Here is a 72,089-nt window from a genome sequence, read left to right as displayed (position 1 = left end):
ATAGAAAACATGATCTGTTAAAACTGAACTATTTGTAACCTTCCAATGTTACAGAATTAATATAAAGTTGAACCATTCATGCTATTCTTAGTTTTTGTTTTTCCCTTGAATAGGGTGTCATGTGCCTTAAATAGGGTACCGATTTTCATTTGGTTTATCCTTAAATAGGCTCAGGCTTCAGACCCTTCATGGCACACACCTCTCTGAAGTTAACGAAAGTACCCTCCCCCAGATGAACAGTCACTTGCTTTAATAATTGCTCCTACAAATCATTATTACTAAGATTGAAGTGACCTAGCCTTTGGTTTTTGCTCGTGTTAACTTAATTTCATCATGTTATGACAAGATGTTATACACTTGTAAATTTACGGACTGGACCTGTTTGGGAGTGTGGAAGCTGTACTTTCATAAATGAGGAATTATCACATAATGCAACCATAAAGATTGATATCAGTGATTCACCCCAAAGCCCGTACAGAAAAAGACCCCGAAGGTTTGTAACAAACTGCTTCAATAAGTAGTATTAAATTCCTCTTCTCAAATTAGCATTTCAATACTCAAAATATATGTTCAAGGTGTTTTGTAATCACTTTTGGAGAATTTGTAACAGTCATGCTAACCCAGTGTTTCCCTCGCCATAGGAATGAAGATTGTAAACCTATTTCTTCAGCGATGAAGAAATAGTATTTCGCAAAGTATTTCGCCCGAGTTCACAAGTTATAACAACGTTACGTTCTTTATGCTATTTCGTTCGCCGTATTCCCAAATCGTCGGGTAATGTCCTCTTTCTTCGTTTGTCTCGTATTTCCTATGTTATTCGTATTTCCTATGTTGTTTCCATTGTTGTAATTAGTTGTTCCGCTCTTAATGTATTATGTTTGTTAACTTTATCCTAGAAACCACTGGCAACGTCATGTGAAATTAAGTTAAGAGTTCGAATTGTTCGTAATTGCATTAAACTTCTTCACGACCTAAATTATTGCCGGTGCGTTGGTTACACTGGTAATAGCAGAAATATTCCAGTACGCCTATGTAATTATTTACAGCCCAGTTCACAACATTCCTGGAGGGGCATTTTCCAAGTCAGATAGTGAAGATGAGTCACAACTGATGGAATGTGCATGGAAGGCCAATTCAGGACAAGGTAAAGAATGGCAACTGTGCTCTTTTGTAATGTAAAACGCAAAGGCAAATTTTAAGATCTCGAGCTCTACAGATATGTGAAAAGAATCAATACTCATACAGGAAATCGTGCTCTTTCTTAACTTTTCATTTTTATTTTATTATAATTAGCTTTGTCTGACTGTGGCTCAGGTTCAGACCATTCTACTGGTAAGTCTTTTTTTTTAATAAATATGGTTATTATTAAATGTATATTTTAGCACACAAACTAACATAGATTATAGAAATGGCATGACCTTATCTGGTGAAATGACGTTTAAGTGGAATAATAAATTTTCGAAAACAAACAGAGGCAGAGCATTGTCGAAATGCATTTACATCAGTGTTTCAGAACTACAAGTATTACTAATTAGTATGATATAGTAACTAGTGCCTTTCTTTTGCAGGTCTTCAGCGCTTCACTAAAGCTTTTTGGGAAAACACACCTGTTGTAAAGGTCGACAGCCTTCCCTTTGATATAAACGGAAAATGTGTCTACCAAGTCCCTTATCAGAAGGACAAAAGGATGAAGGCGGCTGTTGACGAGCGTCCTTGGGATAGGGACATGTCGATCAAGTGGAAAGGAGCGGAAATGGGCTCAGTGCGCGCGCAGCGATGTAAAGGATCTTACAAGAGTGAGAATCGAAAATGTGCTTTCAAGCAGCAACATGGGAAAGCCAATATCATCCAGTTTGAGAAAAATAGAGACGGCAACGTGGTCTGTAAAGGTTGTGGAAGATGCTCCGTCTTTGTTTCTTGTTTATCTCGAAAGTACATGGAGTTTCTGCCCCATCTTTTAGAGGTTCGAGTTTACCACGTTGGTATGCACACTTGCCAAGCGAAATTAAAAGTTCCCTTATCCTCCGTTGTGGAACAGTCTCTTCGTAGGAACCCCAATTTGAAACCATCTGAGGGAGTGAGGCTGTCGATTTTGGAAGGCTTGAAGGCAGACGTTGTAGACTGGGATGAGCTGGAGAAAACAACAGACGCTCTCCTCGACTCAAAGAAAGTTTCAAATTTAGAAGCTAAGATCAACAAGGAGAACAACCCAGCCGGTCATAGCTTCGAGGCAGTGGGCCACCTGAAGCGGAAATCAGACGAACAAGATGAGTATTTTATGTACAAAATGAATGATAGACATATGAACCCCGATGAGCCCTCGTATGTGTTCAAGACAAGCACGTTAAAGATCAATATTGCACTCAGTATGGGAAATAAAGAGCATTTCATGTCAAATGAATATTGTTACATTGATGGAAAATGGAACCGTTGCAAGGATTTCCCAACTCTTACACTGAGTGTCTATCACCCTGTTCTACGCAAGCAAGTACCTCTGTTCATAATGGAATGCGAAGGAGAAACAGCAGAAAGCTACACCAAATTCTTCGATCTCATCAACGAAAGTATCACAAAAGTGGCTCCAGGCAAAGATTTGATCCGATTGCTGGGTTCATGGCCGATGAAGCTGGAGGGCTGCAGGTTGGGCTAAGAAGAGTTTATGGAAGCTCCGTGCTTGAAAAGCTGAAAACATGCGAATTTCATTTCTTACAGTGCGCAAACAGACAAAGGGATCGTCTGCAAAGTGAGAAGTCGAAGGAGTTCTTTACTCGTGTTACACGAACGTTTCTTCAAGCGCAAACGTCAAGTGTTTACAATGATGCCATCGTAGAGTTAAAGGAATTTGTGGCTAAGGAATTGGCCAAAGATCAACGGGGCTTTCTTGTTCATTGGCTGCAATGGTGGGACGACCGTAGAGCGCACGTTTTTCCAGCTTTTGCTCGGAAGAATGCACCAGCTACAAACCTAGCAGAAGTAATCCACTCCAAATGGAAAACGACAGGAGGAACAAACCTATCCCTTGTAGATGCTGCAGCAGAGGACATCAAAGATAGCCTTCTCCTGGAACGGTAGTTTAGGAGCTAGTTATGAAGCTGGTAGTTTTCGTGGGGAAAAAGGTCCCAGTGTCTCTACCATGGCCTCACGGAGTTTTCACGCACAGAAGAATCGCGCAGAAATGTATATAAGAGACCTCATCGAAAAAGATGAACCCTGCGACCTATCATCCAGGACTGATGCATTAGCTATATAGCTACCTACGAGGTTGATCCTCTAAGTTCACATCGGGCAACAAAGAAGGCAAAGAAGAGGTCGAACAAGATATCGAACTTGCGCCAACGTGACGACAACCATAGCCATGCGAGTAAATCTTCTGAAGAAGAGACACAAATAGAAGCATCAAAATGCGATGTTGATCCTGGCACTTCCATGTATAAAAGAGGCGCCAGACAGCGCTCGCAAAGCCGCCAGTTTAACACTACATTGAAACGAGCAACTCAGACCGACAGACACAGGATCAAATTATTAAGTGTGGTAGAAGAAGCTGATTTGGTTCGAAAATACGAGGTAACGAGTGCACAAGATTGGCTGGGTTATGGGCCTTACAGTGTATCGATTGGGAAAACGCGAAGTTGTACATGTGAAGATTTCATGAAGAGCCGAAAGGTCAAGATCTGCAAGCACTTGATATGGGTCTACGTTGTCGTCCTTGGAATAGACTCCGATGTCCTACAACAAGCAGCACTAACCGAGCAGGAAGTAAGCTCCATTTTTCAACACGCACCACCGCCGTATATCCAGCCTAAGCCCGCCTCGAGCAAGAACCGCTTAGTCCCTCAGAGCTGCTCAAGTGAGTCAAGCAGTGCCCAATGTAACGCGGACAGGATCATCAGGAGAGACCCGCGCAGTAAAGAACAACCAGTGTGGCGTCTGGAACGATTTGAAAGAAAAGTGGGCCCTAAACCACAGTGCGCACGTATAGGTTCTGTGTTGATGCTTACTGTTTCTCGAAATTGCCAAGCTTTTCAAACTTGAAACAAGTCACAAACGCGCTTGCCGGTAGAGGGGCGACTCAGCAAGACATCGAGAGAACTTTGTCTATGGGGCTAACAATCGAGTGAATAGAACCCCACAGTGAACTCTGAAAGGTGAACGAACGGAACAGTTGTTAAGTGACATGTTTGAACTTGGTCTTAAGTCGTTGAAATTTTTTAAAGGAAATCGTTTCAAAAATGAACCTTTCGGCGAACACCATTATTACGTGACTGTTTATCGATATTACAGCTACTGGATTGTGAGTATGTTGATTTAGCGATGAAGAGAAACATCGTGAAAAAAGTATTTATTAGTTCTGTCAGTTACCTGGGTGATATTAGTAATGAGCTTTGTACAAAGCGTAAGTTTGCACGAGCTACGCATGAGCCCAACGCGGCTGTAGCCGCAGTTTCATAAGACTTATTACGTCCCCAAATTATACATACAAAATGGAAGAAGATTAAAATATGTCAGGTTCTCAGTGGACATCACAAGCATGAGCATAGTGCTCATTGTTGCGTTGTGTACCTTTTTGGATTTATGGCCAAGGTTTTTGTGATTCTGTGTAAACATGTCGTCATGCTTCTGCTTGCCGCTTAAACCGGCCCTGACTCGTATCAAAATGAGCCAAAGTTGCAAAAGGAAAGCTTGTTCGGGTGATTTTACTCAAGCCCTGCAAGGTCACCTTTTTCAGATAACTTTTGAAGTGAACATTTAGTGAGACTCGTTATTTATATTATTCACTAGAACTCATTACTAAATTTAATACCGCATACTTGGCCAGTACAATAGTTAGTGGGCAATGGACTGGGCAAGTACCTTAAACTTTGTTGTGCATTTGGGTTCAGTGGTAACAGAATAGGGGTTCCTGACAGTCAATTCAAGAAGTTGTACTCAGCAAAAAGAGTACAGGAAAAGTATGACCTATCTCCCGGTTAGTTATTACCTTCAATAATCTTCTTTGGGTTTACTTCAGTTAAAATAATTCAGTGACATATAAGTTCCAGTTGTATTTTCCATATTTTCACGCAAGTGTAAATTTCATATTCTCGTTATTATTGTTGGTAATGAAGTTCAAGTTAGGTTGGTAAATAAAGTTCGACAGATTATTTGGAAGGGCATGGCTGTGCAGTGTGGTCTGATGTTCGGCTATTCATTGCCAGCGGCCGGGCAGCGAATCTAAAGTGAAATGTATGCAAGGAAATGAAAACGCCACTACTTCAGGGAGGCACGTGCTCACCAAACACTTGCCGCATTCTTAAACAAACCAGTGGTCTGTTTAACACAACAGCGTTTTAACGATCTGCTGACATGGCCCGTCTGAAGTCATGAAGTAACGTACCTTTTTTTCATTGCTGTATTTTTCAGTCCTGTTTCGGTGGTGCCCACTTCTTAAAATGTTGTGCGATGTTAAAATTCATCAGACATTAAAAATCAGGCTCTGCTTCCCAAAATTATGCCCATCTGAAATTCTTTTCACCAAAGTGAGGCTCTTTTTTTTCAAACAGCAGGAGCTTTTCCCACCTTTGGAAGCCATCTTGGACTGAAAACCTGGCCTGGTGCCTATGTACAGATACATGAGGTACTTACCGCCATTTTAGTGTTCCTTTGTTTGCTTGCAAATTAGCCCTTGTTGCCTCGTTTAAGGGAAAATATTCTTTTGAATTTCCTTTTTTTTCATTTCATTTTATTTATTTGAATTTCAAGTTTAAGAACGAGGCAAAAGGAGTAATTTGAAGGCAAACAAAAGAACACTAAAATGGCGGCCATTTTTGAATAAGGTGTATAATGATTGTGAGAATCATCTTTCTTCATTGGTTTCCTGGCTTAGGGAAAGATCTATCTAACGGGTCTCTTGCTAAAATTGATCGCTTAAATACTGTGCACATTACTCTCAATCAGCTTCGATTGACCCGATCATCTTAATAATGATAGCCAGATAAGTCTTCAGTATTACAAGTGGGCAAGCGGTCTATCTAAAAGAAGGAAAATACATTTGTAAATATCTTTAAAAAACTGAAAGAAGTATGCTAAAAACGTAAAAAAAGGTGGCTACCCAAAAATAGGCTCGCGGCTCCGGCTCGCAGGCTTGCGGATTACTTACTCTCTAGAATTTCCGTATGAAGAGATCTTAACGACTTGCTTTAGATGGCTTTTTGCCGGCAGAGCGGTTTATAATCCTGTTGAGGAAGCCTGACTTAGGTGAATATTTCAATTTCCACTTGTAATTGAAACAAGTATTTGTATAGGTAATCATGTGGTTTCTCGTTCAACTTGGAATTAATTTGCACAAGTGAGTTTTTCAAAAACGCTTAAATTGCACGAGCCGCTTCGGCGAGTGCAACTTCAGCTTTTTAAAAAACTCACAAGTGCTAATTAATTCCAAATTGAACGAGAAAAACCGTATGATTACTTATTAATAATATAAACATTAAAAAATTCGCGTGGAGGAAATGCCGGAAGATCTTTCTTGAAACCATTTTTTCTCATTCGAGAAAACTTTTTTTCAAAGTTTCCGCACTAAATTTTCGTCATCATTTTACGTGATATCATTATCTTAGAAATTCCCTATTTTCTTTCAGCCAATCATAATCTAGAATTAAGATGTGTTATTTGCACTGGTGTTACACTTGAACTACACTGCTCTCAGCCAATCTGAATCGAGTAATTTTGTCATGTATATTATTAATAATGAAACAAACATATGAGAAAATGAAATAAGCATCAATTTGAGAATGTGCATTTATTTGCTCGATGGACTCTTTCTTGGCACGTAACAATCGTATTTCCAATCAAAACCTTTTGGAAACCGCTCAAAATCCTGCGAGATTCTCCGAGAAAAATACTTTGACACATTCGGTGAAAGCTGTGCCTGGTTACATGAGAAAGAAAGATAGAAAACTGAGAAAACATTGCGGCTACTCACCATTACATGTGATTATCCAAACAATGTCAAGTCATGTCGAAGAGCGTGGGAAAACGAGTCTGCAAAGTCCTTCGCGCGGTCAGCGGTTAGAGATCGTAGTCATTTGTAATGCTCCGTGACGCTATGGTTCTGCTGGTAAATTCGCAATTTTTTTCACTCCAGTGGTGATATCAAATTAAACGGAACCAATTTTAAACAGTAAAAGAAGTTATTTTCATTAACTATGAAGTGCCTATGAAGTAAAAATAATTGCTGCTTATTTGAAAGACTTTTCAAAGTAAAGAGGAATGGCGTTTTCTTTTTGGAATATCTTTTTTCGTTTTAGAGATATTTACGTTTTTGTAGTATGCAAATAAGGAAAGTGATGACGTCATAGGTGGTTCCACTAAAACAGTTCAACACTCAATCACGAATATCTCTAGGAATATTAGAGCAGTGTTCTTTAAACTTGGCACTAGAAATGTACATCACAAAGAAACAAAATGACACGCGTCGTGCCGTCGCCATGACAACAATTATTTCGCTGGTCCTGTTTTAATTAAAACTAAAATTCCCAGATTTTACCTTAAACAAGGATTATCCACACCCAACAATCTAACGGGGAGAGTCAAGACAATATGGGAGCCATGTGTGTTCTGAGCAAGACCCTCTGTCCCTTTTTAAAGGGTTGCAAATGGGCATATTTGGTTTTTCACAGAGACTGGAGCCAAGAGTGTTGCCATGGCAACAACACAGTAGGTGTCAATCTGTTTCTTTTGTGATGTACATTTCTGGTGCCAAGTTTGAGGAAAAGTGCTTCAATATTTCCATTTCCTCATTTGCACAATACATAAACGTAAATATCTCTAAGACGAAAAAAGATATTCCAAAAAGGAATATGGCTAATATGGCTGCGAAAAAAAGCCGAAATTTTCAGTGTGCAGTACGAAATAAAGAACATCATGAGCCACCTGCATCAGGCAGCGCAAGGCCAGGGCGCCTACACATACGGGACAAACGAAAACGAGAACGACAAATGATTTTAAGCCGGGGGGTGGGGGTGGGGGGGGGGGTGGGCGGTGACCTTATTGCTCGATAAAAATTACACAATGCCCGAAACCGTAAATGTTGTTTGAACACACTCAAATCGCAGTAAAAACAAAATCATTCACAATTCTCTCGTCTAATAAAACTGTTATCTTACCAAAATAGTAATTTTCAACCACGCATACTCTATTTACCTTTATCGACAGCCTAGTAAAATCAGAAACGTATAAAATAAACAGTTAATTATTCCTCTTACGAAACGTTCAAGAAAAATTTTCAAACGGCTCTTTGTGGAGCCATTCAAAACGGCTCTTTTCAGAGCCACCACAAAAACAAAAGTCTTGGTCTTCGTTTGTTCTGATTCTTTTGTCATTGTTTTGTTGATGGAAATAATATGGCGTTTTCCACAACTTTTTGGCGACTTCTGGTATTTCGAGCAACTTTTCGTTTCGAGCAACTTTTTGCACTCTGAACAACTTCTAGTTTTCTGTCAATTCTGAGAAATCGGAGCTTCCTTTAGTGCTTAAATTGGTCTCGCTTCCGTATTTCACATTATTTTGGTGGACAATTCATGAATTTCCTGTGAAAAAGGAGCGAGATCCCCTTTCCTCCCTGGGGCAGATGATGGTGCAAGATGCATGCAGCCGGGCTGCTAGGTCAGCGGACGAAGATTCACACTCGGCTGACTCAGTGTCTCACAAAAATGCTTAGAAATCTTACTTTTGTCGTGCAGTTTACATATATTGGCACCAGACCAAATAAAGGAAGAGAGCAACAAAAATGTTTGTTTTTTTTGGAGCAACTTTTGAGAAACTTTCGTTACAAAAAGCAACTTTTGCCCTTTTTTTAGCAACCTTTGAGCAAATTTTTAAGAAATTGCGGGCAACTTTTTGGCGAATCTCGAGCAACTTGTGGACAGCCCTAAAATAATATCCATACCGTGGATTTCCTCGATACACATTTAAACGGTATGCGGCTTTCCCAAAACAGAATACCTGGATCCTTACATCATTTGATCTCAACTCCGTTTTGACAAAACAGACGTCAGAGAAAGTAGCCTACAAGCCTGGCCTTGATTACCTTTTAGAATGTTTTCTCCCGAGTATTTTTGCCCGAATCATCAGCGTTTTGCCCGAAAAATTTCAGAACTTTCCAAAACTGGGGGGCTGCACCCCCCCCCCCCACCCCCTGGCCCGTATGCTTATGGTTTTAAGAAGTATCTCGAGTTAGTTGCAACCATCAAAGTCACCTACATTTACAGCTTCATGTGCTCCGGGCACTGTCTACAACGCCAATTTCGTGTTTGATCACCAATAAGAATAGAGACCTCTGGTCCAAATCGCAAGGTGAGCCATCACAGCGCTTGCTCTCTCTCTCTCTCCACGCACGTTCAAAAGAACTTGGTCACATGCTCACAGATGAAATCTGATTTAGGTTTTGTTTCTGTCCAGGGCCCGTTTCTCGAAATGCCCGGAAACTTTTCGGGCCCGCAAAGCCATTTATCTAAAAACAGAGGTGTATACACCTGAAATTTCTCGTATGAGAAAAAACCTCTGTTCATATTAAGAATACGTGAATAAAACAGCTCTCTGATCATAAGGTTTGAGATTTTGCTACGGCTTTCCGGGTGCGAAAACTTTTCGGCACCTTCGAGAAACGGGCCCCAGAGCGGGAGGTGTTCGGTCACTGATGACCAAAACTCCATAGGCTCTGGGGACGAGATTGGCCTCACTCTGAATGTCACTGGAAGGATCATTCTTATTGTTCATTGACGTTCACTGAATACTGAAATGGTTTCGCGAAAGCAAGAAATAACGTGCGTTTTGGAATGAAATTTTGCCTTCTGTGTCATCAACAAGTGATCACATGATTCCTTGTAAAATTAAGAATTAATATCACTTGCGCTTTCGGATGTTGCAGAAATTGTGTTGTTTGCTGTGTGATTTGGGAGATTTCTGCAAGTTCCGAAAGCACTCTTCATGATAATCTCCTATACTAATTATCACGTGTCTAAATACATAACGTTTTGTCCATTCTTTACCACCTGGATCAACCACCACATGCAATGCTAGGCCTTAATACATATTTTTATTGCAATCACAAAACAAAGAGACACTAGTAAAATGGTTACAAGACGGTACTACTTAACGCTAAAATACTTGCCCTATTTTTCTTGGAATAATACAAAACAATACACTACTTACATTGTTTGCAAGAAAACATTTATTCTAACAATATGTTTTAATACATAACCGGCTTATTAAACGCTTTCCAGAGGTTATAGCTTGAAGGATAAATGCTATCACTTTTTATCAAGTGATGGTCAATATTAGTATCACACAAATGCCCAATTATTAGTGAAGACGTTATGGTCATCTTCATGGCATAATAGGTTACCATGGCAACAGTACACCCATAATTTAAGCTTCGAGTAGCTATTACTCAAACGCACACACAAACGCCGAGTGCTTTTTCCTCGAGGTAGAAAAACAACATGTATGACCGAAGTGTTCTAGCATCGTTATCGTGATAAACTCCGTTCTCGTCCCCAGAGGCATTCGGTTTTTTAAATGTCGTAGGATACTGATCATATTCTCATTTTTAACGGGGACAGCAGTAATATTCCAGGTCATGTCACTTCTCCCTCTCTTCATTGTAAAGAACGCTACTGTGACTGCGCATCTTTTGAAATTCACATATGCTGTGTTCAAACTACACGTCTGTAGTTGCGCGGGTTCATATAAAGAGTGGAAACAAACTGATTACCCTTAGCGGTTTGTTTATTTCTTCCTTTAATTGCCACTACGAAAGAGACCAAAAAGGTCATATTCAGCCAAAACTTTCCCGAGTTAGTGGCATTGAAACTTGTCAAATTGTAAATTTGCGCCATAAAAATCATCTCAAATATTGCTGCAGACGCCCTGGCACTTACTGAACGGGCAAATTAATTTAATCGAAATCCGTCTCTGGGAGACGCAGGATATAATCTCGGTCAAGTGGCGTTGTTAACCTTCGATACTTCGCGCTGAAATGCGTTTCGGTTATATTGATCGATATCACTGTGTATTCATTTCAAGTGGTTTTATTCTCAAAACTAAAGGTCGCCACAGAATTAAGAACGTGCGTTTTCGTGACTCTTTGATAATTAAATTAGCTCTTTTTTTTTCAGTTTATGGGTGAAATAAAAAAAAAAAATGCGTTTTGAAAACAAGATCGTTCCGCTTCGAAATATTTACTTTCTTCCATTTTAAAGAAAACAAGTGTATCATGTTACATACCTCTGCAAGAAAAGAAAAAAGTATCAAGTTACAAACGTTGGCGTGAAAAATGAAATGTAAAGTTGTCACGCTTGGTCCTTCAACGTATTACTGAATTTAAATGAACTAAAATCAACGTAAATCACAACTGTAAATTGCACTCGAGCTAGCTCTGCACTATCTGAGATAATCTCACTAGTTTACTATGGAAACATGCATTGTACCTTAAAACCATTTTTGAAGTAGAACGGATACCGTGCTTCGCGATTAAATCACAGATACCTTAAACCCTATCTCAAATTTAAGCTCACTGCACATGTCCTCTTATAGATAGCCAAGTTCGAAAACAAAGGAAAATTTAACCGATATGAGCTTTGAGATCCGGTCTGCGACTGACGTTTTATTGGAGAAGATATCTTTTAACATGATCATACAGACACGTTGTGCAAACCTGCAGTTTCTTCAATATGATAATCATAACCAAGGTTAGTAATAAAGCCACACAGCCCACAAGCTGATCTCGTTAACTGTTCAATGCATGTACATGGGCCATACGAATGCAAATTAGTATTAGTGCGCAAGTGCCCCAGAAAACCACTGTGACGTATCGTTCATAGTTTATACTTTAATTTCTTGATATTTCCCAATTTGGTGTATATAAAAAAGACCACAACGACTTGATTGGGATTTCGTGTGATACAATTATTTCAGCAACATTTATCCATCAAATTATAAGTGATGGAAAGAGCTGGGAAACTGCTGTCAGCCGCCTTAAATCGTCTATTGATAAAATCAAGTACATAGAGGGACAAGGTTATGAAGCCCCGATGAAATTCTTTGTTCTCTGTTTTGTTCGCTTTTATGGTCTTGACCGTGCACAAACACAACAGGTTTTAACAAGTGTCTGAGCAACTAACTAGTACAAACAAGGTTGTTTTTCCTAAAAAAAACTGTTGGGTTGCGTCAGCAGACAATTGAAAAACGCAGATCTTCATCACCTTGCATTTGATAAAGGTACATGAAGCGCCTTCGCGAGTTTATAATAGTAGTGTTTGGAGCGTTAAACCTCTGTCAGACAAAAGTGACTAACAGTGACTTTGCTCTGACGAAGGCTAACCCTGCAAACAAACTCCTTCACAAACTCGCGATTGCGGTTAATTTACCTTTATCAACTTTGAGTTGATAAGAAACTAGGCGAAACAGTTCAACCCCTATTAAACGGCCACCCTCGGGGAAATGGATAGAAAAGCCGACAGAAAAGCCCTCATCGAGACTGATTACTGGCCGCCTAATAGGGGTGGCCTTTTAATACGGGGATTATTGTAAGTGCAAAATAAAATAATATGCACGGCTGTGAATCTCCAACAAAAATCAGGCCATCGTTGCTTTGTCTTTTGAAGCATTCCAGGCTTCAAGAGAATTTCCCTCTATTAATTATCGATAAAATGAAAATGTTGTAGTCTTTTAGTCTCTGCATTATTGTAACCTATCTACCTTGAAACAAACGTTAAAAGCCAGTTGAAAAGTTTCTCATTCTTAGCACAAAAGCAAAAAATTACAACTAAAGCTAAATCGCAGTTTAAACTATACAACACTCTCTGAGCCGATCTAATCGGCGTGTTGGTTATCAGTTGGCCAACATGTGGGTCAACATATCACCACCCTCCATTTCCGCATTCTTCTCTGATATTAATTCTCTTAAATACCTTTTCTCCTTTTAGTCTTCAAGTCATAGAAATATTATCTATGAATAAAACTTCTTGGTTGTCGTTGCAGTCGTAAGAAATGTCCCATTTCAGACGATTATAAAGAAACGGCACACACTTTAGCTTCCAAAAACGAAGCTATCTCCCGAAAGTAACAACTGCTCTAAAGTAGCAATGGGCCAAGACTGCTAAATACAAAAGAAACAAAGGTCGTCACTCCTGAAACTTTGCCTTACTTTAAATTATTCTGGTTACATAGCTAAGAGCTTGTTCTACTGACTGAGCTTGAAAGAGCGACACAAATGCGTAAACATGGAAAAATTACCAGCATGAAAACAAGATTTTCCCCATAGTCTTTCGGCGGGTAGCCTGCGAACATAAAACGTATTCCGGCTGTAATATGTCTGCGTTCGCAGGCTATTCGACGGGGTGGCCTCTCCATTTATTTCCGTCGTTTATAGCCAAAGAAAATCTAAAACAGGCCAACTGAGTACAGCAAAAATACTGCACGGGTGAGGTTGGGTAAGAAGAAAATTAATCTGTTAACTCTCCCCCTCCGCGGTAACTCTCGTGCAGAGAGAAGGAAAATCTTATATTACTGTTACAATTTTCTCACCACAATGTTATTTTTCATTTGCTTTGTATCTCGTTTCACTTGAGGTCACCTTTGCTGGCGCTAAACAGAAACTGATTGGTCATTTTTAACAATAAGAGCAATTGACGATTGCATTTTACAATTTTAATAACATACTGCACTACTAAAGTGAAAAGATGTGTACCAAATAATTGGTGTCTACAGTCAACTGTCCAAACTTTGAAGGCTTACTACAGTTCTGATGGAGTATAAGAGCCCAATTATTTTAAAACTCTTGAAAAAATGCACTAAGATGTTTTACCTATCTTTAATTACTCTTTGCTTAAGACTTTTACAATTATATGTGATAGTTGAACAATTTAAACGTCAATAAATAGTCAAAATGATCGACCGCGTACTAAAGGATAGCCTGGCACTAGTAGGTTTAATGACCTTTTTCTCAAAATCTACCCGAATGAGTTAGAAATCGGTTCTGATTAAACATTCATGCAAAGTGATATAAAAATCTGTAAGACAGATTTATCGTAGACTAAAAAAATGTGATATTTTGCCCATTTCAAAAAATGGTTCCAAATCTGCTTTACAGAATTGTTTTTAAAATTTTGGCTCTAAACGCGATTCATTCCTACAAATTGACTGTGGAAATTTCATCATGGGTGGTACGGTAGGTCTTCGAGCAATCTTGGATCAAAGACAAGCTTTTGCAACCTTGCGCGGGAATTGAACTGCGCATGCCTTTTATTTAAGCGCGCAATCATAGACCATGTAACCTATGCGAAAAAGCAAGAGTTAATCAGAACTCCTGTACCGGTTGTTTATCGACCTTTGGTCTCATTTTATCAATCCTACGTTTAAACACTTGTTTGAAAGCCTTTTGAAACTAAAGTGGTTTAAAGGGATTCAAGTTTTGAAGTTGTTTCCGTTTCTTCTTAGGGTTACTTGCGTCATTTTTGCTCGCGCGACTGAGTCTGGGATAAACTGTAGTAAGCCACCTTAAGTACCTTTGCTGTTTCAGTCGAACCTCTATTAAGCGGCCCCCTATTAAGCGGGCCAACCTTTATTTAGCGGCCAACCTTTATTTGGCAGCCAACGGCTAAAGTCCTGGAAAAATTGTCAGCTATACACAGTAATAAAAACCTCTATTCAATGGCCACGGCCTGCTTCTTGCCGTCCCAAGCATGATTTTGGTTTGTTTTATACCTCTATTAAATGGCCAGGAAGATTTGAAGTTGGACGGTTTTAGTCAGATGAAGGTAACAGAATGACGATAGGGAAACATAATTGTTTCTTTGGCTTTTGTTATTATTATAACCATTATTGTTCTACTTTTTCTCCACTTGCGTTTGTTTGCAATCATATCTGATAAACTGAAAAGTGGACCACGCCCAACGTTGTTTTCGGGTAAACCTCTATTAAATGGCCACCTCTATTAAGCGGCCAGTTGTCTCGTCGCAGAGAGTCGTCGCTTAATAGAGGTTCGACTGTAATTCTAATTTATAGAGCCAATACGTTCCTTTTCATAAATCACTGGTTTAACAACAAAAGAGAAAAACACATTGTCTACATGTTTTCAACAATGCTGTCTAGTGTTGTAGAGTAGATAAACATAACAAATCCTCGCCATGCAATTTGAAAGGAAAGAGGATGACCATCTCACATCAGCGGTAACCACAATTAACATGAGCAAGTGTGGAGTGATCGACAAAAGTCGACACTTGCACGAGGATTTTTCTAGCAGAAATCGCCGAGACAAGGTTTAAGTATCTGAAAAAGGAGATGTTCAATTACTAGACGTGTCTTATGATCTACAACATTTTCTCTTTGCTAAGAAAAAAAAGACACCTGTCATGATTGAAACATATTATGGCTATTTAATTTTATACCATGCCAGAGAAAACAAACAGCCAATCACAATACAGCAAAGCCGATGGTATAACACCCAGCCTTCCCTTTCGTGCGCTGTGGGTGTGTCGCATTGATTGTGTTGGCCACTGTATTTTCTATGGCATGATTTAATCAAGGCTAGTGTACATACCGAGAAAATACGAGTGACTTGTGGTATATTGTATGATATATACTAAGACACATAACTAGCATGTACTGTACGTGTACCAAGTACGTGTACCAAGTACGGGTAATGTGGTAAAAGAGACCATTCATACGAGGATCATATAGCTCTATGGACATTGTTGGAGATCGGCAAAATGCTGAGATCACTTGGTTTGAGGTGGTCAGACCGACATTGCCAATGCCCCGGTTGGCAGTTGCTATGTCCAAGATTTATGACGTGTAAAGTAACTACCATGATTTCATAAATGCGCATCCACACACGGATCTGGGCATTAACGCAATGCCCAGTTAACACATAGCATTTGGAAAAAAACGCTGAGAGTACAATTTTATAAAAGACCTACAGCCACAGGCCAAAAAAAAAAAAAAGCAAATAATAGCTCTTCCACATGGCATCATCAGACTAGCACAAAGCCTCGGTTTGAAAATGCAAAATAATTGTAAATTCTATCATAAACAGATTATTAAAGCAGCGAACATTAAATTAATAAGCACGTGAAAAAACTAAGAACGCGCCAGAGGTTTGACAAAATTTCGCATGAGCGAGGCTCGGTGGTAAATTTTGAGCATATGACGTAACCATGAACAAGACCTATTGCAAAAAGCGAACGAAGTTTAATTTGCTACCTGATACATACAGGAAATGGACAAACTCACCAATTATTGCAGACAAACAACCATCATGAACAGAACCACAACCGATATAAATGAAAGGCTACGAGTTGTTGCAACACTTATCACTGTAGGAAAAAGAAGAGAGAAAACATTAATTAACTGACTGTGAAAGATACTTCTGAAACTCATAAATTTTTAATTATTTATCAGGTTTAAACAAAGGAAATCATAGTGTTAGCAAATCAGATCTTAATTAGCACAGATTTTCACGTTTTCTGAGCAGTTTTCATTGGAGTGTAGTAAAACCTAAACCAACCAAATTACTTACTAATTAGACTAAGCCAATCTCAAACCGTAGTAAAACCAAAACCAAATCCCAAACCAAGGTTATTGTCCGATTACTTTTGACACTCAAATGAAAACCGCTCTCTTAGTCCGTTTCTCTGAGTTTTAGTTTTAGAGAAAATATATTAGACACTTGAGACAGTGCTTTGACACATTTCCAAACACCTTGAAGTTCGTCAAAAATACTCCGCTGTGAGAGGCATTTACAACTCTTGTGTTGCTGTTTGGAAATGGTGTCCTGTGCTTGATATTTAACATCAAATATTTTTCTCACGAAAGATAGGTAGCCAACACACATAGTGTAACATCCGAAATCCACATGTACAGATAGTAGTTACCAGAGAATACCTCCTGGTTTGTAACACATTCTCGATTTTGTACACAAAAGACTACTTCTGACACCTTTATTAGGGCTTTCAAGAGCATTTTATGTTGAAACAATTGAAACATTCTTAGATACGCTTTTCATATTTTGTCTATGTTGAAGCTGCAAACTGGACTTTTTATTAGGACATCTTACCATTTACAAGTTTTCTTTATAAATAGGAGATTTCCTAGAAAACAAGGGCGTTTCTTGATGTTGAGGACGGTAAGTTCACCAAATGACGTTATAAAATAGTGAGATATTACACAATAACCACACCAAAACACAACAACAAACTGTTGCAAAACAGTTTTCGGTAAAATAGTATATTTCAGTTAGTATATTTCAGTTAACGTAATCATCGTAAAGCTAGTTCAATAGTTATGCACTGCACTTAGAACAAGAAAGAAATATCCTTAAAATCTCCTCTATTTGTATAGCAAATGTGAGTCAAATTGAGTTGTCGAAATACTATTAGCAACTACTCGTTTGTAACTGTTGTCCTTTCAGTAATATCTTTGAGGCCAGCCTGTAAGCGTGTGAGTCACGATCTCCATTATATTCTCCCTGTTCCTTGAGAATGTTTTTGTCCACTTGATACATGTATATAAAAAATCCCAGAGTCAATCTGCTTGTTCAAAGTTAGCTTTGGGTTTTTTATTTTTTAAGCATCTCATAAACGGTCAAATTTGCTCTGGCACTTCTGTAAGATCTCCATCCGCGCAAAGTTATTTTTATAGCGTAGAGCATTTTATATTTCACACTTATTGTATCCTTTCTAGTTTTTAGTCCTATTGTCTTATCTAGGCTTTTGTATTCTAGTTTTTATCACTTACATTTGTAACGTTTAGTGCATAAATACACATTTCTATCGCTTTTCAAATTCTGAGGTCTTATTTCCCTCATTTATTCAAAAATTTTCAGTCACGTAGGGTTAAATGATCTCAGCAAAACGTTGTTTGTTTTTATCTCTATATTTTTATCCTAAAACCCACAGAAAGAGTGGATTGCTTGATTAAATGAAGTTTCCGTTTAACTGCATTTTGCCAACTGGAAATCATCGCTTGAAAGCTAATGAACCAAATTCATTTAAGCTTACCGTATTATGCATACACGCCGCGAGTTTAAACGTAAAACTACTGATCATGATAAGCTTAACTCCAAAGATTATCTGATTGTTTAATTAATCAAGCAGACGCTTAATTGTTTTATGACTGGCTATTTATCTATGGCATAAATAATTGCTTACAATGATAAACATTTCAATTAACATTTACCACCAGTTTTCATCACGACTTTGAAAAATATTTTTTGGAAGCAATGCAAGCACTTACTCAGTGTAAAGTTTCGTCCTTCCCCTATGACATCACTCTCGTCAATAGCTAAGACATCAATGTTGACTTCCACAGAAGGCTTTTTCTTCTCCTCACTCGTAAACGTCAAAGTGCTATAAGGAATCTTTACTGAGGTTTCCTGTTTATCTCCAAGAAGGCTGAAACTGGAAATATCCTGACCGGATATTCTAACAATGTATTCTGTGGCACCGTCTACTTTACTCCAATTGAATGTGTCTGGTTGCGTTGTAGTCACAGCCTCAATTGAGATTACTTCAAAAAACACAAAAATGCACTTAACCAGTTACATGTATAGCATGTTCATTCAATTCACAGCACACCGTCAAATAAAAACACTAGTTTGCAAAATTTTTGTTACGTGAGCTGTCAGATTTAGATCAGTAGAGGTCATACTATTTTCCAAATAATCCAGTCATCTTGCAATCTGGTTGCCTACACAAGCATTCACATAATACACACACACTAGGGCGCTTAAGTAAACCATGACCACGACAGCAACGAAAACATTACCAAAAAAGGTTTAATGAGCAAAACAATAGCTGTGCACGCACATTATAAATCTTTGAACATTTCTTTGCCGTCCTCTGCAAAACAACAACGTGAAATGACCAAGTTACGCGTCATGTACAGAACGTGGAGGACGACGGCTAAGTTGTCGTATTTCCATTTGGAATTGAATGCTGTCATAGCATATTTAGCTTAAGCACGTTTTTGAGCCAGTGACGGGTCGAACAGACTTAGACAATCCAAAATTTTGCTTGTAAAATATAAATTAAATATTTACTAGGCGTCGTCCTCAGCGTCGTCGTTATTGCTTAAGCTCCCTACTATCCATCAAAGAAGGGCACTTAGAAGATATACACAGATTTTCATCCATAACTGCTTGCACAGTTGAAAATTGTATAACAAAAACATGCGCAAGGCTGTTTCATTGACAGCCTGAGCTTGCTTATCTGATTTTGTTCTATAAATTTCAACTGTGCTGGGTAAAGATAAAGAATTTTTATTCATGAAGTGAAATAAGGTAGTGAAACACGTTTCCCATTTCACTTCCAATATTCATTTTCCATGCTTGCCTTTGCTTAAGTGTCATCTTTTTTCAACTGTGGTGTAAACAACACGTGGTACTGTGCGAGTCCTGCATATCAATTTTAATGTTGTGTAATACTACATGGATGTTTAGCAACAACCTATCACATTCCCTTCCAGTCTCTGCTTTTGAACAGTAGCTCAGCTGCTCAAGCATCACATAGCTGCAGAAAGAGACTGTTATATAGTAGCCAAAGTAGGATGTACTTTCCTGACTAGCCCAAGCCTGAAACAAAACAAAACAAAACAAAACAAACAAACAAACAAGAAACCTAACAGCTTACCTTCCGTTTTATTCAGGCTGATGGAAAATGGTCCAGCTGCTTTCTCCAAGGATCTGGCAGTGCAGTAGTAAGACCCATAGTTGCTCTCTTTTACAGGTTGGATGACCAGATTTGTAGCAAGAGACTCCTTAACCTTCGCATCATCAAATGTCCATTCTACTTCAGGTGGTGGATTTCCACTCACAGGGCAGCACAAGGTAACACTGTCACCTATATTTGCTTCATAAGATGTCTTTGGACACAAGGCATCGTCTTTCACGGCATCTAAAAGAAATAGACATAACTTACACAGTAACCCAAAATTAAAGTCATCTCCTTGTTTCTTACTCCAAAAGGTATGTATGTGTGTGTGTGTGTGTGTGTGTGTGTGTGTGTGTGTGTGTGTGTGTGTGTGTGTGTGTGTGTGAGGGAGAGAGGGAAAGAGGGAGAGAGTTACACTGTACTGGTGATACAGCATGGTATTTACTGCTTAGTTTTGTTGCTCAGGTTCACATACATTTCAACTGTGTTTTCGTTACATATGCTCTTCTGAGGATCTTGAATAGTTTACTAAGGAATGTAGAAAGTAACAGAGTTTCTCCCCCTTTTTAGCTAAAAAATAAATAAAATAAATAACCTTTATTTACCCTCGGCAGTGTTTATAGCACAAAGACTAGTGGGCCTGAGCAAACAACTGAAACAAAATCATTAAAATCGAACATGAGATTGTTAAGAATCCCAACTGGCCGGAGGCAAACCAGTTGGCTACTTGCAAGCCAGGCCGAGGATTTGAACTCGGGACTACCATGAAACAAATCCAGGTAGTGTACAGAGTGGGAATCGAACCAGGGACCGCTGGATTGCGAGTCCAACGCGCTGACCACTCGGCCATGCTGCCTCCCACATTTGCCCAAAGCATGTACACAGAATACAAACTTACATGTAAAGCAGGTTCTCAAGATGTAGAAAGTAAAATGACAATGCACAGTTTTCCTTTGAATTTGTGTGCAATTTATAGAAGTGTTGGCAATGCTGATACTGGTACATTGATGGCTAAAATATTTAATGACAACAGAAATGATAGCTATATATGTAAAATCCAATTCGAAAAAAGGAAATCAACTAGTTTCTTTGCCACATGACAAAATAATATAGCGTGGTGATACAAATTAAGCAGAATGTACAAATAAATAAGATGACTAAAACAAGCCAAATGTTTTGAATCCAGATCGATCTTATTTCAAATAAGCGGCAATTCGATTGGCTATTCTGAAGTATTGCGCTGGTTGACGAAGTCCACAGCATCTGTTCTCCAAGTGAACTCAGATTTGAACTTAAACTAAAAAATATCATGTCTTGGAACAGCTTTCCTTCACATATTGCCAATTACCTTATTCATTGGTTTTAACACTCTTAATAGGACTTACACAGCAGACAACACCAAAGAAAAGTAAGACTTCACCAACATCTGGCTTTCTATCCCTTACATTGGCAACAAAACCTCGCCTCTTAAAATCATTCAAACTAATGTCTCACAAACTTCAACATCGAAATAAAAGTGCGCGAGAAAACAACTGAACTCTGTTTCCACACCAACAACAAAGGAAAAATACCACCACTTAGTACATCACATGTTGTGTACAAATTCAACTGCCCCGGTTGTCAGTCAACATTTATTGGCTAAATAGATAGAACTCTTTTCATCTGAACATATGAACACGCTATCTCTGACAAAGAGGGTGCAATATACACACCCTTTTGAGCATTTAATTTTCACAAATATTTTGTGTAATCTACCGGATACCTTCAATTTTGACAATTTTACACCTGATCCTTGTAACAAGGAATACTTTTCAGGCTTAAGCATAATTTAATATGATTTTGCCCACCGCTTTGGAGTCATTTTATCGGCCATGGCTTTACCAATTATCCTTCCAGAAATTGAATTCAGCCTCAACGCAATACTCTACAATGCCACTTTGTTTTCCGAAATCTTGAAAGCTGCATTACAGTTCATGTAAATCATTATTCTGTGACTTCTGTCATCTGCATTCAAAACACAGTTGAAAGTAACAGACTGTCACATCTTTGCAGCAATAAGAAGAGAGAAAACACTAGCCAGGTATTCTTCACCAGCAGGTTTTAACGACTCTCTACCACATGATTTTCCTCTTCGGTGCCACCTTAACATTAGGTGTTTCTTCTATTTATTTAAGGCGAAAAACGGGTAATTTTCTAAGTTACAAAAGGAAAATAGGGCCTTGGAAGTACATGTATGTTAATTTGTGCGGTGCTCCCCATCTTTTCTTGAACAAATTGATTGCACAAAGTACATGTATAGATAAAAAAAACTGTCTGTCTGGGATCCCTAAAATAAGTGCAAAGAGTGAAATTCTATTGGGTACAATTTACACTAGAACAACACTGGAACAAGAAGAGAACCACAAACTCTCCAGCGAGGGAGAGAAAGGGCATTTGTCAACACATACACTTTCTGACTGATTACCACTAGGAAAGGTATTTTAGGGATGTTTTTGCACCGCGAGTGTCAGCCGGCATATGTGCTAACTGCTTAAATTGCTCAAAGCACCATGAAAAAGAAACAGTTCATGATGAGTACACGCACCTCTAACCATTCAAGTACATGTGAGGTCAAGCAAAAACTAGACATCAACTAACCTTTTATAACTCCAAGGAAGGATCTAGCATTTCCAGGTTCCATTCTGTTAGAGGTGGCCCGACACTCGTAATAACCATGATCAGCATGGGCAACATTTTTTATGGTCAGCTGTGATGAATTAGCAGTGGCTGAGATGATTTCATAACTGCTGCCACTAACTTGTTTGCCACTTCTATACCATGTAATGTTTGGAGTTGGAATACCAGTAGCAGTGCAGGTAAAGCTTGCAGAATCACCCACATTGCCATATATTACCTCAGGGACCACAGAGGCGGTAGGAGGCACTGGTTGAACAATAAAACAAATTGCTAGAACTTCATGGAACTCATTCATCTACTAGATATTTGCTACTGATGAATTGCCTTGCTATGGTTTGGGTTTTCCTTGTTTAGGAATGAGTGTAGTCTGTTGTTTTGTAACATATGGTAATGCACAAATTAAGTAATGCAAATCATTACAGAATCGCGCCCATTGAAAAGCGTCGCCTGAGAAAAGTGGAGTAACCATGATGCTTTGCGGGAGCAACGACCTGTAAAAGAGGCTGCAAAGGCTACCAGCAGTTTTGGTCTCTTGAGATCCTTAAGTGATGAATTCCCAAAAGGAAAGTTCTCCCCTGGGGCCTTCAAAACAATACAGATACAGTTGGAGCAATTAGTTTTGTTTAAAAGCCTTGAAATGCACTTTTCATCCCTAAAAGCCTGACTTATTCATATCAACAGAACATCGAGTGTTTACACAAATCACGCAAGTTATCTTTTACTGCAAATTATCGAAGCGCCAAGCAACGCACCCCTTGGGAAAATCCAGTCATCTCTTTGTTTTTTGAAGTGAAACTTTTCAAGTAGTCTTTGTGCCTTTAACTACTTATTTGTGTTAACGGCAGACTTTGTTATTGGAGCATTTTTGATGCTTAAAACTCGCCGACCGAACGCACTTCGAAAAGTAAACATATTTAAGGACGGGGCCTACTTTTTTTAGTGCGCACACTTTGTGCGCATCACGCAAAGCATGGTTTGCAATAAGCACACAAGTTATACCTTATGTATATATATTTTTTTCTTGTAAGAGTTTCAAACTTCAGAAGACATCTTTCCCTTCGCTTAATTAATTTAATCAATTGATTCGCTGAAGCATTGGAAATTGAAATGTGACACAACATGTCTTTGCTTGCAGTATTTTGGAAATTTATCTAAAGAGGGTGACATTGGGGGTTCTGAACACCGCAATACTCAAAAAAATTTGGCAAATACCGCAATACCGCAAAAAAAAAAAAAAAAAAAAAAAAAAAATCGCTAAATACCGCAATACTTCAATACCGAGTGGAAACGCGATGTCATACCGAAACCACTACTCTGTGTGTTAAAGTTTAGAGCAAATAAAATGGAAATAACAATTGAGAATTTGTCAATGAATGTTAGGTCTGGTAATTTTCGATTTAGACAAAATAAGTAACATCCATTGGGGTGGTTGGCTAATAATAAACAAAAAATTACATACCCTTTTACGATTGTGACACAAGGAATTGCGACACAAGGAATTGCAGTTTACCGTTCCTATGAGAGCTAAGTTTAAGCAAACCCCAATGTCCCATCCACTCGCTAACGTAAATTCTACCGTTCAAATATTTTTGTCAACGAAAGAAAGTTTTCGATTGAGATTTGGCAAAAACTGCAGTTGGTGGTATTTCATGCCTGCATGCCCTTACCAAAAAACCGATTTAAACTTTCATGGTCTCGCGCCGCCAGCTGAAAAATTTGCATAGAATGTAAACGACTGATCAACGCATGCCGGTCGATTCAGAGAAATGGAAGTCCCAGATGATTTTTTAATGTAGCCCACGCATGATTTCACAGGAGAAGTCAGGCAAAAAGGACAAGTAAATTGTAAGTTTTTTCTGGTATTTAGTACCGACTATTTTTGAAAAAAACAAACATTATGTTCATGCGTAATATTATCTATGTCGAGCCATGATGGCCACGCAATGGTTCCTAAAGCCCCTGCCAAACGATCGCAACATTTCAACCCAACGTATCGCAACATTGTTGGGCGCAATAGGTTGCGCGCGTTTGGCCACTCTGTTGTGACGTGTTGCGATGTGTTGCGACATGTTGGGTGTTGTTGGCTCAAGTTCAAAAATGGTCAAACTTTTCATGCAACATGTGTGGATGTTGCATGATGCTGTACTCATTTGGCCAGGTTCGTGCAACAATACTGCGCCAGGGCATGCGCACTAGTTCGATTTGCAACACCCAACATGTCGCAAAACGTCGCAACTGGGTGGCCAAACGCACGCAATATGTTGCGCCCAACGATGTGGCCATATGTTGCGTCGAAATGTTGCGATTGTTTGGCCGGGGCTTGCAAATAGTGGGCCAACAATGTTGCGATATGTTGCCATGAAATGTGATCGTTTGGCCAGGGCTTAAGTCTGCTTTGTATCAAGTATCACCCCAGGAGAGAGGGGGCGTTCCCTCGAGGATAAAATATACTTCTCTCGAGCAATTCGCCCTTCTTCCCTTGGCCCTTGTACCGTCAGTAACTCGCAAGGAAAACGTTTTTCCTGCTTCCCCCCACCTCCCCCATCCCCTGTTTACCAAACATCAGATTTTTGTGTGCAGGGGTTAACCTGGTTGTTCACCCCCAGTTTCATTCCAGCAACCGCCTGTTTGAGCTTATTGTTGTATCCAACTGTGCTTTCTGTGTTGATAATCACTCTCGCGGGCATCAGCCACGCACCAGGGCATACAGCAAGGTCAAGTCTAACCTTCGCTTGATCCACCCCCAGCTGATATCTTTGCATGCTCTGTGCCAAGTCTGGTTGTCTGATCGCATCTTCCATCAAAACCAGAAACTCGCTCTGGGCTTCTTTCGCTCGGCCTCCTTCTCCAAGAATACTTCTGTGCACGTTGACTTGTACCCCCAAGATAGAGTAAACAAATGCTTCGATTGACTGACTGATGCGCGAAAGGCCTGCCTGTGTCAAACAGGGGCGAACAATTTGGGGCGAACCAGTCATACTGGCTATAAGCCACGGCATCAGGCTTAAGAAAAGAAATCAGGTATCCGTTGCTTGCCGCCCCTCCTTCATCACTGGATTTATCATACCCGGGGTAAGACACTACTGTTTTCATTGGCCCGTGCCCTGACACACCAATCTATACACTTCCAAGGCCGTGATTTTTCCCGCGTGTGAAGCCAAAATCACTCGATGAATTTATTCCAAACTCGTCGCATATCCTTTTGTTTGAAGCCACGTCATAATGATTATTGGATTTATTAAATGTTGGATCGCCTAGCAAAGCACCAACGTTCTGAATACCGCCAAACTGGTAGAAAATTCGCCTGACAGTAAAATACACGTGGGATTTATAAAAAAGCTCTTATTTGCGGCGGCAGAGTCAGGCTGCTGTCAAAGATTTCTCGAGGAATTCCACAACCTTGTGTCGCACAGAAAACAGCAGAGTTCAGTTGCTGTGGCCAATATGCCACGCCAGGACTGCCTAACCACCGCTTCGATTCCCACGCGCTGTTCCGAGCCGCGGCTTCTTTGGTTTTATCTCTGGCGTTTGCGCCCATTTTGCAAAGTCATTATAGGTGTCCATTTTGAGCGGGTTTATATTTGTACAATATAAAAATGGTTGTGCTTACGATTGTTGCACAAAAGAACGGAGAAACTGTGTACTTCGACCAGCCGACCCCGAAGGTACATTTCATGAAACTCCTCGCTTGCAGTTTATACAATAGCTGGCATAATCTGGAAAGCGTGGGGCAAATATCTTTCAAAGAGTCTGGTGAATTGATTGCCTCTTTACCTCAGGGGCATTACACTGTTGAGAGCCTAGCAAAAGAGCTAACAACCAGTTTGAAAAATTATAGAACGATGCAAAAATTGAAGTAGAAACAAATAAACCCCACTCTGTTCTAAAAATAACCAGATGGGAAACAGACTCGAAAAAACAAATTTCAGTTACTCATGCTTTGGCTAGGTTGCTTGGCCTCGGGCTGTCATTAAGTGACATTTCGTATGTCAAAAAGCTAAACAGCCCAAAGCACATACTTCATTCATTGCGATGTGATCGACAAAACCTAAAACTTTTTAAACGGGAAGAGATCAGAAATTTTAGCTGTGTCGTGGAAACGCGGCGGAAGTGCCGGTTCAGCCTCAAACTGGAGGGCAAATTAAATAAATCCTTGGCTCACGCGGTGAGTCTGTTAGCGCTCGAGGAGCAGTGTGGAGGTGGGAAAAATAACAAAAACAAAAACAAAAATTCAAAAAATTTCAAAACCTCTCAGGAGGGATGGGTGGGTTGTGCACTGAATCAAAATCCCTCTGAGAGGTTCTGGTGGCCACCAGTTTTGCTTTTTTGCCCAAGTCGCTAACATGGTTTAAATAAATATAATCACCTTTATAATGAACTGATCGTTGTAAGTCATACTATTTGCTTCATTATTGCTGAACTTTCTCTGCCTGCTTGGCAGAGAGAGGCCAGGAATATAACATATCAGGTTATTCAGGCGATGGAGGAGAAAAGAAATGACACAAACTAACCTCTTATTCCCCTGAAATTCTATTCCTCAATCGATAATCGGTGAAATACAAATCACGTCATTTTTTGCTTTCTTCTGTCTGCATCACTCCGGCACTTCTTGTGGGAACAAAAAAAGAGGGTGCCTCCTCAATACTCTTTAATTTTTGTAACATTGATGCCGTGGCACTATATTATCGACGAAACTCGTCTGTAAGGACAGCTGGCATAAATATACAGGCGTTTGGCCGAGACGAGCTTGGTAACCAGACCGTGACAAAACATTGTCACACATGGTTATTTTGATGAGAAATTCAGCAAGCTGCTGTGGATTCATCCGTTTCATCATGTCAACAACATCATTTGGTAAGAATACTGAATTTTTTTTCATGATTCAGCATGCCAAAACGCCACCACTGCACTGCTTTTTCCTTAAAAATTTTTGGCTTCTTTTGGCTTTGCTCCATCAATCCATTTCTACCACGTCCCATGATTGTTATACCATCGCAACACATTTGTTCAATAGAAAATAATTCTGTTACCCTTACGCACATTCATATAGGGATGTTCTGTTTCACACCCCACGCCGACAGAATGGATGCGCACTGTTGCCCACACACACACATATACAAGGGGGCGTTCTGTTACCATAGTTAGGGACCTTACGCAAAACACGACGGCAACGGCAACGAGAACGTCACTAAACAAAAGGTTTGATGAGCAAACTATGATAATGGCTGTGCACGTGAATTATAATTCTTGGTACATTTCCTTGCCGTCCTCTGCAAAACAGCAACGTGAAATGACCTATTTCTGCGTTGTCTGGAGAACGTGAACCACAACGGCTAATTTTTCATATTTCTATTTGGAGTTGGACGCATTCGTAGCATATTCAGCGGGGCAAATTTTAATACCGACAAACACACTGGATAGTTTCAAATAAATGCGAAATTCCAAAGTAAAATAGAGGCACATTTTTTACGAGGCGTCGTCCTCGCCGTCGCCGTCGTATATGCGTAAGGTCCCCATTGTTCACACCCCGCGCCGACAAAATAGGGACCTTTAGCACCGAGAGATTTCAGGACGGCGACGGCGCCCGGAAGTGAAGTTTTATTTCCGTTTGACGTCGTACATTTGGCGCGAAGTCGTCTGGGCTCGGCGCCGACCTCAAAAGGCTTGTTTTCACGGTGTGTAGAAAACGTGAGTAGATATGAGTCTTTCGTCCGCTTATACTCGTTTTTTTTTCCCGGCCTTTTAGTTTTCGCAACTTAAGAGAATATCTTCTCGTAATTTACTTGAATAGCTTTTGGCATAAAACGTATTTTGTTCATCGCATTTTAAAAGGACAGCTGTTTGTAGACGCAGACTGAACACGGCGGCATCTGATGATCAAGTGCGAAAATCCAAGTGAGTAAATTAAGCTACCTGGCCAAGGTTTTGGCTGCTTTGATTCTTTATTCTTATCAAAATTATGCATTATGTTTTACCTATCGTTTCCCGTTGTTTCACTCTAGGCCGATGAAGTGGAGCGAAGAACATGATGTGCTTTTTCTGAGAGAAATGCTAGCAAGAAATGTTTTTGGACCAAAGAAAGGAAGTTCCGCTCGTGGACTACTTGGGAAGCGATGGTCGACAGTGTGAATGAAATCCACTCTCCAAAATTCCAACTGAAGGATAAAAAAAGCTGTACGAGAGCGTGGAACCTTCTGCGAAAAAAGTTCAGCAAAAAGATGAGCGAGGAAGAGAAGGCAAGTGAGATTTCTGTGGAAGAGTTAACGGAGAAGGAATCACTGATCGAGGAGTTAGTCGAGAGAGAAGATACCATACAAGCAAAGGCTAAATCGGCATCGAATCAGCAACTCAAGGACAACGAAACTGCAGAGGATATCAGGAAAAAAAGTTATGGAGAGCCTTAAAGTGACCAAGAAACACAATTCAGACGAAGGTGGTAGTTCTCCAAAACGTCGTAAGTCGAGACGTGCAGAACCACTGGTCGACTTTTTGCGAGAGAAAGCAGCGGCTGACCGCGAGATTAGACAACAGGAGTTACGTGCAAAACAACAGGAACAGGAAAGTCAGCAACAAATGATGAAAGCTATGATCCTTCAGCAGCAACAAATGAAAACTGCATTTTTTTTTAATGTTGTTGAAAAGCTGCTAAATACGTAATCAATTATCAAAGTGTCTCTATTTAAAACATGTTGTTGTTGTTGTAGAAGATTTAAGCTTAATGTTTACATGTATCTCAGAACTTTTAAAGATTGAATCTTGGACTAAATTGGAAGCCCCCTGTTCACATGTATACATACTTTGAAGAACAAATGTTTTCAATGTTTATTTTGTTTCCTTTTAAATCGATTACTGGAAATATTTCTCCAGAGTTGGCGGCTCCAGGTCGAAAAAATCAGACGTCTGATTACTATATAAACAAGTTATGGCATTTCGCAGCAAAGCACATACAAGATACATTTTTCCTACGCTGCTTAGACCTATCTTTAGAGTTTTCTTGTAGTCTAAAAATTTAAAGGAATCGATTATGTCCCCGAAAAGCCGTTCCACGGACACTCGCACTGCACTCATTGCTTTATTATAATCTTCCATTTGTTGGGTTAGACGTCCCTGGCGATATGGCGCCTGAAGGTGAATCCGGTGGGGATAAGCCGGATCGCCATAAACGCACATAGGTTGGCCAGCTGGGGAAAAGGCGAAGTTCCCCATGTCGTTCAGAAGCCCAGAGTCAGCGAGCATACCCGCGTCGTGTTTTCGTCCCTCTGAAACAAAAGTTCATAAAAATATCTTAGATTTCGGGAACCCATATGAATAACATTGTAATTAATCTTATTAATATTCAGTGAAAATATTTATTATAAGTTCTTACCTACTGGCCCAAAGATGTTTCCTATAAGTCCGTTCGGTAAGGCAATGAACTGACATTTTAGTCCATGAACCCGTTTGTGTCCATTATACACAATCCTCTGTCCTTTCCCAGGTCTAGAGATTGGTCGGACCGTCCCATCTATGATACCGAAGCAGTTATTTAGAGATCCTTTCCTTGAGATGGTTTCAGCATACTGTTGAAGAGCAACTGAGCTTAGAACATCTCTATTCCACTCTGTTACAAGATGACAGTGGTTGTCATAAATAAAATCCATGACTTCATTTGTAATCAAACTCAAAACAGAAACTGGCCCTAGAAAACATGGAATCATATCGCTAAATCTGCAGGGATAACTTGTTCGTCTCAGCAGCACACACAGTCCCTCCAAACCATCACAAATGCTTCTCTTTTCGCAATGGAACACTGTGGGAATATGTAAGGCATCTGCAAGGCGAGGAAGGTCTCCCTTTTCAACTCGAAATTCGGCTTTGCAGTCAGCTGAATTCATGTTTTCTTGATCGAAAATATCGTACCATTGATAGCCGAAATCTGGATTTTTTGAACGATAACAGTCGTGTAATGGAACAAATTCTTCGTCCGAAATGTTGTTGTCTGCATAGCTAAGCAAAAGTATCTCTCGACAAGTCTTAAATTTGTTCATTTTCAAAGACCTCGGCAAGTTGCCGTCGGAAAATGACGGGTGCTAAAGGTTTATATTTTGGCGCGAGCAACGCCGTCCTCGCCCCAGTCTCTTTCGTCCACCGACGTCGCCGTCGCTATGAAAACTCTCGGTGCTAAAGGTCCCTAATAGAGGCGCGGGGTGGGTAACAGAATTATGGTAACAGAACCCCCCTTATATATATGTGTGTAGTAGGTATAAAAAATTGAACAGTGACATTTCTTCACAAATTGGACTTAAGGCTCATACAATTTTAAGAGAATTTCCAGAGATCACTTGAAGTGTAAATCTTTAAGACGAAATTTTTTTGAACTTCGAGCATTGTGCAGCCAAAAAGCCCATTAACTTGTCAATAAGCAATATTCAAAATGGAGGGTTGGTGCCAAGTGACAGCAAAGAAGGCAATAAGCAAGTAAGTGTGGGCAGAATGCAAATAAAGGGGGTAACCAAGGCAACCTCCCAGGGGTCACCTCCCCCTGGCACCTGTCACACTGAATTCTCAGTGGAGAATAAGTATACTTACCTGGACACAAGAGCCCACCATGAATCAAGAGGCAGGTGGGAGGGGGAAAACCAAAGGCAAAGCGACAAAGCTAGGCAGAGCAAGACCATGAGGGCAAAACTGCACATCAATGGCACAACTACACATGCCCCCGGCGATCATCCACTGGCCAACAGCAGATCTCCCAGTTAACTCTGGTTATTGATAATCTCATTTAATTTGTCGATAAGAAATATTCAAAATGGAGGGTAGGTGCCAATTAACAGCAAAGCAGGCAATGAGCAAGCGAGTGTGGGCAAAGTGCAAATAAAGGGGGTAACCATGCCAATCTCCCACGAGTTGCCTCCAAAGGTAAAGGAACTCCAAGACAGAAGTAAGTGCTTGAAGAAAGGAGGACCCGATGGGAGGCAGCCATGGGGGCCGACCCTCCAAACAATGAATCTCCAAGTACGTAACTGCAGGGAGGCACCCCCCTCCGAGCAAGGCAAGATAGCCAGATAATGCTAACCAGGAGGAGGGCAATGGGCAACAGCAACAAAAACAACCTAAAAAAACAGACAACAACAAAACAGGCTATCAAGCAACAAGCAAATACGCTAATGGAAGCAAGAGGCAAAAATTTGCAGAAGCAACTAAATTAAATGGCACTCACCAAACTATTCCACCAACGATTTGGCTGCACAAGTTACAAGATCAGGTGGGGTTCTATTACATTGTTTGTAAGAATCACTTTTCCACTGACCTAGAACCTGGATAAGGTGATCTGGAACACTGACCCTCGCAGCAGAAGTGGCTGCCCCAATTCAGAATCTGTGACTGGTAAAATCACCAGGGAGATCAGCAGAAAGGAGAATGGCTCTTAACCTGTCTGTGACCAGTGAGCGAGTTAAAGGAAGACCACTTTCTAAAAGGAACAAGGGACCAGGATGATGCCTGCAATGTGCCAAGTAGGAGACAACAGCTTGGACAGCGCACAAAGGCAACAAACCCAGTCCAATCAAATTGTTACACCCTTTTCAAAAGGGTCGGTTTTAGAAGCTTTGATAAAAACTTGAAGGCAAGATAGATCCAGGGGAATGTCCACAGAAACATCAGACACAGACAAATGGAGGCTCGGCTTGAAGGCTGATAAGCTGGGGACAGTGAACTTGGCAGACTGCAAAAAACCAAAAAAGCCAATAGACAGACAGCCCAAAACATAACATCATCAAAGGAATTGAGTTCAAGGTAAAGTCTGCATACAAGCCTAAGTGGCCCACCAGGCCGGAGCTTATCCCGGTTTCTGTAGCATGAAGCAACTAAGAGTATTTCTACTCCCCTCTGGATGGGGTGCTAGTCTATCCCAGGGTTACCCCCAGCATTAAGTTCGCCGGTACCCATTTATATACCTGGGTGGAGAGAGGCACTATGAGAGTAAAATGTCTTGCCCAAGAACACAACACAATGTCCCTGGCCAGGGTTCGAACCCGGACCGCTCAATCCGGAGACGAGCGCAATAACCATGAGGCCACCACGCCTCCCACAATTGAGATCAAGGGCAGAGTAAATTATGCAAAGAATGTTACTGGAAACTGGTAGGTGTGGCACCCTGTGAAGGCTTGATTCCTCTAACAACTCTTTGAAACCAAAGGCAATTCTCCAAGGGGTCAGGGAATCCTTGATCAACATGAAGAGACTGCACCGCAGATAGGTACACTTTAATAGAAGAGTGTCCCAGGGAGTAGGCCAGGTACATGGCAAAAAGGCAAAGGGTCCATCCAGAGGCTGGGCATTGAGAATGATAGGGGCTAAGATGTCCACTCATGACGCAGAAATTTACAAACTTTCCCTGAACACAAATGTAGGTGCAGCACGTTAAATAAGCAAGACCTTGGTACATGAACGAAAGGCAGCAAACTTCTAAATTATTGTGGAAAGCTGGGCTAAGAGCTGGTAAGGAATGAGGACTGGAAACTTCTAGGCACGAGGCGCTTGAGAATGAAAGGTCTGAAAATTAATGCAAGACAAGGCATCAGCTATGCCATTATTTCTTCCTAGAACATGAATTGCAGCAAATGTAAAATGTGAACGACAGCTTCGCTATCCACGTGAAACAAGATTCACTTGCAGGACCAACCAGGACCCCAAACATGGGCTGCCAAAACAACAGGAAAAAGTTCCTTGTAAGCAATGGACAGTGGAAATTGGGGAGTAGACAACCAACCATTGAACCATTCGTTGCCCATAAAAGCACCATTACCAATAGCACCAGATGCATCAGAACAGACAGAGAAGTCAAGCAAAGGCTCAAGGGTGGGAAAAAAGAAAAAGGATATTCCATTCCACCGACCAAAAAATTCTACCCACCAGGCAGTGTCCTTTCTAAATTCCATATCAAGATGTATTGAATGAGAATCATTGCGGAAACAGGACAATAAATCAATCATCTGGCAAAGACAGATGCGGCCTCCCCAAACCACCATGCAGGCATGATGCAAACGACCAATCAATGATTGAAGATCTCTTTTAGCACAGCATTTGTGGGTTGACCAATGGGAGAGAGCCTCTTACAAAGCAGAAAACTTATTAGCTGGATGGTGTGCAATCTGAGCTGCTGTATCTAATTCAATTCACACAATTACCATGCAGGAGGCTGCACCCAAGCATTTCTGAGGACGCAAAGGAAGACCCAACCTGGCAACCACTGCTACAGCTACTTGAAGGTTGGAGGCATAGACCACAGAGTTTGCTGGAGCTGCCATGATGAAATCATCTAAATAATGCAACAAGTCCTCAATGCCATAGTTATGGACCAATATCCACTTAACCAATTCTGCAACTGAGTTGAATATTGCTGAAGCTGAGCGAAGCCCATATGGTAATGTGAGATCTATATAATAAGCATTGCGCCACCTTAGGCCCAATAGGTGGCGGTCGAAAGGATGAATAGCAATATTCCGGCAGAAGACTCAATGTCAAATATAGCCATGAGGACAACCAGCCCAAATTTAGAAACCATCTTTATAATATCATCCATTTAGATGTACCAGAGATGCCAGGATTCTGGATGATTCCATCATTGACACTGTGGCCTTGCATTGAAGGTAGGTCCACAATAAGGCACCATTTGCCTGGCTGCCCTTTCTTAGGAACACCTCAAACCTGCTTATGTGAAGGCTTTGCACTGGTGGGGCATCAAAAGGATCCAATTCACGGCCTAGCTTGACCTTGTTAGCTAAATAAACATCGATCACCCTGGAATGTTGGTAAGCTGACAATCTATTTCTTCTTGCTGATTTCAAAGTTACAGGTTTATCGCAACCAAGTCTTAAGCCTTCCTTGATACCCTGAAGGACAGAGTTTGCCTTTGCCCTATCAGGATAGTGAGTCAATTCAGCTTCAAATAACCCAAAGTTTCGTGGAGAAACTTCTCTAACACCAGGCAATGTCAAAGAGGAGCTTAGGATGAAAATAGTAACAATAAAAAATTCTAGACGTAGACAGTACTAGAAATACGACATCAGATTTGTTCAAAAAGGATAGGGGCACAAATAGTGTCAAATAAGGTAACACAACTAAAGAACAAGATTGATAATTATTTCAACTCAGTTTTTAACGGGGGAACGAAGAGTGCAAGACAATTAATGGCACTTGCAATGCTTTGTCTCCGCAGGATCTGGTGAGCAAGAACAAGAATACTGTGAAGAAGTACAAGAAGTAGCACAATGATTGCCCCAGCACCTGCTACACAAATGGCAAAACCGACACTGGGGATTGACTGCAATGCAGTGACCAGCATTCCATAAATGGCAAATGACTTTAGTAGAAGCATTACCAGAGGCCTCCGCCTGGGATGAGACAACATTGGACGAGACTGTGTAAGTGCGAACTTGAGCGCCGGCTGAATGGTAGTTAAAGAGCTGAACATGCATCTTAGACCAGTCGGCGACTCTTTCTGTGGCCGCGTGCTCCCTGAAGGCCCGGTCCTAGTCCACCCAACAAAACCCACTGAACTGACGATATGTTTGGAGTATTACAAGCTTGTAGCTTCCGTTTTTTGGCCGAGCGCAACAGCACTAAGTGGCCACTGAACCAAAGTTGCCATTCTTGCTCAGTAATGGTGATGTTTTCTGCTAATAAACCTTCCAGATTCAGAACTTTCCTGCAGTGATTTGAAAAACAACCTTGAAAGGCACTAGTGAGTAGCTGAGGCTGACCATGAATGGCTGTTGAAGAAGCAAGGCTGTCAGCGAGGGAACTGCCGTATGACTTACAATTGTTTGGGAAGCAAACGCAGAATTAACTTTAGTCGGTAGGCTGTAAACCGCTGAAGAACAAGGTGCTATGGAAGACAAGGTAGCCAAGGAAAATACAGGAATGAAGATGGGACAACAAGAGACGACAAGAGACGACAACATACCTGTCAATATGTTTGCTTGTGTAGCCACTGGTATGGGTGGAGTAGTGGTCAAAGAATTCGACAGCAGAAACCCAGCAGGAACCGAAGGCTGAAAAGCTGATGCAATCGATGAGGATCAAGGTTGACGCAAGCCACATGCGTTCAACTGTGCCGAACAAGTAGCAAGGGAAGAACATTGAGCGGCAATGGCAGGAAGACCTTGAGAAACTGAAGGGGCGCCGACCACGGCAGATAACAGCTGATGTACCATAGCTGAAATCGGAGTTTGGATGGCCTGAATCACTTAGGCTAAACATTCAGGCGATATGGAAGCACTAGCAGGAGTACCAGACCCTTGCATAGATCTTGAAAAGGTATTAGTCGTCACCGAAATGGTGGATGCTGGAGCCAAAGACACCACCGGCAAAGAGCTCTCCAAGCTTTTTCTGGTACGTCTAGGAGGCATGATGCCTGAAGAGAATGCAAAGGACTGAAAGAAACACAGAATGACTTGAACTCAGCACTCTTGAACTAGTAGCGGACGAACAAACCAACAAAAAGGTGGTGTAACTTTGGCAAACCAAAGGCAAAGCGAAAAATCTAGGTAGAGCAAGACCACGAGGGCAAAACTGCACAGCAATGGCACAATTATGCATACCCGCAGTCATCATCTGCTGGCCAACAGTAGATCTCCCAGTTAACTCTGATTATTGATAATCTCATTAATAATCTTTTACCGCCGGTTAACTTTAGTTGGAATCACGTGTGTTTCGCGTTAGGGAATGATTTTGATGGCCACTTTGATCATTTCGACTCATAAAAATTGCTGTTCCCTTTGCTCACTTCTAACCTTTGTCGGAAGGACACAACGCATTTTTTGTTAGAAAAACCCCTTGGATGAAAATGGAAGATTTGCTTCAGCAGACTTGCCATGAGATGCGAACAATGCCAGCCATTTGTCAGAGAAGTTAAGGCTGATTCTGACAGTTCAAGACGGTTTACTTTCCATACTATCTTGCCAAATCAATTCATTAAAGGTATGCAATTGTTTTACTTCTATAACCTCAGTTATTTCAGTGACAAATGATTCTTTAAACTCGGAAATCTCTTTAACAGGTTGCTTTAAGGCACAGGTAGTATGATGGTCAAGAGGTAAACCAGTTGAGCTTAGCTTGCGTTCTCCCATTCATCGAGCGAAATTTTCCCTGGAGAAAATAAAGCTCAAAATAGGTTATTTGTGAACTTTATGGAACTGCCAACATTCAGAATAAAGGTTTCGACTTCACCTGTTCAGTTAAAAAACTGTAATTTGTTAGTTGATTTAACATAAGCAGAATATACATCCTTAATGAGTTTTTATGCGTTTGTGGATTGAAAATAAAATCTAACGTTGTGTGAAACCCATGTTATTTGCCTGTTTCTTGTCAGGTTACGCTGCAAAAATCTTGCTGTACCAAGGATTACCTTAATTGAAAGTTTCTAGATGTTTTAACACTTGATCCAAGCATAATTTACTTTAAATGTATTTGAACTGGTTGTCTGATCTTGCCTCAAACTTGCAGGGTAGTGCATTTCTCAACTTTCAACATTGCCCTTTCAGCAAGAGATCTGCTTTCATGTGGTAAGTGCTGGATTACTGATCATACTGTTATTTCGAACATCACTTCTGGTGTTTTCACTTTGCATGGCAAAATGCTTTTGAAATCATGAACTTTCCCAATCATCTGTGATTCCTTTGTGGCAGAGATAGTTGGTTACCAAATTCTTTATGGCAGCACTTTTTATTCGCTTTGTTGTAAGTTCATTGCATAGTGCACCAGACATATGTTCACTACAATATAGAACGTTAGAGTGCAAGCTTTTCAGTGCTATCTACATGAATGTGATTTTATTTTGAATCAGTTGCCTGGTTTGAGTTTAAAAATGCACGACCTCGGTTTGTTTAGATTGACATTTGAAACCACTGGCGTTTGGGGTTCCTTCAAATGCTAGTGTTCTTTAGCCTGAAGGTTGTACTTTTTATATTTGGACACCAACACTCTTCACCTTGTACATTGTTTATGGAAAGTTCACATCATTTCCAAGAATTTTATTGTTTAAGTAGTGAAGCTGACGCCAAAAAACTTAAACTAGACTGCTGGATCTTCATTTGGTGTAGAATGAGTGAAGCTAAGAAATATCCTGTTAAACGGTGTTAGGACATGTCCCACTGGAGAAAAATGTGTTTATTCTGAATTTTCTTGTATTGAAACTGTCATATATCATTTGTTAATGTTGTTTATTTACTAGTGCTTAAAAGCTCGATCTGGTATATTATTGATAACAAGATATACATTCCCTCATACATTGTCCACGATCTCTTGCAGTCTTCATAAACATTTCTTCGGCCACTATGCAAAGGGTGGGAAAGTTGCTGCATGGACACAGACTTCCTGGTGAGGTGGTGTTGCCAAGATGTCAGACAAGCAGCAAAAAAGGCAACAAAGGTAGTGTAGGTAGAGTTACAAGTATTTTCATTATAAAATCTTCTGAAATTCAATTTAAAAATACCAACTGATTAAAAGTCTTGCAACCTTGTAGTGACAATGCACTGATGTTCAAACTCCAGAAAACTCAGGCGGGAAGCTTTCAAGCTCAAGGAGTTGTGTTTTCATCAGAAGAGAGAAAGAAGTAATTGTATCCTTTGCTTCCTCTTCTTTTTCTTTTTCTTTATGTGTAATAGTAGGCCGAAGCTTAATAAATAAATAAACAGTGAAGTTCAGAGGCCTGTTTCTTGAAGGTCCCAAAAAGTTTTCGCACCCAGAAAGCCACAGTAAAATCTCTCTGTAATCTTATGATTACAGAGCTGTTTTATTCACATATTGTTGACATAAACAGAGATTCCACTCGGTACAAGAAGTTTCAGGTGTATACACATCTCTGTCTTTAAATACCGATTAGTTAAAAAATGGCTTTTCGGGCCTGAAAAGCTTTTCAGGGCTTTTGAGAAACAGGCCCCAGGAGTTAAGAAGCAAAGAAAAAGTTCACTTGGAAGGAATAAAGGGCCTGGAAGACCAAATTGTGTATCAAGAGCTATATAATCGGCGCAAGAATCTTCGCTTCCTAGGAGTTCCAGAATCAGTGGCAGACGAGGAAGATACGAAAGAATTGATTTATCAACTCCTGGAGAGGGAACTCAGCATTGAGGAGGTGAGGAAAATTGAATTCCAAAGAATTCATAGGATAGGTAAGAAGTCAAGCGAGATAATACCTATAATAGCTCATTTTTTACGTTTCCAAGATATAGAATATATCTCTAAACAAGCAAAAGAAATGAGCGGTTTGCTAGATTTCAAGGTGCTCGTGAATTTACCAAAGGAAATCAGAGATAGAAGAAAGGCACAGTGGCCCAAACTGAAGAAGGCTAGGGAGGAAGGCAAGACCAGATACTTTAGCTGGCATGAGCTGCATTATCTTAATATTGATGGAGAGTTCATTCCAATGTAAATGACTGCTAATAAATTTATTTAGGACTTGCCGCACAGTACTTTAACATTATCCTGTCTCACAGCTCTGAAGGTAGACAAATGTTTTACTTATGTTTATAAAAAAAAGCATTTTACGTGTAATTCACCCTAGTAAATGTCTGCATTTTTTTTTGGAGTCAACTTACTATGCAACCTTTTTTGTTATTTTTTGGGAGCAAAGAAGAATTTGTTCAAATTCCGTTTCCTTTGCTTAGTCCCAAATCTCGATGGCCGTAATTTACATACTTTGTTCCATGGTCTCTTAAAGAAGTATGTGTTTGTTTAGTTTAATGTTTACAGTTGTCGCTGTTTCCCTTTTCCTTATTATTCACATTTTTTATTTGTGCGCGATGCTATTGGCGTTCATTTGGTAAATTCTCCTTGCTGCCAGCCTTTTACAAAGAACGCTAACATTAGCTTTTTTCACTTGAATTGGATAGCGCTATCTCTTGGGATATGGGGCGAAACAACATAACTTTTAACCTTTCATTGTTAAATGCTTGTGGAATTAGTACTTTTGATAGAGGGAAAGCAATTTTCAATTGGTTGGTGAAATCTTCCATGGATATATGTTCCCTTCAAGAAACATATAGTACTCTGAAAGTGGCAAATATTTGGAAAATACAATGGAAAGGTCACCCGTTCTTTTCCCATGGAACTGGTCATAGCAAGGGATTTCTTATTCTTGTAAAAGACCTTTCAGATATTTCTGTGATTGTTGGTGGAGATTTCAATTGATTTTTGACCAAAAATTAGATGGGAGCAGTGTTCTTAAGAAAACAAAAGACTTGGTCAAGGCTTTAGAAGATATTTGTTTGGAGCATGATTTGTTAGATATTTGGCATGTCAGGAATCCCAAAGAGAAATGTTTTACATGGTGTCAAAAAACCCAATTATTCAGAGATTAGACTTTTGGCTGATAAACGACAGTTTACAAGATGATGTCGTTTCAGTAGATATAAAACCATCTATTAAATCGGATCACTCTGCGAAAACATTACTAATTAATGGTGTGGATGATAGTGAATGTGGTCCAAGTTTGGAAATTTAATTCTACCTTAGTGAATGACAGTAATTATCGCAATCTTCTTGATGAAAATATCAAAATTGATAACATTACTAATTAATAGTGTGGATGATAGTGAATGCGGTCCAAGTTTTTGGAAATTTTGTAATTCTACCTTAGTGAATGACAGTAACTATCGCAATCTTCTTGATAAAAATATCAAAATTTGGCTTGAAGAATTTAAAGAGGTTGTTGATAAGTGGGTTCTTTGGGATTTGCTAAAATATAAAATTTGACACCTAACTGTCAATTACATGTATAGCAAAAAAAAGCTTAAAGTAGGAATTACTAAGGTCAAAGAGTTGTAAGAAAAATTACAGAACTGTACCAAAAATTGCAAAAATGACCCGTCAAAAGAAAATGTTGAAGAGCTGGATTGTTTACAAGCAGAATACAATCTCTATGATTATATTACTCAGGGTGCTATTGTCTGTTACCGTGCAAATTGGTATGAAAATGGTGAAAAAAATAACAAGTATTTCTAAAATTTAAAAAATAAAACTCCTGATATCCATGGACTAATAATTGAATTTTACAAGGCCTTTTGGTCTTTGATTGGAAAACATCTGGTAGATTGCGTAAACTACTTTTGCGAGTTTGGAGAACTTTCCAATTCCCAAAAACAGGCTATAATTAAGCTTCTTGATTAAAAGGGACAGGACAAAAGATTAATTATCATCGCTATATTGCTAATAAATGTTGATACCAAAATAATTTCTAAAGTTCTGGCAAACCGCCTGGAAAAAGTTTTGCCTAATTTAATTCACCCAAATCAGAATGCATTCATTAAAGGTCGGTCCATTTTTGATGCAGTTACATCAATAATATTGAGGATATTGTAGATTACTCTAAAAAAAAAAAATGGGCGGTCAGGAATTTTGGTAGCAATCGACTTTGAGAAAGCGTTTGATACACTGAATTTCAAATTCTTAATCAGAGGTCTGCATAAATTTAATTTCAGCCCATCATTTATTCAGTGGATACATGTTCTCTACAAACAGTCATCCAGCTGTGTAATAAATAATGGTCATACGACCGGCCCTTTTTCATTAGGTAGAGGAGTCAGACAAGGGACCCACTCTCTCCTTACCTATTTATATTAGTGCTTGAGACTTTCGCTAATAGGATAAGAGAGGATAGCAATATACAGGGTGTTAAAATAGGAGATGATGTAATCAAACTATTCCTTTTTGAACATGATTTTAGAGAAACTGAAAAAGTATAAAAAGATCAGTCAATCGATGGAAATAGGACATCTTTTTTGGAAACATGTCTTGTCCTGACTAGGAGATAATAATGTCCTTCTTGGAAAAATTGATGAGTCAGATATGATCTTTGGAGAATTTGATATTGTAAATGATTTTATTCTAATCAACCACATTTTGTTATCAGGTAAATGTTACATTTACTGTAGGAGATGTCTGAATAGCGTACCTACACTTAGAGGTTTTATAGCCAGAACAAGACGATCTAAGATCATAAGTCGGGCTGTAGCTAGACATGCTACTACGAGTGTTGATCATTTGCGGTGTGCAACGATTCTCAAAATAGTATGTACAGATGCACGTCTCAAAGAAATATCACGAAACCATAATCATCACAAAAACATTGCTTATTTTAACTGACCCAAAGATGAAAGTGAAAGCTACGGCAATCGTAGTGAAGTTGATTTGAGTTGTGACATCACTGATGTGTTTGAGGAGATTGGGGTCACTGTCTTCTTCTCTCACACTGTTCACTGCAGTTACTTCATAGGTACTAATGTGCACTCCTCTGAGTTCATAATTGTCATCGAGTGAGTGTTTATAACAGTCTGGAAACAGTGTGCTAAGCTTTCAATGGATGGTACTTCTAATAATACACATGTACCTAAGGGTTGGCTTGTACCATATTCGTCTCTTGCATGAGAATCAAATATCTGATAACTCCCATTATCAGTATGATAGCTACGGACACCAATACATTCTATTGTCAGAATAAATGAAGAATAGTTTTGTGACAAGAGTGATTCAAAGGTCCTGTCTTTCCACATAATGTACTGATATCTCTCAATTATCGAATCACAATGATGTAGACTACCTGTGCAGCTTTCACTGTAATTAACTGAGCTGGTAAATTGTTTTTCTCAGACATAGCAATCTCTAATCATTGATGATAATTGTTTGCATTGAATACACCTGCCCTGTTCATTGTGACAGTGTTGAATACAATAATTGACTACCATCTCCATAATTTGTACCAGGTAATTACGGCTATGTATTCCCTTTATCTTTTTAATCAACACACTCAAACTCGTAGCTAAAGATATTTCATTAAAGTAGTTAATATCACATTGATTGTTAATGATTGTTAGAGTAGGATCAATACTATGATCAATGTCACTACACAGAGTAGCACAATGACCTATGTGGCTCGCATTCTTGTACACACTTGAGGATGTACATCTAGTACAGCTATACAACGATAGATATTTGCCGAAAGACTCTCTGTGTAGAATGTCATTTCTTTCTCATCTTTTGTACAAACTTGATGCTATCATTATTGCTCCTAATTCACGCAATCAAAACTAAAACTCGTAACCACTCAATAAGTAAAGTCAAGAATCTGGGATATGATAGACGATTGATAGATAAAGAACCTCGCCAAGAATTACTTTTCTGCAGTTTTTCATTCCCGCATTATCCTGAGAAGTGTTTCAACCAAATTTTATAGAGCTTTGGCGGCACTAAAGTTACAGAAACATCTGTCATTAAGTTTTGCAATTGAAATGAAAAGTTATCACTCTAGAGTTCGGTCACGTTGTAATTGATACTTCTTCTAGTGCAAGAATTTTCCAGTTAGCAAGAACTAAAGTGAAAACTCATCCTTTGACCTCAGCAACAGCCCTCTCGGGCCGTCATTTAACGTCTTGCAACGCAAAAGCTTGGAAACTCAAACATGCCCTATTACAAAACAGAGAATCTTGTTGAGCTAAAATGTTGTGAAAAGTCAAGTTTCTTAAGCTTCTTATATCTGATAAAACTAAAACCTCCGAAGGGTAATTTTTTTCAAAGAAATATGACTGCATCGCATGAAAACCAAGAATACATCCCCACGTTATTTGATACCACACAATCTAAACTAATGGAAAAATAACATCTCATAATGCAATCTGTTTGAGCAAAAACAAAATAACATAATGTAATAACCATGACAGAGGTCACATACATGTAAATATGACCATTACGTTTCTCTTCACTCTGATGAAAGCCACTTTTGCAGTCAAACATGGCGTCTTTGTTGTAGTTTCCTGAGTTTCATCACGATGCACCTTGTCTTTATCAGCACTTGAAACTTTCGTAAATAGATGAAGTGACACTCTTTCCACCTTTTCTGTTCATTGATAACTCATACAAGTCATTTGATTTCTGGTTCAGTTGGTTCTAACAAGACCTTCGCTAAATCATTCGATTCTCTTGCTATTTTGAGTTCGCGGAACGACCCGTTTCGAAATATACGCTCATTGACCATGCCATCTGTTAGAGTGGATCTACCAGGAACATTGAGCGGGTCTGTATGTTCGAACGTAGAAAAGATGGCGCTATTTGTTAATATAATCAACATAAATCTTTACCTTCCGGCTTCAGCTTCGACATCGTGAAAAGAAAGTTGAGCCTTTACGATGAGTCTGCGGTATTGCCCATTGCACGTGACTGAGTTTTGACATGAAATACGAGGGTAAACCTATAGTCGGTCGCCTGACTAACAAGGCGTGTATACAATATCAAGCGCCATATTGCCAGGGAGAAAAACAAGCTCCTTACCCATTTTCAAAAGTGGGAGAAGTTAATTACTGCATTAATTGCCCCTGCAGGGTTTTGGCCCCGAGGCCAAAACCCGAGGAGGCACCCTAGGATTCCCTGCGTGTATACATACAAGGTCATACAAGGAATTTCAAAAAAGTAAGAAATGTGTTGGTAGTATGCGAAACGTGCTCGATTTGATGAAACTAGGTGTGCACAGTGGTCTTGGGTAACATGGGGGCAAGGAACGCGGGCACACAAAACGGCTGGAAATCGAGCTTAGGTGGTGTCGGGTACATGCAGGGTACATGAAATTCTTGATTTCAAGGTTCTTGCATCCACAAGTCAACGTTTCGCCATCTTCTAGCAGCATTTCAAGGCTCTTGTAACCATGAGTTCGCGTTTCGCCATCTTCAAGCAGCATTTCAAGGTCAAAAATACACTCCAATTACAATATGGCCTACATGACGATTTTAACGCGATCAAATAAATTTGCTTCGAAATGGCCGAGATTCTCATCTAGGACAAATTGAAAACGATTTCAAAGATCCTGAAGATGGATTTTGGGAGTTAAACAACTCAGAAGGTATCATAACAAATTCTGATGTACACTAGAAATTCGAGGCCAGTATGTTTCAATTGCAACTAAATAGCCAAATACTTTTCCCATCGCCAGTTTTACCTTTGGCATCTCGTTTATTCGGATGGCTTATTTGTATTGAGTAATCCTACGTGGCATAGAACTCGTGCGTGGGAATCCAAATATAAATGTAAATGTTTTGCAGCGTTTTCGTTGAGGTCAAAAAGCACGACTCTAATTTGCATATATGGTGACTGTAACGCGATACTTCTGTTTACGTCTTGGGAAAAAAACTCCACTTCCGTTGTGCTTTCGAGATATGTTTGCTCGTATATCAAGACAAATGGTCTGTTTCAGCATCAAATTGGAACAACAGAGTGGTTCGACTTAATTTTTTGTTTCGCTATAATTTTTTAACCTTTTCTACCCCTATAAAGTTCTACTGAGTAAAATTTTTGTAAAAGAAATATTACTTTCCATGAAGGCAACTTATTTTTTTCCCAGAAAGTATTTTTTGCGTCCTTTCTAACGAGATATGGTAAACTGCTCTGCTGTAAATGCTCTCGCGAGAGTATTATGTAAACAATATCATGTGATAGAATGGTAAACAGAATGTGTTGGGTAAGTTAACTTAGTTGATTGTTTGGATCATATTCATGGTATGATGCCTAAGTTACTGGAACAGTGTGAGGGATTTAGTTTACAAAAAAAAAATAAAATTTTTAGTTCATACACAAATGTTCAGTATTATTGTTTTTAATCAGCAGAACTAAAAGAAAGCGGGGGCAGATTTAGTAATAACCATTACCAGTATAATAATAACTCAATAGCTTTTAGTAGAAAAGCCATTGTCTTATTTAATCAGTAGTGTCGCATTTTCTTTTGTTTTCACTTATATTTATTTATTTATTTTTGTTTTCCCGAGTAGTTGTTGCTGTCAACTGTTGTTTGTATAGTTTTAACAATTGTAATTTGTAACTTATTATCTCAGTTTGAAAATCAATAAAAACTATTAAAGAACAACAAAAAAAGTTTTTTTCAAATCTCTTTTGCTCATCCAATCATTTAGAGTTTTGAGCTTTCTTCCCTAGAAATATACTTTGCATTTCAGAAGCTCTGAAGAATTACTAAAAGACAAAGAGGAAGAGATGAAACGAAGGCAAGAGTTTACGGAATGACTGGAGAAGGAAGAGAAGAGAAAAGAAACCAAAAGAAAAAAAATTGGACTGCTTTAAGGGCCCATTAACTGATCTTTTCGAGCCGTTGCTAAGGAAAATTTATTCCCATATAACCTCATCATTTTTAGTTAGTTCAGAGTCACTTCATGTGTTTTAACTTTTTTATGACTAGTAACACCAGTGATGACGTCATCAGGCCGCGCCCTTGGTCATGTGACTAACACTGAAAAAATGCAAAGGCTCCCGGGTAAATTACTCTATCGCGATTTTTTTTAGTGATTTAATATTTTAATTTTAATCTTCATTATGCTATGCATAGATTTTGAGAGAATTTCAAATTATTGAAAAAGTTGTAATTTTCTGAGAAAAGCATGACTTTGGAAAAGGAATGCATAGCTATGTTTCCAATGTTGGCTTCAGCCGAAACTCATTAAGAAAGGCATGATTTAATGTAAAACCATGTTTCCTTTAGCATTTAAAGAAACTGGAGGTGCACCTGATATATATTGGAACTTACCCTATCAGCGCGTGTGCAATTTACACTACCAGAGCACTTCAGTAAGATCAAACAAAGCCACGCAGATTTAGTTTTTCTCTTTCTTGTGCTTTTGTTTTTCTCTTATTTTGTCTTTGCCTGTCCTTTTTTATTTTGCATCTTGTGAAACACAAAGAAAAACATATAAAATGTAAGCAAATTTGCAAGTTATTGAGTAGTTTTTATTTTCCGTACGCAGGCTGACTTAAGTAACAGGAAGTGAAATTTCACCTCTTTAGCAACACATGCGAGCACACGTATAAATAGGTTAATGGGCTCTTAAAATACTTTCCTTTTTTTCTCATTTGCATTTATTTTTTCAAGATCATTTTCATGTAAATGCACTTTCAAACTAATAAATTTTCAGTAGAGAATTACTTCATGACATAACCTCATTAGAGTACTTTCTGGTATAAACTCCTTGGAGAAAATGGACCCTTTGCATTCCGGGGCATTTTTTTGACCACTTCTTTTCTTTTCTACAATTAAATCAGATTTAGCTTCAAAAGAGCTCATTTTCTGCAAAAGGAGGTAGTTCCTTTTAAATGAAATCTGCAGAATGTCAACTCCAGAAACTCAACTCAAATTTCAGCATTTGGGGCTTATAATTCAAAAATGGCATGGTAATTTTTTTCATGTTATCAAATTTTAACAAGCATAATACATGTAAGACATAACTTTTGGCAAAGTTTAAAACTTTCTGTACATAGGGTTCAGCGCCACCTTAAATTTTCATGACTTTAAGGGGGCTCTGAACCCTACGTACAGATTGTTTATAACTGTTGCCAAAAGTTGCGTCTTGTCACACTTATTAACTTACTATGGAAAACAATCCCAGAAAGTCAAAATAAAGTGATATTCTTCTACTCTGATTTGCCTGTGGGAACCAATTTTAACTAAACTGGATATTGACAACAGTGTAAAAGACTAACACAAAAATGTTTTTCTGTAGAAAGAAACTGCTGCACTTTCGAAAAATGACTCGCTGAAAATGGCTGAAATTTGGGTCACCCTCATTAACGATTCGGCAGCAATATTTGGCACCACGTGAAAACCGTAGAATTACAGTGAAGACCTCAAATATATCTCAGTCGACTAAAAAGGGGACAAATATTATAGCATGGAAATAAGAGTTTCTGGAATTTGTTTAAAGTATCTTTTAGGCTCGCCTAAACTTGGCCGAAATTTCCACCTTTTAGACTGTTTGAGAGGCCAAAATCATGATGTGGTGATATCTTGAAGAAAAACGAATGCCTGCCTTGGCAAATGTCATGACTGTTAATCTTTTTGGATAGCTTTTATACTGTCAAAAGATGAAGGCAAACTGCCGACCTTGATCTCTTGGTCCTGCCCAGTTTTTTCCAACAATGACACTTGATACACACGTACATGTATGTAAAGCAACCAACAAAATGCTGCGCTTAGAGTGCACTGACATATTTGTGACCTGAAGCAGATCACAATTTTCATAGATTCTCTTTGTGCACCACAACTCTCATTTACTATTATCATAAAATGATACCTTTTGTATCCATTCGAAGGCTCAACTCAAGGTACTCAACTCTTGTAGATTGTTAATACATGTACCTTCATGATTGTGTGGTTGGCTGATGTGCTTACCACATTTTATATCTGTTCCCAAGGATCAATTCAAACCTTGTTCATAGATTTATAGGTAAATGTGGGAAACCAAACTTCATTTCTAAGCTAAAAAAACCAACGATACAGGGGTTTTATTACCAATTTTTTTGCAGGAGAGCAACTCTTTTTTACAGGCAGGCAAAAAATTTTGTACTGAACTGCTTTTTAAGAAAAACTTTCCTCTGAATGGTTCAACCAGGCAGGAAAAATCATCTTCAGAGCCAGTCAATTTGCTCGGTGCCTGGCCCATAATAAAACTCCAGTGGTCTATTGTGTTTACACTTCAAGTCTCAATAATACATATGCTACTCTTGTCTTCGAGGCAGTCTCTAACCATGTACTCAAGATGTCCAAAAGGTGTTCTAATCAGTTACATTCATTTTGGTGAATCTTAACTCCTTGGTTCCCTCCAACATGTCTAACATGTATTTGTCAGAACTTCACAAATATGAAATCATCTACCTTGAATATCAGGCTCTTCTCTGTGCTTGTCAACCAATGCGTGACTTGATAGTCATCACGCACCAATGCACACAACAAAATGCCTGTCTACTTTTCAGCACACACTTTCTGTTTTCAATTTTGACAATACAAGTCAGTGAGTGAGTATTGCATTCTTAAGGAGAAAGAAGCTTTAAACACTTATTTTTCAAGCATGCCACTAGGGTGGGGTTTAAATTTTTTTTGATACATTGAAAATTCTTATCAAGGATTTATTCTTAGGTGATAACTAGTTGCTGGCAACAGTGCCATTCACAGGCGGTGAAAATCACCAGTTGCTTTCTCTGCATTCTTCAAAAGTTAGCGACAGCCCTGAATTATCACTTCAGAAAAAATAAATAATTTCCTTACAAATGTACACATACCTGTTACAATAAGCTGGACAGAACTGATTGCACTAACTAAACCTGGGACGGCTTCTGCTCTGAGAGTACAACTGAAGGTTGTGCTGTCATTCTGTGTTACATTCTCAATGACAAGGCTGGCTTGTCCCTTAATAGATACTCTTCCTTTATAAGCTGGGGGTATACCACTAGCTGCACTTCTATCACCAGATTTTTTCTCTACAAGCATGGTAATAGGGTTGCCAGTTACTTTGTCTGTAACACTCCAAACAATACCCTTCAGCTCCTTCTCTTTATCATCAACACGGTATTCCCAGACCAATGTAGCATCTTGTCCTTTTTGAAAGTGGACAAGATCATCTGGTGTGCGAGTAAATTCCAGGGCACTTTCTGTGATGAAATTATACTTGTTAGAGTTACCACAGAAACATGACAAAACTTGTAAACTACATGTCAGACAAGTTACTACACCCCAGTTTAGAAGACAGAATTTTATTTGAGGAAGAAAGAACTTGGCAATGTATGAAATAGAAAACTACTCTGATAAAGGATTTGAGTTTTTCCCAACTAAACAAAACATAGGCATGCAAGGTATGCAAGAGTTATTTTTTGTGAATTAAAAGTCCCCAGGGGTACCAGCCCTCACTGGACTCTTAACAGTTATGATAAGGTTAATCCAACAAGTTTGTTTGGTTGCAATGTACAGCGCAGAAAGAAAAAAAATAGAATTTGTTTCATTGTAGGGGTTTAGAGCGGTTTTCAGTTGAGTGTCGTAAAACCAAAACCAAAGTAATCACTCTAGCCAATCACAAAGAATATAGTCAATACAGCGAGCCAATCAAAACTCGAAGTAATTACATGTAGTTGACACAAAGGTTTAGGTTTTACTTCTGATTGGATGAAAAAGTGGCCAAGTTTTTAAAGCTAATCCTGTTGTGTAGGTTACTTTTCGACACTCAAATGAAAACTACTCTCGCTTACAAAACGATCTTTACAAATGAATATATGAAAGTTCATATATTTGAACTGTGGAGAATGATATGAAGACATGATTGATCACCGCAGTTATACACACAACTTAAGCAGTTGTGAAATTAGAGCCTGACAAAATTCAGGCCTGAACGGGATTCGAACCCATGATCTCTGTGATACCAGCTCAGTGCTTTACCAACTAGGCTATCAAGCCAACTGGGAGCTAGTCACATTGTGAGCTCGTAATATACCCGTAGATGGTGAAGAATACAAATGAATATATGAAAGTTCATATATTTGAACTGCAGAGAATGATATGAAGACATGACTGATCATTGTAGTCATACACACAATATGTATCTCTGGAAGGACATACCATCTGAGAAAATAACTGTTGTTGATCATCAACTCAGAAAAATGTAGTCACCATTGTGGCAACTAAACCAGAATTTTGGGTCACCAAAGATGAAATGTTAGCTGCATTGGCAACCGTATCGGTCACAATTTTGAGCCCTTTAACAATATATCTATCCACAATTTATGAATGGACAATAACTTCAAAGGAAGAAGTCCAAATGTGCTGGCAAAATGTTCGGACATCATGTCCAATCATAATGTGAAATTGGCTGGACATTTATAAAATTTGGTTTGACAATGTCCGATGACCAACTGTTATTCCCAGCACTGGTATTGTAGTCTAATACTGAACAATACAAGGCAATACCAAGGCTGTTGCCTAAGGAAACTTTTAAGGCACCCCTCAGGCTTCTAACTTCAAAAGTTAGGAGCCCAGAACAAAATTTGCCATGGTCAATCCGGGGAGTGGGGTGGGGGGTTGGAGTGGATTGTGGAAATTTAGGTGAGAGGTCCGGGAGCAGAGATTGTCCATGAGACACTAATATGATCTAATATCAATCAAATTTTTGAAATAAAGCGTTCAGCAAAGTGATCAGGACATGACTTAGGAAGAATACTATTTATGGTCAAACAAATTCAATAATTGGTCTAACCATGCAAGTGCTGCAGCTTTGATTAAAAAAATTACTATTGCTGCTTTTGTCTTTGAGTTTTGCAATTCTCTTTTAACAAAACAAAATACATTGTACAACTCATGAAAAATGTAAGCTGCAAATGAACATCCCTCCAAGTTAATTTTTTCCTGAGGGGGCTATTTGGCCACTGAATATTTATTTTTGGTCGCCAGTGAAAAATTTTGGTTGCCAAAGTCTAAAAATTAACTATTAATTAATAATTAATTGATCAATATTAATTATCTAATTAATATATTAGATAATAAATAATTAATAACAAGAAGATCTGTTAGATCTTATAACGGCGCTTTTAAAATTTAACTGTTCGCCTAGCACTACCGTCGGAACGCAGTGCACATTCCAAAGCAGCCATTGATGATTCTTTTCTTACTGTAGACATCACATCACTTGATCAACACAAACTGTATTACTGCACCATCAGTTGTAGCCGTTGACAAATCTCCGATGACATAATGGTCTTAATCTAGAACTTTCTTCAGGATATGTATGGGCATGAACGATATGAAAGACACAATAATAACACTATTAACAACAGCTTTCTTTCTTAAAAGTCATGATTAAATTTAATTGGTGTTTTCCACGAGTAAAGGGCTAGCAAAGTAGTCACACAAGTCATATATAAAAAACCCTATCCTGACCGATGTATCGATTTTGGTCACTCCAGTGACCACAGATTGAAAACGTGACAGAAAATTGGCGTTACTTTCGATTCTCACCAAATTTGTCCTATCCCCCCCTCTGGAGAATTTTGTTAAGTTAGCTAATTTAGTATGCAAGCCACCGTAATGGCGGTCGCCACCGGCGAAATGTTTATCTGCTCAAAATTGGGGCAAAATCTTTCGGAGATTGAAATCAAGACATTTGTAAGGATACAGAAAGTAATTTGGGAGCAGCTGCTGGCTTCTAAGGCTGAATTTATCCAGAAGTAAGCTGTATTTTCGTTTTCGTGCCGAAAGCCACACGATAAAATATTATCGGCTTGTTCTGCTGTCTTGTTCTGTTTTTTCTCTTGGTCTTTTTTGTAGCCCGCCGAGGCCAGTCTTTCGTCTAAATCAGTTGAAAAAAGTTCGAAAAAGATGTTCCCATTCAAGTTTAAGCTCTCAGGCAATAATTCTGGAGTTTTTTGGCCGAAACATCGGCTTTGTTATGTTCGTGTTTTTCGGTTGCTATGGGCGACCATGGCTTCCTTTGTTAGGTCAAGTCTGGGGAGTGAGGTCACAAAAAAATTCTAATTAATTCTGGTTTTGTTCGATTTCGCTGAAATTTTAACACGATAAAGCTGGATTGTTAAGGAATAGATTTACCGCCTACCGATATGTGGTAGCTATTAACGCTTAAGTGATATATCGCTTCGAAATCAGGGTTTTGAAGAGATTTTTTTGCAACGTATGGGTTCAGCGTGATTTTGTAATCGGAGGTTTTTGTTGACTCCGAAGCAAAAAATATCCGGAAAAGGTCATTTCATCGATGATTCAAACGAATATAAATATGTATATGTTCCAAGCGAAATTTCTGCTGAAAAAATATAATTTTTGATGAGCGCTGGGTTTTTAATTTTTTTCCCGCGAAAGTCAGTATCGGAGATGAGATTTATTAATGTTTCAACAGCTTTTGGCGAGTAAATATCACAGGTTGCGTGACTCACAATTTGGCCGAGTGGAAGCTTCGGTCTGGTCGCATACAAATGGAAAAAAAAACCACGGGTAAACCATGAACCGCGCTCGGCCCATGGCCGCGCGGTTAATTAATATGCTATCCCTAAACTAGTTAAATAAAAGTGATTCAAATAATATTTTATTATTTTTTTAATTTTTTTTTTTAATTGCTACACCGGGAGCTAAACACAATTACTTACATTGCCTTACTCTACTCACAACACGGCACAATACTTAACCTACTTACAATACACTACAGTATTGTTAATATCATTAATATTATTATCATTATTATTATTTCTAATGCTTTTACTGTCTTACAAACGTCACTTACAATACATGAAAAAAAAAACCCACCTATTTACAATACTTGAATCTACCAACTTTGAGGGATCGCAGTTAAAATACTATAATGATGTGAAAAGTTGCAAATAGCGTGTATTTATGGTGCAAGGAAAGGAAAGGCAGAAAGCAATTTTCATGCTCATCAGAAAGGTTTGAAATTTGCTTTATACCTGCTTGGTGCCAATGAGGCAGACATACCATTTTTTTTGTCAATCGTGATGAATTTGTTGTTCCAGATTGTCTGAGACAGTACCTCGGTCTTGCTGTGAGGTGTTGTAGACACAATTTCTTGCCAATGATGAATAATTTGTTTGTAAAATTCAGGAAGATGGCCATTAAGTTCAAGAAAGTTGTAGTCATAATTACATTGAAAGAGCTCAGTGCTGCGGACAGTAGAGAGAAACGATTTTGGAATATACTTCCACGGTGCATCTGGGTCAAAGCACAGCCGTTTTACCCAAGTTAGTATCAAAGCCTTATCAAAAAGAACAAAATCTTTCTTGCCAAGACCACCATCCGATTTCTTCTTGATGAGGGTTGTCTTTTTTATTCTGACCTCTGTTGTAAAGTTTTTTGGAGTCTCCATAACACTGGAGATGAATACAAGATGGGAGACGGCTAACGTTTTAACAATATTTATTCTACCGTTCATAGATAAGTCTCTTAGGGACCAGACACTTCAGAGCTTCTGCCTGAGAGACTGGGGCAGACTTGGAAATGAAGGTTGACCAATTTCGCTTAAAATTGGTACACAAAGTCGTTATGTGGACTTATGTAATATGCCAAAGTTTCAGCTTCAACGACCATTTTTTTAGCCAAGTTCTGGATATCAGCCCCTCAGGGGTCCCCAGAGGCTGATTTTCAGTGTAATTTTGGCCACTTTTCAATCTCTCTTTTAGTAACGTACAATTAATTTCAGACAAACCCAAAACCATATTTGGAATGCCCTATCCTTAGGCGCTAATGGGTGAAAACATTAGCTCACGGAAATTTTTTGATAGCCTGTGGCTGTTATCACAACTTGGTCCTATTTGAAGCATATGGGAAGCAACCGGAAATGGCCTGTTTTTCAGATCGCATAATTTCCGTAAAGTCTTAAAATCCCTGCAAAGTTCAGCTCTTAGTTTAGTAATATCAAGAAAAAAATACTAAGGTTGAGGCTTTTTTACTAAGAAATGCTTTAAGAGAAATTACCTTGAACCAGTGGAACGAATTAAAGACATTAAAGCATGTAAAAAAACTCTTTGAACATGCAAAATAAATTTATGTCTGATGAACATGCATGCAGTCACTCTACCCTAGGATAATTATCTTATTGGGTGCAATAGGTATTACAATGCCGAACTCCTCGAATATGTTATCTGAAACGTTAGCAGTAACCTTTTTCGGTTTCTTCAATTTCTGCTTTCTCCTTGATGGAAAAAAGGGTGTTTATTACCACCCGTGTCCACTTAAATTTGACCAGTAGGTGGGTAACATCTCGATCTAACGTCACCAATTTTAAGCAAAATCAGCCAAACTTCATTTCCAAGTCTGCCCCGGTCTCTCAGGGAGAAGCTCTTAAGGTCTTCTTTAGGGATCCTAATTTTTCAAAGAAATTTTTCTTATGAGACAATTCAATATTGTAAGTAAAATGCACACCGAGCGCGTAAACAGGATCATCGCTAATTTGGAGGTTGCAAATTGCATCTTTCCTATGGTGCATGGAGCCAACCCATAGCATTTCTGATTTTGCCTGATTTATTTTTAGGCCAGAGCACTTTTCAAACAGTGAAAGTAAGTCAAATAAATTAGAAACTGACTGGACATCAACAAGAAGGGCAGTTGTGTTGTCAGCATATTGTGTGAGCTTGACCTCTTCATTTCCCTGGATATGTATGCCCTTGATGTCTTTTGACCGTTTTATACTTTGGGCAAGAAGCTCCATAGCAATAACAAAGAGTATGCCTGAAAGGGGACAACCCTGACAGACACCGTGTTCTAAGTGGAAGTGTTTAGAGGCAACGTCATTGTTAATGACACAACTAGAGATGTCTTTACAGAACACGCTGATCCATTGCCGGGGATTTGGTCCAAAGTTGAAAGATTCAAGGCATTTTTGGATAAAGTCCCATTCAATTGAATCAAAAGCTTTCTTGAAATCTAAGAAAACAGCTATACCTGGTAAATTTTTAATTTTAGTGAAGTCCATTGTGTCTGCTATTAGTCTGATACTTTCTCCAATGAATCTACCCCTTACATAGCCGGACTGACAAGGATGTATTACGCTTGGCAAGATCTTTTCCAAGCGAAGAGTGATAGTTTTGGTCGCAATTTTGTAGTCAACATTAAGTAGCGATACTGGTCTCCAATTTGTTAAATATTCCACATTCTTATTCTTTTTTGGGATTAAAGAAATAATACCTTGTCGTTGAGAGATAGAAAGTGGTCCGTGTTTAAATGCATAGTTAAAGCTTTCCACCATGAATTTACTGACAGCATTACAAAAAAAGCGACAGAACTCTGAAGTGAGGCCATCTGTGCCTGGTGTTTTATTGCTTTCCATAGTCATAAGCACTCGTTTACATTCGTCAGTAAACGTAATACCTTCGCAAATTTTTGCAGTTTCTTCTGATAATACATTTTCCGTATTAAAGAATTCGATAAACTCTGAGCTGTTCGGATTCGTGTTTTTTGATGTATATATCTGTTTAAAAAAACGCTCATCCTCTTCAAGAATCTCTCTCGTGTCGGTTAATTTTGTGTGATCATTGACTTTTAAGGCCATTATATGGTTTTTCCTTTGGTTTGTTTTTTCTAAATTGTAGAAATACTTACTGTTTTTCCTGCCATGTGCATACCAGCGCGCTCTGCTATGTATAATTGTGCCACGCATCTTAACGCTTGCTATTTTTGAAAGCTTGGTTTTTATTCTTTCTAATTCATTCCTTTGGGAATCGCTGTACGCTGTCTGGAGCTTGCACTGCAGCTTGATCATCTCCGACAAAAGGGCAGACTCTTCGTCATGCTTGCGTTTTGCTTTTTTTCTTTTTTGGAAAATTTCATTGTAAATGCTCTGATTTCCATTTTAATCATTTCCCAGAACAAACCCTTGTCCTCAGTTCCCTAATGCTTCTTGCAGTGCTGGAAATAATTTTTCTTCTTTAACAGGACATGTGTCCTTTCAAATCTTCATTTTGGTCAGACGTCTTATCAATTTGACCACACATTAATTTGCATAATTGATTAGCATAATTAATTAGCATAATAAAATTTATCGGCATACCTCAAAGATTTTCAATACAAATCGTTCAAAACTGCATTTAAATTTGATTCATTTATCATTTATGATGATTATATGACTTAATCTACAAGATGACTGCATGGATCTCTCCTGGTTATCTCCTGATTATATGTTCTTCAAGCAAACCTAGTTACCTATTGAATTTTACCATTAAAGGGAAACAGTCAGCTTTGGGACCACACTGACCTGGACACTAGTTTTCTCACTTTGAAAAAAGTTCACCTCAACCTGAAATCAAAGTACATCTAGAAATCCGCTTCAATGTTTGCAGTGTTTTTCTTGGTTTTCAATTATTCACTGAAAAACCTGTTTTTGAGTGTGCTTTTACTCAATCCTATGATATTATTTTTATCATATTTGGTTAAAAACAGTATGGATCACGTCTCTGTGATATGCAAATTACTATTAGTGTACAACTACCCCAATTATTCCTGTCCTGGCGTTTTCACAGACCGATCTACTTTTAGTTTTAATTTACTGTGAATTCAGGCCCCCCCCCCTCCACACACACACACCCCCAGGAACCTCAGTGACCAATCACAAGCATGGACTTTATAATTTCGCCAGAAGATTAGGTTGACATGTCCACCTGAGGCAGCCATTTTTCTCCTTGCCGATTCGCGCTCATATAGACCAGAACTGACCTTTTTCGAGGGAAAAGAAGCCTAAAAATAGACCGTTCTGTAAAAATACCATGACATAGGCTTAGTATGGGAGTTGCAGGCTCCTAGTGCTGGGCTCCTGACCAAAGTTGACTCAAGGGTACAAACATGAATTGCTAACAGCATATCGCAATGTACATAGTGCATAATAGGGCGATTTCTGAAGAGTATCTTATTTGGTAAGTACAAGAAAGATGAAGACTTCTGCTTTATGATATGGCTGAAGCCCATAATGGGCTCCTGAATATGGCTCAAACTGTCAGAGTCAAGGGCCTAAAATTACAAAAAAATCTTGAGTTGCCATTTGGCAACTAAGTGATAACAGTCAAGTAGGAATTTTACTCAGAAAAGAAAACAATGCATAAAATCTGTAAAGAAAAAATTTCCCAGACTTTTTTGGCCACTAATTTTGTGTTTGTAGCTAATGTAATATCTGTGAAGAATTCATGCATTTCAAGAGACACAATTGGAAGGCATACATGACGTCCTCAGTGCTCAAGGGTTTGCAATGCATCATAGGGCAATTTCAAATACGAGCAGCCATTTGCAAGTTTCCCGATGTGAGGGAATCCTCTACAGCAAAGCAAAAGGATAGATTGCTTTCTTTTCTTATGTTGAATGTTATAGAACTAAAGGTCTTTCACTATGTAGTTCTGGAAGGACATAATGTCTGAGAAAATAACCGTTATTGATTGTCAACACAGAGAAACGATAAATGGTAGCCTTTGAATGCAGACGTAATTTCGGCTGTCGACCAGAATTTTTGGCCGCCAAAGATAAAAATTTTAGCCGCAGTGGCGACCATACCGATCGCAATTTTGAGTCTTTTAACAATGTATCTAACCAAATTTTATTGATGGACAATAACTTGGTGTTGGTAAAATGTTTGGACATCATGTCCGATCATAATGTGAAATTGGCCGGACATATTCAAAATTTGGTCGGACAATGTCCGATGACCGACTGTTATTTCCAGCCCTGGAGATTAAAAGAAAAACTTACAAAGACGAAATTCATTCAAGGGAGAAAAAGACTAGAAATACTAAATTGTAAGGGGTACCCAAATCCCTAGTGATATGGGTATCCACTCCTAGAGTGTTTGTTATTGTTGCTTTAATTTAGGTAGCCAAATCCACCAAAAATTTAAAAGACAAAGCAAACTTACAAAGATGAAATTCATTCAAGGGAGAAAGGACTAGAAATGCTAAATTGTAAGGGATACCCAAATCCCTAGTGATATGGGTATCCCCTTCTGGAGTGTTTGTTTGTCCTCGTTTCTTTAATTCAGGGTAGCCAAATGAACCAAAGATTAAAAGGAAAAGAAAACTTACAAAGACGAAATTCATTCAAGGAAGAAAAAGACTAGAAATGCTAAATTGTAAGGGGTACCTAAATCCCTAGTAATATGGGTATCCCTTCCTAGAGTGTTTGTTTGTTATCATTCCTTTAATTTAGGTAGCCAAATCCACAGAAGATTTAAAAGGCAAAGCAAACTTTCAAAGACAAAAGGCGTTGGTGGGGGGAAAAGAAAAAAGAAATGCGAAAAATTAAGGGATACCCATATCCCTAGTGATATGGGTATCCCACTCTGGAGTGTTTCTTTGTCCTTGTTTCTTTAATTCAGGGTAGCCAAATCGACCGAAGATAAAAAAGCAAAGCAACTTACAAAGACAAAAGTCATTCCAATGAGGAAAGGATTAGAAATGCTGAAATTTAAGGGATACCCAAATCCCTAATGATATGGGTATCCCCTTCCAGAGTGTTTATTTGTTATTGTTTCTTTAATTCAGGGTAGCCAAATCGACCGAAGATAAAAAAAACAAAGCAAACTTGCAAAGATGAAAGTCATTCTGATGAGGAAAGGACTAGAAATGCTGTAATGTAAGGGATGCCCAAATCCCTAGTGATATGGGTATCCCCTCCCAGAGTGTTTATTTGTTATTGTTTCTTTAATTCAGGGTAGCCAAATGAACCGAAGACGAAGAGAAAAACAAAACTTACAAAGACAAAATTCATTCAAGGGAGGAAAGAACTATAAATGCCTAAATGTAGGGGATACCCGAATCTCTAGTGATATGGGTATCCCCGTCCAATATGACTAGGTGTTATCGTTTCTTTAGTTCGAATTAAGGGTAGCCAAATCGACCAAATATACCATTCACCATTCAACTCGGAAAGGACTGAGATGGGCTCCTGTCGAAATAAAAGTAACAAAAAGAAATTTATGCCTTAAAGTAGACCAAGAGTGTCCCCGGAGATCTTTGTATTAAAATTGTTGATTTTTGACTGAAGAAAAATTTACGGAATACAAAATATTTAGTCCAAACATTAACGGGATATGAATTACTTAGTCTCTACCCCAACCTCCCTTCTCCCCCACCCCCTCTATGAGGCCTCTATTCCCATGAGCTTTTTCCACGTGTCTAAACCATCGATGCGAGTCAGGATTTGAGTGGATTTTTGCGGGAAATACGGAAAATGTTGGAAGGACAGATTCTGCAAAATATAGAAATATTTTAGAATATGTCAAAAGCCAGAAATATCCGGCAGGGTTTTCCAAAAACGAAAAGCTAGTTTTGCGAAAATTTTGCAAAAACTTCGAATATTATTGTAAAAAGAGAAGAAGACAAAACTTAAAATTTTAATTTAAAACTTGGAAGAACAATTAGCTCGTCGCTTCCTGAAGCACTTGAGATGAGACAGAAAGACAGTTGCTGGCCCAACGGTGAAAATGATCTCCCACTGTATGACATACGTAACTGGTGAAATATTGCGTCGGTTTAAAAAGCGATTTTTTTTCCTCCTTCTTGTGAACTCGATTTTGACTATGGGTTTGCCGAGACTCCAATCCGATAGTAAGTACACAACTGTCTCTATACTGCAGAGGACACAAAGATTCCATAACATCATTAGTAGAAATGGTTGAAAAAATTACCGTATTCAGGCAATATTAACTAACATTTGAGAAAACAACGGAAATTAAATGCGAAAGGCACATGTAAAAACCAATTTGAAAGCAAGAAATCAAATAATTTCTTTGCTGCACGACGAAAGTGCTGTGAAAGAAAGAGTTGTAAGTCAAAAAGACGACAAAAACAAGCTAATTATTTTGAGATCAATCGTATTTCAACTGTGCTAAATTAGAAGCCACTTAGTTCTTTTCTCTGCAGTTCTGTAATAGCTGAATAAGACCTGAAAAACTATATTTGAACAAAGTGAATAAACCAGTCAAACAAAATGCAGAGGTCGCCATAAATTAAATATGCAGAAATACAGCTAGCGTGCAAAAATACTGTTCACTTTTAAAACCTAAAATTCCCCAAAACAGGGAACTAAATGAAAGAAATGCAAAAGGAAGTTCAATGACAATAAATTTTCATTCAAGCTGAGGTGAAGAGACCTATTTAAAAGCAAAAAAAATGTTGAAAATTTTGCAGACATGCTTCGCTGCACGACCACATGTTCAAATTAATTCTTCACGCTAAAGTGAAATCTCTGAGTTTCTCCCGACCACTTTTGCAGTCATTTTATCAGCCGTGGCTTTCCCGATCATTCCAAAAGTTGAATTCAACTTTGAAGCAATAATAGACATTACCATTTTTGTTTCTTAAGTCCAGGAAGCTGCTTTAGCTCCATGATCTGTGTTCAAAACTCACTTGAAAGCGCACCAATCGTCATGTTTTCGTGGCGGTTGAAGGAAGGAAAAATTCTTCACCAGAAAGGTTTGAGGACTCTGTACTCCTTGATCTTCCATTCTGAGGCCACCTGAACATTAATTAGTATTTTTCTTTTCTATTTCAAATCCCAAAGTAGTAATTTCTCCTTGTTAGGAATGAAAACAAGACCTCTGAAGTTTGTAGAGTTGGCCCGCAGCGCACCATGATAACCTGAACTTTACGAGCGCACAATTTTAAGAAGAAAAACTTTCTAGGACCCCTAAAGTCTAAATATGCTCGCAAGTCAATTCTGATTTGTTTATTTGTCCTCAAGAACAATAGAACAATAACAGTAACAAAAAGACTCCAGGGAGGGTAGGAAAGGCTATTGTCCCCATGTACTTTATTTCGGGCGGTTACAGGCGGCATGGGAAATTGGAGAGGTTTTTAGCACAGGCAGTTACGGGCGGCATGGAACTCAATGGGTTAAATATCTTGACCGGTCAAAAACGAGACACGACCAAGTTAAAATTACTTTGGCCAGTCAACATGACTGGCCAGTCTGAAAATTATTTTGGACCCTGTTTCATCAAGTGATATCAGAAAGTACGAAGCATAAAGCTTCGGCCATTCCGCATCCATAATGACGGTTGTTTTGAAACTTTGAATTTACTTCATGTAAGTAGCTGCGAAATGTTTACATTTTGTGATGTCTTATATGAAGAGAAACAAAAAAAACGCAAATTAAAAACTCTCGAGAGTGCGCAATACGGACTGGAAATCCTTGTATGACTTTGTTTGCCAAGGATATCCCAAGCATATGAATATCAAACTTTAGAATAGTGTAAAAAGAAAGCGAATCATTTCCCATATAAGTAATCACATGGTCACTATAGTTGAGGCATGTAAACGAACTGGATAAAGGATACTAGTTCGTTACACAAATTTTCTAAACCTTTCATATTTTTTCTTTCAAAAAAAGTATATTCGAATTCCTCATTTATTAAGTTTTAAGGAAATTTATACTTTTTAAGGGTATATTATCAAAGCCTCTACACGAAAAGGCGCTAACTTAGGGCGCTTAAAATCGTTTTGCCTGAGCAAAATAAGCTACAATATTTTAGCTATACGGAAGTAATTTATGGCTTTGGTTTTCCTTCTCTATCCAATTGGTCAAGAGAACGGGGAAAAACATATACTGCTTACAAATAGTACACACCTGCAAATTTCCCAGCTACTGCAAGGAAGACGAGAACAACGCAGGACTCCACCAAACGCGACATTCTTCTCAAAGGAAGTTGTTTTAGTCTTTCGACTGGAGGCGCGGTGCTTGATAGTTAGGTGTTGACGTGAACGCCCCGCGAACGCCTGGCAGATATGAGTCTCTGCGTTGCATTTTCGTCCTGCGTGGTAGACATGTCTAACACCTTTTGACCAATTGTATGTGTTGTTGTTTCTTCCAATGAAAATGTGTTGTGACCGTGTCCTCTGAGATTATTTTACTAGGGGACGGGACGGTGTTCGCCAGGTGAAAGCTCGAAACCTATCGATTGTGACTGTTATCGTGAGGGTGTTTTGCCGGATCTTTCTGCAGGTTCCGAAACACATTTACAGCTGCCTTTGAAGCTTAATATTGTTGGTAAGAAGCTTTGTGAAGTGTAGTGTATTGTATTATGTTGTTTGTAGTAATGGAGTGAGTAATTTTAAATGGCTCAAGTTTACGAAGCCATTTCGACATGTTCATCAGCAATCTAAGTATTTTTAATCGTGTTGCTTTCAAGCGGCACGAACTAAGCTGGTACTAGTTTGTATAGTCCACACTGTTGTGTTTTGCATTTTGCAATTAAGATCTACCTCCGTCACGGGCATAAAGAAACGCTGTCATGCCGACAGAGCAAATTTTCACTCACCCTATTACCACCTTGTATCGCCAAATGCCACCAAATATACAGCTTAGTTGGATAGAAAATGCTAAAGAGCAAAGCAAAAACAGTAGTTTTGAAATAAAGTGCAGAATTGCAAGGATTGAAATTGGTTACAGTTCAAGAAATTTGAGTTTAGTTCAGGATGTCGAGAAATCGAGTTTACTTTCGAGCCTTTATTTTGTGTGATATTTCTTTGCTTCTATCAGTATTGGGAATGATTTCTACCAATTTTAAAGTAAGCTTAAAGTAATCTCCTGGGCACAATCATGAAAACAAATGTGCAATACATTTCCCTGAATGTTCCCTACCAAGCATAGTCTCTAAAAATAAATTAAAATCGGTCACCATGCTTGTAAAAGAGATATGATGTACCAGTCTTACCCTATTTTGCCAGGTCTTATAAATAGTACTATTCATGTATTTTATCACTCCACATTACATTTTGCGGTGGCTGGAAGGTACAGCTTTTTGATGAACTTTGATAGGCATACATGAAGTTTTGAGCATAAGGAACAACGTAGTAAACAACTTATGCAAAAGAATCTAAAATAATCCAAATGACATACAATCAAAGCGTTCCTCAAGTTGTTGGATTTTAAGGTCTTAATTTGTGTCCACGAGTAATGATTTTGTTTTTGATGCTACTGAATAAGTGTAAAATTCTGCACTTCAAGGGTTCGCAATATAGTGCTAAGGAATCACCAGTAAAGGTCAGGGTTGTTTGTCCTTCTTTTCTTCTTTTCCACCATTGTTGACTGGCTATCTTTAAGCTGTTTGTATGAAGCAATGTTTTGTAGACACGCAGTGTATATAGTCATCATGTGAGGCTGCTCTTCAAGAGGTGCTTGCCTAGGTTTCCTTTTCTATGTGGCTGGTCCAATTAGTACATAATAGGGATACATGCCAATGCCTTGTCATGTCTTCATTAGGTGGCATTGCCGTTATCTCTTTGTGCCAGCTCTTGTGTGAGGTACATTGCCATTCTTGTTATCTTCTGGAGAATCTATTCATGTTTTTGGATACTTGGGTTTTTTGTTCTTTTAATGTGAAAACAATTAAAGAAGGGGAAAACAGTTTGTTTATCTACTTGTATTTTTATTCTCAAGGATGTCTTTTATCACCTGGTAAATATGATGTAATTCTCACCAGCTAAACTTTGCCACTAGAGATTCAGTCTGTTCTGTTTTGGTTTCATTGTCAGTTGAAATAGACTTTAAAAACCTAGGTCTTGATAAGATAGTCATACTCTTGCAGTTGTTTCTGATTGAATTTTGTTTTCTTTTAAATTTCCCTTTACTGAGGAACAGCTTTTAATCTACAAGGCTGTATGTTATTTTAAAACAGTCAGTCTAACTTAAAATATAATTGCATTTGTGTGATTTTGTGTTTAATAATAATGCTTTGAATTTCTGTTTTTGCAGTAATGGATGATGATCATGGGTTGGATGAGGGAAAACATGCACAAACCGGAGGAAGTCTTAGTAGAGAAAGGACTAGGGATGGTGAGCATCAGCCCTTACTATGATATGTATCAGTTGCCATGTGTTAATAACTTTTTTGGAGTTGTGTCTTGCCAAAATAATTCATTTTTTTGTTACCTGTACGAAAATGGGTCTTAATTGTAATGGCAGCCCTTTCTCAAGAATTTTAGGACTTATGTCCTTATAATATGCTTCAATATCTGGTTAGCTTATAAGTTTTTTCTTGTACACTAAGCACTCCAGCAATACCAAGAAGAACATTGCAAACCAAATGTGTTAGAGAAAGCCAACTTATAGTTTTGGCTATTATTTGTCAAAACACATCTTCTTTGAACCTGGATACAAAATTAGCCAGTGATTGGACAGTACCACTTTAATGTATGGATCCTTGTGTATCCATAAAACTAGTCAACAACCCATTGTCCCCACTAGAACAAAATAATTTTGTTTTTAAAATTGATATAAAATAAAATTCTCAACCTACCAGTAGTTTGGGAGGTTCTGTGGTATATTATAGGTTAAGGTATAGATGTACAATATGGCTGTGATACAAGCAATTTTTGCTGCATGTTACAGAGATGATATTTGCATATCATATGTAGCTACTTAAGCATTTGTAGCAGTGCACATATTTTTTCTATTCTTTGTCGTGACTCTATTTCAAACCCCAAAAGCTGTGAACAAGACAGCTTGTAGCAAGTTGAGCTTTCTGTGTTAGCAAATAACATCCTTAACTTTTGAAGTGCCATTTACAAAGTAACCAACAGTACTTAAATAACAAAACTAGTAAACCATACATGTACAGTTGCCCCTACTGTATTCTACATGTATACTTACAGCGTGCAAAGCACTCACTTTCTTTCCTGCAATGGTTTGGGGCACAGCAAACATAAATGAATTAAGAGAGGTTGAGGAGTCAAGGAGGCAGAGTAAAGAAAACTTTTGGATGAGGCAAAGCTCTTAGTATGAGCTTGACAGCTATTAATGTAGTGTTCGACACTAACTTTCTTGCTACTTTGCCCTTTGGGTAACTAGTTCTGTTTTTGTTGGTTCCCCCATGTGTCTTTTTAGTTGCCTACCTAGTAGACTTTTGTTGCCCATTAGCACTCATGAGAAAATTTCAACTTGCAGAAATGCTCAACTTTTTTATAAACTTGCCTTCTTGTTTTGGTGTTGCAACAGTGATTCATTGGGTGATTAATCAGTCATAGAGCACATCCCTCACAAGATTTTAAACATCCACGAACTGTGCCCACATGTTTTGATGAGACTCCACTTTTCTGACAAATAGACCCAGTGAAGCACTTTTACTGGTCAAATACAACGAACCAACTGTCATGAATGAAAATATAATTCATGCCCTGAAGCACATCATTATCATTAATATTATTATTGTTTTTGTTGTCATCGTTGTTGTTGTTTTTATTATTGCTATTTTTATTTATTATCATTGTTATTATTAATAATTGTCTTTTTAACTATATATTAAGGAACTGCAAAAAGATGGCTCAGCCTGTACCTGTAGTACCCATTTTGTATCTGTAATCATAGATTAATAAAACTGCTTCTCTGCCTCACCAGAGATCAGTTGCGGAGTAGCTTACAATCCTGATAACAGTGCCCCATTTCTTTTTGAGTCACAACAGTAAAACTTGTTGCCAAAATATTGCAGTACCATGCAATTTGTGTGGAAAGACTTTGACACAAAAGTTATTTCCAAATACTGTTGCAAAACGCATCTTTGAAAATTCAAGGAGGTTATCAAGCATTTTATAGTGTTTTGAGAACTAGGGATTAATGCTTTTTATGGTTCGCACGATCACTAATCGACTAGCCACTTTGATTTAGTAAGCTTTGGGGCAACCTTCTCACAAAATTTGGGTTCATGGCTTGTTTTGGAAATGAGAGTCAATTATATAGAAACTTTCAGTGAATGTTAGAGTTGAGTTTACATGTCTTTGACCTTAACACTTCCAAACTTCTGCTCAAATGATTTCCCTGAAACTTGGGCATAGTTTGTATTAAGTCAAAACAAGCTGGTTCCAGAAATTGAGTAAAAGTATGCCGGCAAATTTTTTTTTACTGGTAGTGTTGTTGTCCAAAAAATGGGGTCCAGTCAAACACCAGTAAGAATAAAAATATTATCCCCAGTAAATGGAATTAAGTAACATTATCACTGAGTGAAAGACAAAATATTTCCCAAAATTTCTTAGCCAACACTTCAAGGCCCCAAAATTTATGTTGCAAACTTTGACATGGGTGAGTGTGCCCAGAATAACTGCAGAGCCACCTTAAGTAATGATGAAATGGAATCAATAGGATAACCATGATAAGAATGGTGTTATCCTTTTGATACAATATTAATAACAAACAGTGGGGCTTGACTTTTCAAAATGACAGAAAAACTCAAATTGCATCCAGGGCCACCAGATCACAGTTTTGAAGCAACATACATTGAAATAGTTAAAGGAATTGTTAGCCAAATTAACTTTAACTAAAAATAACAGACACTTTTCAAAAATAAAGTGGTTTGCTATTAAACAGTTAAAAAACAGTCCCTTTGTATTGCTACATGTATGTGTGGAAACATAAAAAATGAAAAGGGTTTGTCAAACACAACTCGATACACCACCACCACCCACATAAATTATGGTACTCTCCCATGTAGATGTGGAAGGAAAACAACTTGTTTTCACTCTAAGAAGAATTGGAGTTTGCAAGCCCCAACAGCAAGCCCTGGCAGTTGTTCAGATTGTTTTCTTTGGAGTTAATGATGATGAATTGATTAACATTAGTTTTATGGACATTATTTTGAAGATATGGTGTTGATGGACAAGCCAAATAAATCTGAAATGTTTCTACAGTCAATAAATTTGAAGATGGCATGATCCATTTGCTGGACATTTCTCTGAAAAGAACATCCATTGACATTTATAGGAATCACACAAACACTGGTCAGAATGTCTTGTTTTCTAGTCACGAACATTGACTTTGCAAAATTGCTTGGGTTAGAGCCTTGCTGCACCAGGCTTCTTGTATATGTGAAATAGACTCTCTCTTTCAGAAACAAAGAACAATGATTAAAATGTTCCTGTTAGGGAATGGCTTTCCTAAATCTGTGGCTTCTAATCTTGTGAGGTGTTTCAGACACAGTAGCTCGGAACCTAGAACATCTTATCCCAATAACAACAAGACTATGAGTTTTAAGGATTTTAAATTCTAATGTGGGGTTTGGGACTGGCACTAGTTTTGCTAGCCTAATGATATAATTTTGAAAGCAGATGGGAGCTCCTCTGGGGGCCTGTCCAGGAATCCCCATCAATGTCCCAGACTGAAAATGACATGTACTTTTAATTATTACTTCATCTCTTACAGGAAGTAAGTGATGTCTGAACAGTTCATTGAAGTGCCTTGAAACCAGAACCAGAGTATTAACAATATTACAAACAACACAACAAAGAAAGTACAGGATGCAAAACAGAGCATAGTGATGCAAACCCAAATGCAAGTTAATTTTGAAACCAAATTGAAAATTGCTATGTAGAATGAGACGGGTAACTGCAATCACAACTGGTGGTTTGCTATTTGCAGACATTAAGTTGAAGGAAGTGAGTTTATAGAGAAGTCCATTTGCATCATATTAATCAAAAACTGGTTTTCTTATTTCGGTATAGAAATACAATATGTTAATAAGTAGTTTAATAGAAATCAATTTTGAAATAAAATCTAGCGCTAAAAAGTCACGATGTTTCATTTTCAAGTGAGTAAAATTTTGTAAATTAGCATATAGCCATAAATATGTTAAAAACGAGGTATAATAAATAAAAATGTAGTGAATGCTAAAATGTGATAAAATATGTGAAAAAAGTGTTAAAAGTATACAATGGAAAAATAAAATAATCTTAGCAAGAATTGCTCTAAACAAATAATTTGGCGTGAATTGAATCGCACTGTTTGTTTAGCGTTGGTTTCAGTTCTTTGATAAAAAACATTTCAAAAATAAGGCAGGCAAATTTGTTCTGACACTTAAGATTGGAAAACTCTGTGCGATGTCTTCTGGCTCCATATCGTGCTGCTCTCTGAGGTGGTTTCCAATTGCCAATCCTTTGTGTTCTTTAGTAAGGACCTTAAGATACGAGGATGGGAAGGCCAGGACGGCAACATCAGTGGACGTGGGAAACTTTCGCGGGTCCCGCCGTGTCGCCGAAAACAAAATGCTTAAGATGTGCACTTTCGCAAAGGACGGCGACATCAATAATTCGAACCTCATACAAGCTATTCACAGAAGCAATGACATCCATTAGACTATAAAGAGATGGTAGAAATCTTATCCTATTAGGCTTAAACAATAGTGAACAGTGATGCTGAATTTCTTTTTCTTTATAATCGAAACAAACATCTGTCAATATTTTAATAGAGAAACCATAATTTCCGTATGAAAAAATTAAACGAACAATCTGATCGACCTGCTTCAGATGGCTTTTTACCACTAAAGCGTTTCGGAATTCTGTCGCTGAAGAATCCTGACTTTTGGTGAATGTTTCAATTTTCATCTGTAATTGTAACAAGCATTATAAAAATCAAACAAATGTTGCATCAAGTTCCGGGTAGTATAAAAAAAAACAACTAAACATCAGTTAGAAAATGTGTATTTTATTTGCTCAATAGACGCTCCATGACATTCATGCTTACAACATTTTATTGACTGTACTTACACTGATGTATTCTCAATGCATACAGTTTGTATTGAGCTTGCACACTCGTGATGGCGTCTGAACAGTGACTGCAGAAACACAAACGAACAGACGAGGAATATTTTTATTCACATTTTCGTATCCCGGTTGAGTTAATTTACTTCCGGTAGCCGTCCTAGCTCGTCCCATCCCAATCTCGTTCCCAGAGCCTTCATTATCCTTGATTCCTCGGCGTATTGATAAGTCAACGATTTGCTAGATCCAGTTAGTAACACCGCTAGAAGGCTATCACATTTTTCGTAAAGAAACTAGGTCAACCTGAACGAGAATTGAAGAGGTAAGGTGGTGGCCATACTACAGCTAATAGGTTGACAGAGACCTGCAGCCTTTGTTTATAGCATCCCTCTTTGATATTGGAAATCCATGTTATGGTCAATTGACAACTGTCAAAACAAGTTATTCACTGTCCAGTGTCACATGACCATATTGCAGGCTCAAGTTTAGAACTCATCGAGGTCATGTGTTTTTTAAAGTTGACAGCTGACCAATTGCTGGTTTTCAATTGGCAATTGGATTGTAGGCTCATGTCAGGTTAACTTGTTGTAATCTAGTATAGGCTAGGTTGTTCGGAAGGCGGTAAATGCTAACCCAGGATTAAAAGTTAACTGAAGTATCAATGTTTCTTTTATACAAATGTTTTTCACTGCTTTTTTGGCTAGGTTGAGATTATTCAAACTCAAACCAGAAGACCAAACAATATTTAGAAAACCTCACCGCAAAGTTACTAACCTCAAATCAAAATTCTTTCTTATCCTGGGTTAGCTTAATCGGGCGTGAAACAACCCAGCTCAGGATCTCCACTTTTAGGCTTGGCTAAATCTATAATTATATTATATGAGTGCACTGAAGTGAGACAGGAAGTCATTACAAGTTATACAAATGTAAGCTTTTGTTTGGTGATTGAAAACGTCGGACTGAGGATTCAAGGGAAATTAGGAAACGTTAGAGTTAAAAGGAGATTTCAACAAATAAACAGAATATTAGGGAATAACACAATACAGTGTACATTTTAATCAGGCTAATAATGCGTAAAATCGTTTGGAGAAATACTTTGTGAACATAGCAAAGCGCAACAGATCTGAAGGGAACTTACAATACAAAGACAGACAGCAGAAGAATACTGTGGAGGGCTGTTGTACATCCAACCTGTTTCTGTGTGGGTTTCTGGAGAGCTTTGACTTTTTAGACTGGCAAATAAGGTTTGAGGTTAAGGTATAAGTTATTTTAAAAAATTCTGAACAAATTAAAAAAAGTCACTTTGAGTTAGCAAGAGGTTTGAGTTATCGAGTTACTAAGGGTATAATTGTAGTCAATATAAGAAGCAAATCCACGGAAAATCAATTTTTGGTTTGAGTTTTTATGACGTCCAAGTTACAGGGAAGTCAAGATTTGGGGAGTACACTGTATAATTCACCAAAATATAATTGAATGGCTTAGTGCAAGACTGACATAAGTAACTTTTTTGGGTGAAAAATGATTTTTTTGTTCAAAAGCGCCCAAATTTTTGCATGTGGTATGGCAAGCTGTTTGTAGCAAAATTTAATCCTTTAAATAACGGTTTCATTTAAAGATAGAAAAAAGCATTCAATCCAATGGTAAATAAAATTTTTGGTTCAATTCAATCTTTTAATTTTCACGATTCAATCCAATACCTGGAATATTGATTCAATCCAATACCTAAACTATTGATTCAATCCAATACCTGGAATATTGATTCAATCCAATACCTAAAATATTGATTCAATCCAATACCTGGAATATTGATTCAATCCAATACCTCGAATATTGATGCAATCCAACACCTGGAATATTGATTCAATCCAATACCTTGAATATTGATGCAATCCAATACCTGAAATATTGATTCAATCCAATACCTCAAATATTGATTCAATCCAATACCTCAAATATTGATGCAATCTTCCTGGGCCGAGCATGGCCAACAGGAACGAGGGTAACTGAGCTCTAGAGAGCACTGAAAACATGGCGGACGAAGGAGAACTAGATTCAGAAGTTGAGTTTCCTAAGTTTCTTGCAGACATCTTGGATAAAACGGAAATAATTTTTGAGAATTTTGACTCAGAAGTTGGAATCATGGAAGACCATTTCTTAAAATTCCTGTTGAGGTGCTCGAGGAACTTTGAGGACTAGGATTCATCTGGACAACGATAACAAAGATGATTGGAGTTTGGAGATGGACAATTCACAGAAGATTGACAGAGTATGGCTGAGATGATATGAGGGGTTTCAACAGCTTACCTGATAAGGAACCGAAATCATTCAAGAGTATGGATATAATTTCATTGCAGGTTTCTTTAAGTCCATTGGGTTACAAGTTCAATGGAGAAGAATAAGAGAAAGGTTAGCAAAATTAGATCCCCAAAATACTGTCTTGAGATGGGGTGCGTAAATTCGCTTTGGCATCTGGATGGACATCACTCTCTGATCCGATAGAAAATACTAATTTGGCTGTATAGACGGATTTTCTCGCAGAATGTTTTTGAAATGTAGTGCCAACAATAAAGCAGAAACAGTTCTTGAATTGTTTCTGGATGCCGTTAAGAGAGACGGAGAATTTTGGCCTTCGAGAGTACGAGTAGATCATGGTGTGGAAAACATTGGTGTGTGCGATACAATGGAGCAGGTTAGAAGAGAGGAGAGGGGCAGCTTCACTGCAGGGCCATCAACACAACCAACGAATTGAAAGATTGTGGAGGGATGTTTCTGTTGTGCTTCCCACTTGTACTTTTACACTTTTTGTAGTATTGAATTGTCAGGCATCCTGGACACTGATAATTCAGTGCATCTTTCCACCTTACACTTAGTTTTTCAACCAAGGATAAACCTTGCTCTTTGCCAGTTCACTGAAGCTTTCAACCACCAAAATGCAAGAACAGAAAAAAAAACTGGTTGCCATACCAAATGTGGCTTAATCATATGATGCAGCCTGAAAACCCCCTTTCAAATGGAAAGTCATATGATTTTGAATACTATGGTGATGTTCCTGATGGTCCAACTCCATTGGACAGTGATAACAATGTTGTAGTTGAAGAAATTGACCTGGGACAACATGATTCAGTGCAGTCATTTGTATTGGAAGGGCTAGATCCCTTAAGATAATCAAGTCAAATGGGAGTTGACATCTTCCAAGAGGCTCTAGAACTAGTGACAGTTAAACTTGAGCAACTGACAATTGCATAATACTACATGTGTGTGGGCTGGGTAAAGGAGATTATGGCCCTTAAAGTATTTTTGCAACTCAATTCACAACAGAAAACCTCACCCTGTATCAAGTAAATTATTTTCTCATCTTCCTTTTCATTGATATACAAAACTCAGAAACTGCTTGAATTCCAGAATGCCTAACTTCTAGCAACACAACTAAACTGAAGAGAAATCAGGGCATTTGATAATTGCCATGTGCACTACTCTGCCTTGTAGATTTTTCAGGTGCTTATCAAAACAGATGTTAAAATGTTGCAAGGTTAATTTGCTATCTTATTTTCAAAAGTACCCAGGACACAAGACTAACCTCTTGGTGCACTGGCGTAATGGCTACTAACAGGACTCATGTCACTAGCCAAAACTAACTTTGCACCAGCCAGCCTTTTTCATACACAGCTTCACTGACTTTTTTATAAGAGTGGTCAGTCTTGGACATTTCTTGTTGCATCTAAAATGTTAATAATAATCACTAAGAAAATTTCACTCCCACAAACACGAATCCTGCTTTTCTTGAATATGCTTATGTTCAATCTCTGATGTACTTTTACCAGTGCTGCCATTTTCTTTTATCTCCCTTTAATAGTTAAATATTTATCATATGCTTATTAAGGCAATTATTTCCTTGAAATCCACGCATAGTTTCCCTGTTTTCATTAGTTT

General features: G+C 38.5%; 2 protein-coding genes and 2 pseudogenes across 2 annotated transcripts; 1 reads left to right on the top strand and 3 right to left on the bottom strand.

Moving 5' to 3' along the window:
* Positions 1–12,681: 12,681 nt before the first annotated feature.
* Positions 12,682–61,343, bottom strand: LOC145493634 (limbic system-associated membrane protein-like). The gene is made up of 8 exons (XM_081473118.1): positions 61,264–61,343; positions 48,441–48,809; positions 22,323–22,607; positions 19,665–19,928; positions 18,271–18,543; positions 16,270–16,352; positions 14,598–15,306; positions 12,682–14,563 (listed from the first exon to the last, which is right to left on the bottom strand). The coding sequence occupies exons 1-6, from the start codon at positions 61,325–61,327 to the stop codon at positions 16,273–16,275; spliced, it is 1,335 nt and encodes a 444-aa protein (XP_081329244.1). The 5' UTR covers positions 61,328–61,343; the 3' UTR covers positions 12,682–14,563; positions 14,598–15,306; positions 16,270–16,272.
* On the top strand, positions 28,410–28,765 carry LOC145492663 (uncharacterized; annotated as a pseudogene).
* On the bottom strand, positions 29,164–30,488 carry LOC145492386 (uncharacterized). Its single transcript, XM_081471833.1, has 2 exons — positions 29,728–30,488; positions 29,164–29,620 (listed from the first exon to the last, which is right to left on the bottom strand). Exons 1-2 carry the CDS (start codon positions 30,386–30,388, stop codon positions 29,208–29,210), a joined length of 1,074 nt encoding a protein of 357 aa, XP_081327959.1. The 5' UTR covers positions 30,389–30,488; the 3' UTR covers positions 29,164–29,207.
* Positions 31,589–33,370, bottom strand: LOC145492391 (uncharacterized; annotated as a pseudogene).
* Positions 61,344–72,089: the final 10,746 nt, after the last annotated feature.

Source organism: Orbicella franksi, chromosome 7 (assembly GCF_964199315.1).
Source record: "Orbicella franksi chromosome 7, jaOrbFran1.1, whole genome shotgun sequence".
In the NCBI taxonomy this organism is placed as follows: Eukaryota; Metazoa; Cnidaria; class Anthozoa; order Scleractinia; family Merulinidae; genus Orbicella; species Orbicella franksi.
The sequence above is the reverse complement of the archived record's forward strand: the minus strand, read 5'-3'. Positions and strand labels throughout refer to the sequence as shown.

Excerpts from the sequence above, each read along its gene's own strand:
- LOC145492386 (XM_081471833.1), bottom strand. The coding sequence starts at position 30,388 with ATGAACAAATTTAAGACTTGTCGAGAGATACTTTTGCTTAGCTATGCA. Across the intron at positions 29,621-29,727 it reads AAACATCTTTGGGCCAGTAG|AGGGACGAAAACACGACGCG; the intron begins GTAAGAACTTAT and ends CTTTTGTTTCAG.
- LOC145493634 (XM_081473118.1), bottom strand. The coding sequence starts at position 61,327 with ATGTCGCGTTTGGTGGAGTCCTGCGTTGTTCTCGTCTTCCTTGCAGTA. Across the intron at positions 48,810-61,263 it reads AGTAGCTGGGAAATTTGCAG|AAAGTGCCCTGGAATTTACT; the intron begins GTGTGTACTATT and ends ATTTCATCACAG. Across the intron at positions 19,929-22,322 it reads CTTCCTTGGAGTTATAAAAG|ATGCCGTGAAAGACGATGCC; the intron begins GTTAGTTGATGT and ends TATTTCTTTTAG.